The sequence below is a fragment of the Anabrus simplex genome, chromosome 13, assembly GCF_040414725.1.
Source record: "Anabrus simplex isolate iqAnaSimp1 chromosome 13, ASM4041472v1, whole genome shotgun sequence".
Classification (NCBI taxonomy): domain Eukaryota; kingdom Metazoa; phylum Arthropoda; class Insecta; order Orthoptera; family Tettigoniidae; genus Anabrus; species Anabrus simplex.
The window spans coordinates 50,767,126-50,839,214 of record NC_090277.1 but is presented as its reverse complement, the minus strand read 5'-3'; the positions used below and the strand labels follow the sequence as shown (position 1 = coordinate 50,839,214).

Below are 72,089 nucleotides of genomic sequence, written 5' to 3'. Positions count from 1 at the left end.
GGAAGCCCATTTCACAGGAGAGAAAGGAGAAATTATCAGCAGCGCTCAAGAGATATTGGGAACATAGAAGAGCATCGAGGAAGAACTAGTCATCAGCGCTCCTTAGTGGGCTTAAATCAATAATAATAATAATAATAATAATAATAATAATAATAATAATAATAATAATAATAATAATAATAATAATAATAATAGTAAAGTAAACTCGTGTCCTCATCCCGAGGTGGTGCAGCTCTTTTCAGGCACACTCCCATTGGAGGTGAGCTGCGTGTACCATTTGAACCTTATACCAGCCCTCCTGCCATTCTTAAATTTCTGGCAATACCGGGAATCGAACCCGGGCCACCGAGGACGGCAGCTAATAACACTAACCGTTACTCTACGGAGGCGGACATAATAATAATAATAATAATAATAATAATAATAATAATAATAATAATAATAATAATGAAAATCCACAGCCTGTTTCCAGTCATTTGACCGGGTCAGAGATGGAATGAATGAAGCCCCTATCTAGCGGCGAGGATAGGAAATGTGCCGGCTGCCGAAGCCTGTCGCACTCTTCTGGGGCAATGATAAATGACTGATAGATGAAATTAAATGTGAATGGAGAGTGTTGCTGGAATGAAACATGACAGGGTAAACCGGAGTACCCGGAGAAAAACCTGTCCCGCCTCCGCTTTGTCCAGCACAAATCTCACATGGAGTGACCGGGATTTGAACCACGGTATCCAGCGGTGAGAGGCCGGCGCGCTGCCGCCTGAGCCACGGAGGCTTCAATAATAATAATAATAATAATAATAATAATAATAATAATAATAATAATAATAATAATAATTTTAGTGTGGTTATAACGGAATCGTGGGATGTATTATGAGTTTTCCAGTTAATACCCTTTCTTTATGATATGCAATGTTCAACTGAATATAGGTTTGCTCTATTTAAATACAGAAGTTAAAACGACATTCAGCTGCATGATCCAGACAGCGAAGACGTCCTCAGTTTAACCGTGAGGAAACTGAGAACTTACTGAAATAAGAATTTCACTTCGGAAGAGGAATACGGTCCTGGGGTTTAATCAGCCTACTCAGGAAATGAACACCTGGATAATTACTCGCAGAGGTGATCGGGCATGAAGGTGAACCCTTGACTTTCTACTACTTCACACATTCTATAAATGTCGTTGTTTGTTACCTGGTTGTTGCTATCCATTACTCATCTACTGTACGTATCTGTGATGGTTCACATAATCAATTTCTGTTCTCGATTACTGTATATCACTCTCTATTTCAACATAATACATTATTTAGCCAACTTTTAATTAATGATTCTTTCTTACCCGATGTTTCCTTCCGCGAGGGAATATTGGAATTGACGAGCAAGTGTGCTGTCAAGCGAATCTTGTTACAGGATCCTTTCTCTATGAATTACATGAGTTTCAAATGACTCTGTGCGAAGCTCACGTAATGAGATTCGTTTCGGCAACGCCTTCTCAATTCTTTACGATGTGTACATAGAGAATATTGAATGGCGAAGTGGTCCATCATCAGCTCGTTATATGTTTCCCAACACCTTTCTCTCGTTTTCTCCATCTCAATATGATTATAATACGCAGTGCAGTCTTGCATTTCTCAAATCCTTTATTCCACTTCCGAAGGTGCATGTATGGTGCACGTAGTGTATATCAATCAAGGGGCAGGGAAAATCCTCCAAATTATACGTTTTCTCCGCCACACGGAAAAGCATACAATCTTGGATATGATTTTGGATTTAGAAGAGGAGAGAGTGCGTATAAATTATTCGGTTCTTCCGCTCTTATTAGCCTCTTATGACATATAGGAGGTAGAGATAATGCATCCTCTGACTCCACACACAGGGGAGACACACAGGGGAGATAAAGTGTTCCGATCCACGAACCTACTTCGCTGGCGTAGCAGGGGGAGAGATTATACTCCCACGTGGCGCGTCCCAGGTGGGTCCAAACCGGATTGCTGGCGGACTTGAGCGAAATAAAATAGCTCTCGCGGCCCAAACATACAACCCCCTGTGTGTGGGGGACGCAGACGAAGAATACACTCACGGTATCCCCTACCTGTCGTAAGAGGCAACTAAAAGGGGCGATCAAGCGATGGTGATATTAGAACCTTGTGATTTCTTGTGATTAGTACCATTACGTAGGGAACACCATGGGTCGACGTTACTTGCGACTAGTACCATTATGCGAGAAATCCTACAAGTCTGGGCGTTGCTTGTGATAAGTGTCATCGTGTGCATTCCACCGCTCAGTTCCACTGTGCTCTAAATGGGTTTACGTTGTCTGTGGTTGGCACCACTTTGTGAGAAAAGCCACTGGTTTATCCTTTTCTGGCTCAGTCCGGTGGTATTTGAAAGTGCTCAGATATGTCAGCCTCGTATCGGTAGACTTAAAGGCACGTAAAAGAACTCAAGCAGGATTAAATTCCGGCACATGGCCGTCTCCGAAAACCTTAAAGGACGTAAAGCCAATAACATTATCATCCTTATCTTTATACTATCCCACACGGAAAACTGCCAGAAATTACTGCACGAAAGAGAGAGGGAGAGATGTGAGATTTGAGCCAGTTTCTACGCGACGTAAACCATGATTTATTTATTTATTTATTTATTTATTTATTTATTTATTTATTGATTTATTTATTTATTTATTTATTTATTGCAGCCAATGGAGAGCCATTTTACACTAAATATATAACAAATTTAAAAAATATAATAAGTTAGTAATTGGTATAAACAACAATATTAAGTATCAACAATAAATTATTAACTATAACAATGTATAACAAGAATGGCAACGATAACTGCAAGGGTCTGTTACGGAGTTAGCAAAGTTGGAAAGGTCATGGGTTGGAAGGACGGAACAAAATGGAAACCTGGAGAAGACTTTAAAGGAATCTTTTAATTTTGTGTTTGAAGGATTCGAAGGGTGCGAATATGTCAGTATCGGGTAGTGAAGTTTGAGCTGAGAAAACTTGGGGAAAGGAGACGAGCTAGTCGACTAAGTGGTATGTTCCGAGCTGTCAGTGGAGAGAGGGCGTGGATTGACATCAGTAGACGAAGAAGATTGAGTGGTGTCTTTAAAAGTAGGAAGGATCATAATATGAAGATAAAGCTGGAATTCAAGAGGACAAATTGGAGTAAATATTCGTTTATAGGAAGGGGAGTTAGGGATTGGAATAACTTACCAAGGGAGATGTTCAATAAATTTCCAGTTTCCATGCAGTCATTTAAGAAAAGGATAGGAAAACAACATATAGAGAATCTGCCGCCTGAGCGACTGCCCTAAATGCAGATCAGTGGTGACTGATTGAGCTACCTACAGTAGGGAGAAGGTGGAAGACAGATATGGCGGTTGCGTGATTGGGGTTAGGGGGGTAAGACGTGTGTAGGAACGTACGTTGGAAGAGTATAGGTCAGGTCAAATATATTCAGGTAGTTCAAATATTAGATTTAGTTGTGTTTTTAAAAAGAGAAATGCGAGTCTCAACAGTGAAAGTGTGAAAAAGAGTCTGTAGTTGAGAGATGTATGTGACAGCAGATGAGGACCAAATAGGGGAACAAAAGTCAATAATGGAGAGAACATAAAAACGAAGTATAATATGAAGGCATTAATATAATTAACTTCAGTGAATCTGTAAATAATGCCTAGGTTACGCATAACTCCGAATTTTATTGACTCGGTATGAGCAGAGAAAATCAGTTTACTGTCGATTACAACACATAGGTCTCTTACTTGAGAAGCCGATCGCAATGTATTTGCCTGGGTGGTGTAGGGGCTGCTCATTCCTTGCGTTAGCAATGAAAGAGATATTGGGTTACACTTCTTAACTTTGGGTGAAAGGTTTCATTTCTTAAACCAGTCACCACACGATTTGAGAACTGTCTGCAATTCATCATAATCATCAGGGGTAGACGTGATGAATAGATCATGATCCATTAATAATCATGAAGTTTAACATCTTGTGAACTCGTTGGCAGTACATGGATACTATAATAAAATATGCAAAAACAAGTGTTTTCATGACGCAGAAAATCAAATGCATACATGAACTGTGTGAACAACTCTGTGATAGTTACCATGTTACTACATGTAAAAACTGAGTTGAATCTCTAGTGGATTGTACTGTTGAAAATATTTCTTAGCAGATAAATTAGGGGTCCCCATACTACGTAAAACGTTAAATTAAACAATCTCCTCAATTGTGCCGAAAGTTGAAGGTATAAAGGGCCAGAAAATGTTTTAAATTGTGAGTATTAGATATCTCTATCAAATTAAAAAAAATCTATAATCTCTGCCGGTCTAAATGCAGTTCCGGAAGAACTACCTAAAATCGCTTGTCTCTTTATTCGTTTTCATATTTTATTCAAATCCTAGGCAAATTAAGTTATTTACATAATTATTTATGCAATGAGTTCCTTGGTTCAATGCCCTCGGGTGCTTTTGATTTTGTTAAAAAATGTCCACATCAAATGTAGTTATAAGGGCTTAAGTGAAACAATGCATTGACTCACATTAGCGCTCGTAAGGGTAGAAAAAGGCAAAGTGCTAATCTAATCGACCGGATAACAATGATTAGGAAAATGATTGTAATTTTTGGAAGAAATAAAGAATATATTCTTATACTTCATTATATTTCATATACCTAAAATTCGTAGCTATATCCCTAGGATATTTTCAACATTGAGTTGATTGCCTGAAGGGCTAGAACTGTTTATTTTTTGACTTGTAAACATTGTGAATTAATCGGAATGTGAAAATGTACGTGATGTGATAACACCAGATTTTATGCAAAACTTGCACTCATTTCAATAAAGTAATTACATTTATTAGTAAAAACTGGTGATCTTTAACGCCATCTAAATTTCCTTGTTTATTTAAAAGTCTTCCTTATTTTCACACACAAGTAAGAGTGGGAGTTATACAATAGGAACCAAGTTGTATCCTTACAACATTTAGTTCGCTAATCTGAGTTGTACTTCAGTTGGATGCAACTTTGTAGCTGTCTTCAATCAACGTAATTCTATAATCATATGTCTGAATGTTTCAATAACCCCTCCAGTGGGAGTGAAAGAGTCTCCGTGGCTCAGGCGGCAGCACGCCGGCCTCTCACTGGTGGGTTTCGTGGTTCAAATCCCAGTCACTACATGTGAGATTTGTGCTGGACAAAGCGGAGGCGGGACAGGTTCTTCTTCGGGTACTCCGCTTTTCCCTGTCATCTTTCATTCCAACAACACTCTCCAATATCATTTCATTTCATTAATAATGCATTAATCATTGCCCCAGAGGAGTGCGACAGGTTTCGGTACCCGGCACAATTCCCATACTTGCCGCTAGAAGGGGACTTCATCCATTCGATTCCTGACCCGTTCAAATGACTGGAAACAGGCTGTGAATTTTCATTTTCCAGTGGGAGTGATTAGGTCTTAATTGCTATGTGACATAATTTCATACTACCATAGTTTCTGAAATGCTTCTCTACGGACCTATAATTTCTACCCGTGCCTCACAGTAGATTCCTGATTCATCTTTTTATGATCTTCTCTATGATTTAAAATGTGACATTGCGATCTGTTCATAACAGTTCATGAAATAGAATAGGATAATAGACGGAAAGGATATGTAGGCTTTACTAGGTTTGAATTCAAACATATTTAACCAAGGCGCTGCTACCCGCACAACCGTCCTGCAGTAAGAGGTGCATAAATATCAGCGATCTGAACTAATCTATCACAACCCCTAAAATTTATACACCTCGCCCTTCTTAACTGTACAGCGGCTAGATGATATTTGCGCCTTGCTCAAATAAGTTTGAATTCTAACATTTTAGTGGCTAAAAATCTAAGTGATAAATTAAGGATCTGATTCGACCGTCAGTAAAGGAATGTCTTCACTGTGTAGGAAACTGTTCTTTAATACTTTTTTGACCGATTTAATTATCTGGATATCCAATAATTTGTAAATCCACAGCCATATTTATTGAAGAAACAAAAATGCATAATTTTGTAGACGGAAGAAATGTTCATATTTATAAAAAAATAGAGCCCGGATTTTAATTCAGCAACCGGTAAGAATGCAAACTTACTGAAGCGAGTAACAAGTGTAGTCTATACTGTACAATGGTTATGTTATGATTAGGAGTTAGACCCATCAGAACACCTAGAATGATTTACGTTACTCTCACTACATTACGGAAGAGTGGTCTAGACGACGTTTCCTAATAACCAAATCAGTTTTCATTCTAACATATTATTGCATGAAAAATGCGGGGTCTCTCCATGAAATTCGGCAAATTCTGTAAGAAGAGGATAACAGAAAAAGACGACAAGGAAGTAAAAAGGTGAATGAGTGATAATTTTCGAACATCAAATAAGTGATCAGAACTTTCTTATGGTTGAGATTATTGGAATAAGGAAAAATGATAACGAGTAATTATTAATATGTGTTAAAATCTAGGAACATCTCACAGTAGCAGAAACTAACACACAGGGACTAGCTCACTCATTGTGTTCAGCTGAGTGCCTCATACCTTCCAGTTAGACCTCCGACCCAAAAACATATACGTGTTAAAAAGAATCAGAACACATTGATTATTCTTGAATTCCTTTATTTAGACATTGGTGATTATTATCATAATACACGGTGTAATGAAGCGTAATCTTTTCTTATTTATCCTAGTGAGTATAATACAATTATGGCACGGACACGGCAAGTGAGTACGGTTGTTAGTAACCGTGCTGGGCGTGGTAGGCGGCTTTAAGAGCAGGGTCAGGTACTCCGTACACGCCTGCAGCGGTGGCGGCAGCTGGTCCTCTCAGTCTAGCCAGAGGATTTGCGGCAGAGTAGGCCAGAGGGTTGCCAGCAGAGTAGGCGAGAGCGGCTGCTGGAGGTATGGGAGCAGTGACACCTTCCTGGCGGTTGACCACAGCGTTGAAACCGTTGACGGGATCAGCGGTGTAGTCCACAGTGCGAAGAGCACCGTCAGGGTCCAGAACACTGTAACTACCCTTGACGACATCTCCTACACGAGTTTCCTGCTGGCTCTTGGAGTCTCCAGTGAAAGCATCGTCCACCTTGTAATTGAAGTTGTACTCAGGGTTGGGGTCGTAGTAAGGATCAGCAAGTTCTGGAGCGTAGGCTCCTAGACGAGCAGCAGCTGTAGCAGGTAGTCCATTATAGGCACCAAGACGGGCAGCAGGTATTCCACTGTAGGCACCTGGACGACCACCATAAGGAGCAACACGCCCAGCATAAGCACCAACACGACCAAGGAGAGCAGCATCAGGGTATCCAACTCCTTGAAGACGAGCTGCTAGGACAGGGTTGGCAGCCAGTGCTGCGGCGCTGTATCCAGCAGCTCCGTACGTAGCAGGTACACCAGTAGCAGCGGCGTATCGGAGAGCAGGATTCGCAGCGATGGCGGCTGCACTGTAGGGGGCGGCGTACGCTCCAAGAGCGCCGAGACGTCCTCGGACGGCGGGGTTGGCCGTGTAGGAGAGCGCCGGTGAGCCCAAGTAACCTGCCTGGGCGGCAGCTACGATTGTTGCAAGAAGTAACAGCTAGAACAAACAATGTTACCTTTAGTCTGAAGTAATAGTTCAAGTTTTTACATGCTTTTAATTTTTTCAGAGAATAAACACTCCTCCCCCCCCCTCCATAAAGAGCTTGCTCAGCAGGACGAAGTATACTAAATACATTTATGACAGTATGGATAATTAACTTTTCAAGGCTTTGATGACCGCATACTTCATCAAGAACTCTGGTAGTTTTAATCTTGAGCGGAATTCTTCGAAGAACTTAGGAATTGTTCCTCTTGCACCGATTATGAGGCCTATCACCTCGATGTTAGCCAGTTCTTATTCACGTCGGTAGAAGGGGATAACCGAGCTCGATAGCTGTAGTCGCTTAAGTGCGGCCAGTATCCAGTATTCGGGAGATAGTAGGTTTGAACCCCACTGTCGGCAGCCCTGAAAATGGTTTTCCGTGGTTTCCCATTTTCACACCAGGCAAATGCTGGGGCTGTACCTTAAGGCCACGGCCGCTTCCTTCCCACTCCTAGCACTTCCTTGTCCCGTCGTCGCCATAAGACCTATCTGTGTCGGTGCGACATAAAGCAACTAGCAAAAAAAATATATGGGGGGGGGGATATTTGGTTCGTAGATGCTTTTCTTTTCCTCGTGTACTTCACTGGGGTGATTATAGTTCGATTAAAACGAAGTGTAGAATCAATAATATATCCGTTTGTTATTTTTGAAAGCTGTCATATCAATCGTACGGATACTGCTGTTCTCCGACAACCATAAATCCCTTCGTGCACTGTGTAAACAGCGATGGAGCTTCGTATCGCTTGGTGTTTAGTAAGTCGCAGGGTTTAGCCATAGAGGCAGTATCCCACGGCATGAGAAAGGGTTTCTATCTCGTTGTGGCCATGCCGACAACGATTATTCTCCTGGGACCTGCACGGGACGGCTCAAACGGCTGCGACATTAGCGGTCATCCTTAGAGTATCGTGCCAATCACTGCAAGATATAACCTCATGGTGTGTTATCCAAATGTTTGCTGAAAGGTTTTCTTAAGGTAACACCTTTCTCCTTTTGAGGAATATGACACCATTAAACAGTGAAATTAGCCCAGTTCCTTGCCGGTAGGGTAGTTCGGGGCTTATTGAAAACACTTACATTTTATTCGGAAATTTCCAATCAAGTGCTGCCACACAGTGACCATAACTTATCCGTCAAGCGGGGTACATTGCAACAGGTTACACTCATTTTTCAATTGTCACATTGAGACAGACACATTATTACATACATACATTATCATTATAGACTGTTATGCCTTGCAGCGTTCAGTCTGCAAGCCTCTGTGAATTTACTAAACGTCGCTACAATCCTCTATTTCAAACTAGTGCTCTGGCCTCATTTAGTTCTATACCTCTTATATTTAAATCGTTAGGAACGGAGTCTAACTATCGTCGTCTTGGTCTACCCCTACTTCTCTTACCCTCCTAAACAGAGTCCATTCTCTTAGGTAACCTATCCCCCTCCACTCGCCTCACACGAACCACCACCGAAGCCGGTTTATGCGTACAGCTTCATCCATCGAGTTAATTCCTAAAGTAGCCTTTATCTCCTCATTCCGAGTATCCTCCTGTCATTGTTCTCACCTGTTTGTACCAGCAATCATGTCTGTTACTTCTAACTTACGAATAAGATATCCATAATTTTCAAATTATTTTTAAAATGACATATTTGATTGATAAAAACATAAAGTATATCCCGATTGCTTTTAATTTCAATATGAATAAATATTCTCCTAATAAAAAAATAAATTCTTCCCCTGCTTCCGCTACAAGATAACAAACTCCATCAGGTTGGTGATGGGAACACGGACCTCCAGACAGACAGGATCACGCCATAGCAAGTTCGCTACGAGACACTGACTGAAACCCACAGTGTGTATTTTGTTTGATGCTGATTTCCTGGCATGGCTCTCTCAGGCCGGTCTTAAGCCATGTGCAGATTTAACAACTTAGCAAGAGGATACGCATTAGAAAATTCAGTACGTAACCAAAATATTACTTAGCGTAAATAAATCACATTGAGCATGTAAAAATGTCAAAAAATAAAACACTGGCTTCATATGCTTCGCTAGTATACTCACTGTGTCTTTCTACCTCATTTTCCGGAACTTTCTTTGTTTAACGCATTGTTTTCTTAATAATTTAAAGCTCTTCATTATATTATTTACTTTTTTCATGGTGCTGTTTTATTTATTTATATAAAAATCATGATCTAGGCCCCCTTATGCATTTCCAGAAAATTTTTTTACTAAAAATTAGACAAACTGATATCAAAGGTAATGAATTAGAAAAAATATATCGTAGACGCTAGATTATTACAACCTGTTTACCAGTCAGGGATGAAATTAGTGAAGCCCCCATCTAGCGGCGAGGATAGGAAATGTGCCGGCTGCCGAAGCCTGTCTCACTCCTCTGAGGCAATGATTAATGAATGATTAATGAAATGAAATAATATTGGAGAGTGTTGCTGGAGTGAAAGATAACAGGGAAAACCGGAGTACCCGGAGAAAAATCTGCCCTAACTTTGCTTTGTCCAGCACAAATCTCACATGGAGTGACCAGGATTTGAACCACGGTATCGCGCGGTGAGACGCCGGTGCACTGCCGCCTGAGCCACGGAGGCTTCACTCTACATTATAACGTTGATATAATATTTTACATAATTACATCAAATTAATTTTGAAAAATATTCAATTATTTGTAGTATTTGTAGTGCAAATCCCGTTTGGCTGCAAATATAATATGCAAATTTGATCAAATGTTTTTATATTATTACTAGCCTTCTTTTAAGTTTGGGCATTATTTCGAGAATCATAATGAATGATAGCAAAGTTGCAAAATATTATTTAATTAAATTTTGCAGGGCTATGAACATTGGAATTTTGCTCACCTTTACCTCGTGAAAGGTGCGCCTCCTCCATTGAATTAGTTTGTATTTGTAATGTATAGTAACCGTGAGTAATTTCGTCTGGAAACAAGTTCGTGCATCTACCCTGGTCTCGACTAAAGAGCCCGCAATGTAATTCGCTGTAACAGACTGCATGTAGGCTATCAATTACCTTTCGAGAAAAATGTATTGCCGCTCTTTTCGACGTGTCATTTGTAAATAAGGAATTCGTTTGCTAATTCGGTCCATTCTTCAAGAACGAAGACAAGGGAACAGGTTTTCGTTTATACATTTTATTTTATTTTACGTCCCTCTAAGCTGAAGCTAGTCTTGATTCCTGTAGGTTTTAGAACTGGAAAATGAAAATCCGCAGCCTTTTTCCAGTCATTCGACCGAGTCATGAATGAATGAAGCCTCACCTAGCGGCGAGAATAGGAAAATTGTGCAGAAGCCTGTCGCACTCCGCTGAAGCAATCATTAATGACTGACAGATAAAATGATATTGGAAAGACTTGTTGGAATGACAGGGAAAACCGGAATATCTGGAGAAAAACCTGTCCCGCCTCCGCTTTCTCCAGTACAAATCTTACATGGAGTGACCGGGATTTGAACCACGGAATCCTGCGGTGAGAGGTCGACGTGCTGCCGTCTGAGCCACGGTGGCTGTCTGGCTTACAGTTTACGAGGTGTCGTGTGGTCAGCACGACGTATCCTCTCGGCCGTTATTCTTCCCTTTCTAGACTGGGGCCGCTATCTCACCGTCAGATAACTCCTCAATTGTAATTACGTAGGTTGAGTGGACCTCGAACCAGCCCCCAGATGCAGGTAAAAATCCATGATCTGGCCGGGAATCGAACCCGGGGCCTCCGAGAAATAGCCAGGCATGCTACCACTACTCCGACTAGGATACATACCACATAATATTTCATGAGTTCGTCAGCACTCTGCTTGGTGAATACTGTATATACGCAGTGATTTTTAAGGGGAGAACAGACCTATCCAAACATTATCATAATAAAACAAGAAACAATCGTAAAGCGTCGTGTTATAATCCTTCCTTATAGTAATAAAGGTAAAAATGTGTAGGGATATTTATTGAACTATCACATCTGAATGATTTGATGCATTTAGATAAAATTCACACACACAGTTTTAGACTTTGGCCCAGTTTACCGAATGGGGTACTAGCGAACACGCTGTTTCTTAAGGAGAATTATATTAATACCAAGCGAGTGGCTCCCTGGTTTGGGTCACGTAGTTTATCAGATTGCATTCGAGAGATAGTTGGTTCGAATCCTACTGTCGGTAGCCCTGAATATGGTTCCCGTGGTTTCCCATTTTCATGCCCGGCAAATGCTGCGGCTGTACCTTGATTAAGGCCATGGCCGCTTCCTTCTCACTCCTAGCCCTTTCGTATCCCACCGTCGCAGTAAGACCTATCTGTATCGGTGCGACGTAAAGGAACTTGTAAAGAGAAGCAGGTAAACGAACCCATGTCTTTCAGGGTGAGCTAAGCACGCTTCCACCTCCTAAACTAGGCATATTCTAGATTTGGTTAGCGTTTCTGGTATTTTATATTTAAAATAGATAGCATTTATTCGTCTCACCATATACTGAAGGTAGTTATCACTGCTAGCCGGCTCCGTGGTGTAGGGGTAGCTTGCCTGCCTCTTACCCGGAGGCCCGGTTTCGATTCCCGACCAGGTCAGGGATATTTACTTGGACCTGATGGCTGGTTCGAGGTCCACTCAACCTACGTGATTAGAACTGAGGAGTTATCTGACGGTGAGATAGCGGCCCCGGTCTACAAAGCCAAGAATAACGGCCGAGAGGATTCGTCGTGCTGACCACACGACTCCTTGTGATCTGCAGGCCTTCGGGTTGTCCAGCGGTCGCCTGGTAGGCCAAGGCCCTTCAAGGGCTGTAGTGCCATGGAGGGGAGGGAGTTATCACTGCTACTCATACCAAGCTCGGTAACTGCAGTCGCTTAAGTGCGGCCAGTACCCAGTATTCGGGATATAATGGGTTTGAATCCCACTGTCGGCAGCTCTGCTGATCGTTTTCCGTGGTTCCCCATTTTCACACCAGGCAAATGTTGGGGCTGTACGTTAATTAAGGCCACGGCCGCTTCCTTCCAACTACTAGGCCTTTCCTATCCCATCGTCGCCATAAGACCTATCTGAGTCGGTGCGACGTAAAGCAACTTGTAAGAAAACAAAACCTGCTACTCAAAATTGCATTCTGTTAAATGTAACTTTCTGTCGCGTTCCGGTAAAATCTTTTAATATTTAGGTTCTCTTGTGTCTATCCTTCTTTTGGAATGATATCTAATTGGATAATTACGTATTTCAAAAATGGCTTAGTAGATGAAATGCCCACAAGGACTATAGGGCCCTGAATTATCGTATGTTCGCTGAAGAACGTTCTGAAATATTGACTCAGTCTTGATTCAAAAACCGAAACTGAATTTTTGATGCTAGTTGTAATTCCACAGTTCGAAATATTTAATGATATTTTTCTCTTGATATGTGGCCATTTTTTAAGGTGTTTAAATCAAACTGTGGTTTTGAAAATTTTCGTAATTATAAACTAAACCAAAACCAAACCACATGGGGCAACATCCCCCAGGGACCTTGGCCTACCAAGCGACCGCTGCTCAGCCCGAAGGCCTGCAGATTACGAGGTGTCGTATGGTCGTTATTCTTGGCTTTCTAGATTGTGGCAACCATCTCGCATTCAGATTGTAATAACGTAAGGTTGGTGGACTTGGAACCAGCCCTCAGATAAGGTAAAAATCCCTGACCTTGCCGGAAATCGAACCCGGGACGTACGGGTAACGGGCAGACACGCTACCTCTCAATCGCGGGGCTGGCTTTTCGTGGTTATAATACCACTAACATTCAAGTCCATTCTATTCATAATTTCTACGCACCCCAGCATTTGAAGATCTGTTTTTAACTCAAAGTGATTCTTTTAAATAAAACTTTGCAAAGAATATTCATGTAAACAATTTTATCTTATTTTATTTCGTATGGATATTTTAAAAACTAAAATGAATTTCCAAAATCGTGTGCTGCCACACGTAAATTTATACCGACCGCTTCTTTTTCTCATATTTCTTCTGTTCAAAATAATTTATGATGTATTTGTCTTCCGTCCCAGTACCTACTTTTATGGCTTTTGGAGATGCTGAAGTGCCAGAATTTTGTCCCACAAGAGTTCTATTACGTGCCGTTAAATCTACCGACACGAGGCTAGCGTGAGCACGTTCAAATACCACTGGACTGAACCAGAATCGAACCCCCCACCTTGAGCGTAGACGGCCAGAGCTCTACCAAGTGAGCTACACATCCCGGTCCTTCAAAAGGGTTTCCCTAAGGTTATTTGGGACATGTACGTAAAGTTTTTCCCTCAGCATAGAAATTGAATGCTTTTTTTAGACTCACCGAACAAGTGGCCGCATGGCTTACATTCGTGAGATAGTGGGTTCGAGCCCTACTGTCGGCAGCCCTGAATATGTTTTCCCGTGGTTTCCCATTTTCATACCAGACAAATGCCTGGCTGTACCTTATTATTAAGGCCACGGCCGCTTCCTTTACACTCCTAACCCTTTGTTACCCCCATCGCCGCCATTTGTTTTGCTAGGGGCTTTACGTCGCACCGACACAGATAGGTCTTATGGCGACGATGGGATAGGAAAGGCCTAGGAGTTGGAAGGAAGCGGCCGTGGCCTTAATTATGGTAAATCCCCAGCATTTGCCTGGTGTGAAAATGAGATACCACGGAAAACTATCTTCAGGGCTGCTGACAGTGGGATTCGAACCCACGATCTCCCGGATGCAAGCTCACAGCCGCTCCCCTCTACGCGCACAGCCAACTCGTCCCATCGTCGCCATAAGAGCTATCTCTGTCGGCCTCCTGTGTCGTAAGAGGCGACCAAAAGGAGCCCAATTGCATGGGTTGGCGATCACGGGGCCCTTAGCTCAGTCCTGGCATTGCTCCCACTTATATGTGCCAGGCTACAGACTTATAGCTATCATATCCGACCTCTCTTGGTCAACTTTTGTTATTTTCCGGCTGATATCTTCATTTTTCGAAGTGTCGGATTCCTTCCATTTTTTTCTCTCTGCTTAGTGTTATTTAGAGTATGGTTGCGTAGTTGTACTTCCTCTTAATACAATAATAACCACCACCAGCAAGTATCTGTGTCGATGCGACGTAAGGCAGATTATAAAAAAATATTCCATTAAGATGCAAGGCATGTTTGCTCAAACCTAATACTTTGTAGAACTTAGATCTGCTTCGAATGACTTTTTTTTCCTTTTTGTAAAATTTAAATCTTTGTAAAATTAGAGTGCTTGTCTTTTTTTTAATGAAGAATACGCTTCTAATGCATTATATAAAATGTACGAATTGCTATTTGGCTTGCTTACTGCATAATACTATTTTATATTTTTCGTAGGTTAAAATAGGTTTCCCAAGGTTTAGTTAAATATTTCTAGGATTTCCCGAAATAAGAAAAGCTCTGAAACATTGGTACATAGCTTAGATATAGATATGTTGGTTTCAGAAAACAACACGCAGTAATTATCAATTTCTTGTAGAAAGATCCCTGTTTAACATTCCCCCGTTTCCCAAGAGGAACGCCTCCTCACTAATGGACCAATTACAGCGGCTGCTGAACCGTTCCACTTACCTGAAAGGCCATCCTGATGACTGATGCTGTATCGAAGATTCTCTGATCCTTATATACCCCTCTCTGTTGAGGATGTATGAGTGTGTGTGGGAGATGAGGTCATGACGTCTTAGGCAAGGCCGTGTTGGTGGGGGGTAACATCAGTCCTAAATGTATTCAAACCTTCCTTTATTAATGCACAAAGTACTTTAGATGAACACTTTAAAGAAAGGGAAAGGAGATGTTAGAATGAAATTAACAGTTTGTTGTAGTTCACCTGGCGAATTGAGCCGCTTATGGCGAAATCGTTTCTTTCTTGATTTTCCTTGTGTATTTCTTGCGTACTTCAGACTATTACGCACATAGTCTTTACTTGCGTTTAAGCCGGGCTGAGTGGCTCAGACGGTTAAGGCGCTGGCCTTCTAACCCCAACTTGGCAGGTTCGATCCTGGCTCAGTCCGGTGGTATTTGAAGGTGCTCAAATATGACAGCCCCGTGTCGGTAGATTTACTGGCACGTAAAAAGAACTCCTGCGGGACTCAATTCCGGCACCTCGGCGTCTCCGAAGACCTTAAAAAGTAGTTAGTGGGACGTAAAACAAATAACATTATTATTACTTGCGTTTAATCATACAATTACTAAAATATTTTAACCGAGGATGGGTTGATGTTACCCAAAATAATTTCAGATATTGTTGGTGTTTAGTATTCCAAGGGAAAATACCCCCATCATACTCTTAATTCTAACAGCAAAACTTAGTGGTGTAAATAGTCTAGTGCTGACATATTGAGCACGAATTTGCAAGTTTACTCCCGGGAGTGAATGTTAGAATTCCTGCGGGACAAAATTTCCGGACGCTGCGAGTTGGCCGTGCGGTTAGTGGCGCGCAACTATGAATTTGCATGCGGGAGATAGTGGGTTCGAGCCTCACTGTCGGCAGCCCCTGAAGATGGTTTTCTGTGGTTTCAAATTTTCAAACCAGGCAAATGCTGGGGCTGTGTCATAATTAAGGCAACTGCCGCTTCCTTCCCACTCCTAGGCCCTTCGTATCGCATCGTCGCCATAAGACCTCTCTGTGTCAGCGTGACGTAAAAGAACTTGTAAAAAAATTACGGCACCTCGGCGTCTTTGGAAAGTTGTAAAAATAATTAGTGAGACAAGAAAACAGTAATATTAAAAATTATTGTATATCAGGAAAATGCAGTAAATACATCAGTTACGATAGCTTCCGCCAGTTTAGGTATTTAAACCTTCCCATTTTGAAATGTAAAATGAATATGTAACATGTATTTTTTATTTATTTTGTTTAATTTTTGTGCGAAACGCCACGGGTGTATGTTGCCTGTGAGTGGTACCATTGTGTTTGACATACCATGGGTCTACATTACCTGGGATAAGTATCACCACGCGAGGAACACCATGAGCCTACGTTACCTGATTAGGACCACTATATGAAGAACGCTATGGTTCTGTTTTACCAGTGACCATGCTTCTGGGCCCCTTTTGAGAATAAGCATCTTCCAGTAATTAAAGTATAGTGAATTGAATCCATTTTTTTTCACAATCATTTTCTTCATCATCATTCGGTTCAGATTCTAGTCAGTGGATATATTTTTAAGTTTTAATTTTCATTTCGTTGCGCCTCATACCATTAGGGGCCGATTACCTAGCTGTTAGGCCCCATTAAACAAAAATATCTTCTTTTATTTTTGTTTCTACTTCAAACTTATTGACTAAAGAGGTGTATGTATGTTCAGTCTTCAGCCCTAAAGCCGGTTGGATCCTCAACAGCTCTGCTATCAGCTGTCATAGATGGCCTAGGCATCACTGAAGAGGCGTACTAGGGAAATGAGGAGTGAGGTAGTTTCCCGTTGCTTTCTTCAGCGAGCCAGAAGTTGCTATTACTTACCAGTCTGCCAAGCCCACTGAAATGCATGCACCAGCGGACCCTATGAGCAACATTTTCACACCATTCATAGCAGAGACAAGCTGCAGAAGGAATGGCATTACTAGCAATGCTCATACCTCAGTCATTTTCATATTGTCAAAGCCAAGTATAAGACAGAGACAGATCAATGAAAGTAACAAAATTGCTCTAGTCTATACCAGAAGACATAGTGCACTGTAAACACTAGGTCCTGTCAGCAAATATAGACTAGAAAATAAATATTGCCACAAAGTACGTCTATGGAGAAGATATGTGAAAGAAATATGGTATGATAAGTTTTCTAGAATAAGAAGAAGAAGAACAGAATTCACTGTAAGAGAAACTAAGACCGACTTAGGAGAGGATATTTACACTTCGAGGTGAGACTTTTCAAGTTAGCAAACTCTGGTACAAAAGATGACACTATTGGAAAATGTGCTTCTCGAAGCACTTAATTCATTGACCTAGTGTTTCAGACTGGAAGCCGCATGTGTATATGTTTGAATGTAGTGTTATAAAACCTTCCGTGAGTATCATAGTGTTGTAACGGAAAACTGAGCGTCGTTCTGGCTGGAGACTTCAATGAGTGGGTACACAGCGAACTTATCACTGTACGTGGAATAAATTATACACTGTTTATGGGAATAAAGTTTCCTCAAACATTATATTATTTCTTTAATTTCAACCAATTATCGTAATTAACATTTCAGACTACATAACATGTCAATATTTTGACAGATATTAATAACTAGGACTTAGTTGCGAGGCTAATGCGTGTGGTGAACTACTAGCATAATGCCTCGAGGTGCCTTCACTTAGTGCTGTTTCAAAGTACGCAGTATTTCCATGTTGGAATAATGATTTGTGAATTTAAATGTCAAACCTTTAGAAAATACTGTTTACTCGGTTTAAATCACCTTGGCCTAAACAAATGTCAATGGATAGTAAAACCTACATATTGCCTGTTTTAAAGTTGTTTTACAAATCTTTGTGTTGTAAGATGCAATGTCAGAATAACTATGTAAGTTGTAGGGAACGTTATGAAGTGTTCCTTATTTAAAACCATAGACATGTGTCCAGAAAATGACACTTTATGTGTTAAACAAGGCAGTATACTAATGAGGAATTAGGCAAAGCATATTATTTATCTGGGTGAAATTCTATTGAAGTGTCGAATAGAGATAAACATCCAATCCCTTTAGATCTTTTAAATCGTGAAATTATCAGCTTGACAATTGGCTTATCACTTTGATTGCTGTGCGACACGGGGTCGAAACGCTGGCAATTTCATGATTGAAAAGGCTTTAAGATATAGGATGTTTTTAACATATGCAATCGTTGAAATTAGATTATGGTTTCCTTGTGGGAACTTCTTTTTTGCGTACAATTGGGAACGGTAGGGCCGTTATTATTTTGCCTTCCATTGCCTGTTTGAAAATTCAATGCCGCTTTTGCCTTTTCTTTAAGCTGTTATGGATATTTCCTACTATAATTCATGTATTTAAATTAATCAGTGGAAATAAAATATAATGTCAATGTACTGTATTAATAGCAAAAATAAAAATCCACATCCTGTTTTCAGTCTGTTGACTGGGTCAGGAATGGAATTAACGAATGAAGCCCTTTTCTAGTGGCGAGAATGGGAATTGTGCCGGCTGCTGAGGCCTATCGCACTCTTCTGGGGCAATGATTAATGAAATGATATTGCAGAGTGTTGCTGGAATGAAAGACGATAGGGAAAATCGGAGTACCCGAAGAGAAACCTGCCCCGCCTCCGCTTTGTCCAGCACAAATCTCACATGGAGTGATAGGGATTTGAACCACGGAACCCAGAGGTGAGAGGCCGGCGCGCTACCGCCTGAGCCACGGAGGCTGCACTGAGTAAAGGGAACAAATTTCATTTTCCTTGCTCTAAGGGAATTTTCGTATTATACAAATCTGTAATAAAATTACGGAGCGAGTTGGCCGTGTGGTTACGGGTACGCAGCTGTCAGCTTGCATACGAGGGATAGTAGGTTCGAACGCCACTATCGGTAGCCCTGAAGATGGTTTTCCTTCTTTTCCATTTTCACACCAGGCAAATGCCGGGGTTGTACCTAACTTAAGGCCACGGCCGCTTCCTTCCTTCTTCCTTGTATATCCCTTCCAATCTTCTCATCCCCCAGCGCACAAGGCCCCTCTTCTGCGTAGCATTTGGGGTCGCCTGGACGTGGTACTAGTCCTCCTCCCCTGTTGTATCCCCGACCCAAAGTCTCACACTCCAGGGCACTGCTCTTGAGGCCGTAGAGGTGGAGTCCCTCGCTAAGTCCGAGGGAAAAAACAACCATGGAGAGTAAACAGATTTAGAAAGAAAGAAAGAAAGAAAGCTTTAGATTATTTTGTTTAGCGTTAGTTAAACTTTGTCCTTGTGGCATCCCGGATTGTCAGTGAGGTAGCCTATTCTTTCAAATAAATAAGAAAAATAAGTGATAACTGTGTGTATTTACGGACTGCATCATTGATATGATGTAAACGATTCCAATTGTCACTCGGACTGTCACCAGTTAGTCTAGCAAACCCAAAATTGGGGATTCAGCAGTAATTTCGGTCATTTTCGGCATTTTATTTGTCACACATTTTTCATCCGCTATGCCAAAAGACGCAGAAGTTGTACTTCAAACGGCATCCAGAGTGTCACAATTGATCTCAGTGACCCCGAAAGCTATGGATTTGACACAGGTCGTTTTCGAGTATTTCCATATCACCCCTTCTACACTCCTACCCTTAGGACTGTCTTACCCGCGCAGTTTTTATAAGTACGTTATATGGGTGTTAAGTTTGGTTGAGGACTGTTCTGGAACATAGATCTATAATCTCGGTCATTCTGGACATTTTCTTTTCCATCCCATCTCACCCCCATACGCTGCGGGCTAGACTTGGTATTAAACGGCATCCGGAGTGTCATTACCCATATCAGCGACCGGGAAAATTATGAATTCCACGCTATTTTATATTATTTTTACATGTCACCCCCTCCCCACCTCCACCCCCAGGGATGTCTTGGCAGGGCTGAATGGCTCAGACGGTTAAGGCGCCGGCCTTCTGACTCCAACTTGGCAGGTTCGATTCCGGCTCAGTCCGGTGGTTTTTGAACGTGCTCAAATACGTCAGCCTCCTCGTGTCGGTAGATTTACTGGCACGTAAAAGAACTGCTTCGGGACTAAATTCCGCCACTCGGTGTCTCCGAAAATCGTAAAAGTAGTTAGTGGAACTTAAAGCCAATAATATTATTCTTCTCCTTTTCTTTTTCTTCTTTCCCTATTATTATTATTATTATTATTATTATTATTATTATTATTATTATTATTATTATTATTATTAGGGGTGTCTTACACTTACAGTATTTGTGATTAGATGTATTATGAAGTAATTCATGTACCAATTTTTGTTGAACTCCGTCCTGTGATTTAGAAGGAGATGTGGAACAAACCCACATACATACAATGACTTTTATTTATATTAAAATTCTTATTGTTCTTTAAGAAGATTGCATTGTGTGTGTTATTTATAATTTCCAAAATGTTCAGCCTATTCTTAATTGATTATATTTTGAATATATTTACTGTCTTCATTATAAAAATTGTTAGTCGTAAACCATTATCATAATGCGGCCATAAACTGCCTGCGGTTCTTACGAATCAGTCTTTATATGAACTGCTTTGTGTGCAAAATTCCACTGGATCTCTCCGTTGGATGTTTCATTACACCAAGAGACTGATTAGTAATTCTTGCAGAAATACGGAGCTTCTTGATGCAGTTGACCGGAGTCGAGGGATCTGCAAATTAAGACCTGCGGACCAATGGAACTCGCAGAGCTGTTTTTTTTTTCTCTAAACTCATAATAGTATACTGTGCACGTAACAGGTGCTTTAATATAGTTTTCCTGTGTTGGATATCCCTGGACTCAAGATTTATCCCTTCCACTTGCAAGTCATAGATCTGTTGGATTTTTTTAACGCTTTTTGCTTTAGTATGGACTACCACTTTATTTTAGAAGAGGTTTTGTTATCTTGATTGTACTAGAATTCACTGTGCTCTTGAGGAAAAAACCTGTTTTGCATAGCGTTGGTATTTTTTGCTCAAAAAGTCTCTGAAGTCGCTAGAGCGGATAAACAATTTCAGTTTTGCCTTTGCAGTTTTCACCGCTGTTTACTTTTAAGCGAAGAGCACGGTTCCCCCTTTGTACATTTAACTTCGTCAGGGCCTGTTCATTTGGTATGTGGGACACTTGAGGACTTTTAGACATCAGATGGGCAACGTCCTGTAATTTGGATAATGTTCCACCAATCATTCATGGTGATCACTGATTTGTTAGGATAGAATTTACATAACATCTCTACTACAGCTGCTAGTGTAACATTACTATCACCAACGTTCATCTTTTACATTAAGTGATTGGCAACCTTTCGGCAAAGGTGAAAGATTTTATTTTATGCACAGTTTAATTTAATCAGATTTTACTCCAGGCTTCAGTAGATTTCGTCACTGATGCAAATCAAATCTGGAAAATTCTTATTATTCAGCTCGTCTGGGCACAGACTAGCTTCATAGGCCAGTTGATTTGGTGCTTATTTTCAGTCCTCAAGGTTATGGCATCAAATTTCAACTTCGACATTTAGATAGATAGAAAATTTATTTATTCTGGAAAAATTAGGTTGATACCTAACTGATAGCATATGGTATTATTAAAAATTAGCCTATCATAAACTAAATTTTGGAGAATTATTGAACTTCAGCTAACAGTAACTTATTGTACATTAAAATTTAAAAGTCAAGGGGAGAGACCACAGTAATACAGGAAAGGAGTATAGTTTAAAATATACATAAACAATGAAGTTGTAAAACAAAAAGAGAATTACTGAACAAAATGGTATTATCTGTGAAATGTAACTCTTGTACTGTGAGTTTCCACCCAAGGTGAGAAAGGTACAAGAGAAGGATGAAGTAGACGGGCTGAAGAGGATTTAAGAGAAAAGAGGACGAGGAAGAAGGAGAGTGATTATGTCTTCCTGCCTTGCTACTTGTATCTTTCCATCAGATATTTAGCGCATGCACTTTTAAAATTCTTGGACACTGATATCCCTCTGACTTCTTGAGGCAGGTTGTTCCAATCACCAGTTGCAGTAAGTGTGAAGTGCTGAGAACTTGTGACTGAGTATAGAAAGGATATACAAATTCTGTGCCCTTGTGTTTCTCTCGTGGCGTAATGACAGATTACAGGAACTTTCTTTAACATTTAGAAATGAATGAATAGTTTCAGACACATTCCATCACTTATTTTGGGAGAAAATTCTAGCACTCCAACATCACTTTGTAACTACAAAAGTTAATAGACTTCATATACAATTTTTCATATATTTATTCATGTAGTGTACATTCAGTACAAGATATGTAAATGTTTAGTACGGTTTGGTCGCTCAGAAATTGCGGTAATTCAGTCGAAAGTAAGAGGTTCATAGTTCGATAATATCATCATCCAATTCTATCAAACTGTTCTTAAGGTTAGTCATGACTGAAATTATGAACTTTTACAATTTACCACTTATCAAAACCAAATTTAGAACACAAGCCTATATTAATCATATGTAGCCCCACACAAAACTAGGAGTGGATTAATTCATTGGTTGCAAAGTTCTTCTTCTGTTCGATTTTGGCCTCTATGGACCACGGATTGACAACTACATTATCCTGGATCATTTTTTCCCTCCCGTGGCTTTGATCTTCCCCCAATACAGCTTCATTCGTTGGCTTGTCTGCTTCCTCCTTTCTTCTGAAAAAAAATCACTTTTGTAGATTTATTTTCTCCTCCTTCTCGGAAGCCTGTGAAATCTGAAACTAATTGTCAAAGGTGGTTCCTGTTTTCGATGTCTTCATGACGAATGCCCATTCTTTCCACATCAGCATGTATCTCCTTACACCACCTAGGAGCAACTTCTTCCACTTCGAAATGTGTAACGAGTTTTCGAGTCAGCCTTTCTTGATTGACAAACAATATTTATTTTTATATGTTGTATGGAAAATTATCCCTGCGTCGCAGTTTTCATTATTTTGGGGTATAATTTGGCAGAGTTTTCAAAAATACTTATATATTTAAGAACTACTCCGGGCTTCGCAGTCGGGTATAAATTATTGGAGATCATTTTTTCCAATATTTTGTTATTCATTCAATAGGCAATAATCTAGTTTCATGTTATTGCAGGAGTACAAATATGAAGGTAATATTCAACTGATAGTAAAATGCAGAACAAGTTTTAGTTCTTGTACATATTCAAACATTCTCTGAAAAGGTCAGGCGAATCCGATAAGAACTCTTGCGCAAGGAGCATTTTATGCATGGCAAAGAGCTGAAAATGTTTGAAGGTGAACAAAAAGCAATTGAAAGTCTTAAGAAGCACACTTGCTTTGAAACTGGCCTGGATGAAAATTACTCCCTTAGATGTCTTTCTCCTCTTACGCACAGCGTAGGCGTACTATACGTTAAATGGTAGTCCGAAAATTCTTTGAATCTAATATTGTCTGACTGCCTGAGAGAAAGGGGTTTGAACTTACTTTATATTCGCCAAACCACTACCCGTTATATCCGGCATGTAGAGCATTAAATATGGTTAGGTAAAAACTGATAAGAGGGCTTGAAAAAGGAAGAATTAGGGTTTTTTTAAGATAAAAATTGAAAATTCGATATTTTGGTTTAAAGAAATCGCAACATTCCAGTAAGAACTCCCATCAAGTTGAAACGTTTCTTCACAAGTTATTTCCAGTTGGAAAGGGTTTGGGCTGTTGTCTGCCGTTGTGAACTCCAACGATCTTTTGCATTTATTTATTCCATCGGTCCTGTGGTATTCTTCTTTGTCTGAGTTGGTCTCTTGGACTCCACTCCAGTGCCAATTTTGTCCATCTCTCGTCTTTTTTTACAACCAACATTTCGAGATGGCTGTTCTCTCCATGGTGCCATCAACATTTGTGCCCGATCTGATATATTCTGCCCTCCTCGTACCTTACCGTGAAAAACCCAGCATTGATGTCTCCGTATCTCTTCGGGTGGCTGATCTCAGTTTCCCTATTGAAAACTCATTCACTGTCCAGATGTTACATCTGTACATCAGCAGGGGAGAATGCACAGATCAAACACTCTGTTCTGTAGATTTACAGCCTGCTTTGATGTGTCAAAAGATTTCCGACTCTTTATCTCCAGAACAGGGATTTTTAGGCACTAATAGGCAAACTTACTGAAGCGAGCAACAAGTATAGTCTAAATCGGGCAACGGCTGTGCTGTGAGGTTTGCATAAGTATTAAAGGTACGGCCAAGCACAACCTCTAGAATTTATGTTACTCTCGCTGCATTACGGAAACACGGGCTAGACAACACTTCCTAACTGCCAAATTAGAAGAAAATGAAAACCTACAACCTGTTTTCCAGTAGGTGACCGGATCAGGAAAGGAAGGAATGAATGAAGCCCCCATCTTGCGGCGAGGATAGGAATTCTGCCGGCTGCCGAAGCCTGTCGCACTCCTCTGGAGCAATGATTAATGACTGACAGGTGAAATGAAATGATAGAGGAGAGTGTGGCTGGAATGAAAGATGAAAGGGAAAACCGGAGTACCCGGAGAAAAACCTGTCCTGCCTCCGCTTTTTCCACCACAAATCTCACATGGAGTTCTTACTGGAATGTTGCGATTTCTTTAAACCAAAATATCGAATTTTCAATTTTTATCTTCAAAAAACCCCTAATTCTTCCTTTTTCAAGCCCTCTTATCAGTTTTTACCTAACCATATTTAATGCTCTACATGGAGGTTTTGAGCCACGGAACCCAGCGGTGAGAGGCCGACGCGCTGCCGCCTGAGCCATGGAGATTTCCTACCAAATTAGATTGCATTCTAACATTTTACTGCTCTATTTATCTCCCTTCATATTTGCAAACACCGAGCTCGATAGCTGCAGTCGCTTAAGTGCGGCCAGTATCCAGTATTCGGGAGATCGTGGGTTCTAACCCCACTGTCGGCAGCCCTGAAGATGGTTTTCCGTGGTTTCCCATTTTCACACCAGGCAAATGCTGGGGCTGTACCTTAATTAAGGCCACGGCCGCTTCCTTCACACTCCTAGCCCCTTCCTGCCTCTTCGTCGCCATAAGACCTATCTGTGTCGGTGCGACGTAAAGCAAATAAGAAAAAAAATATTTGCAAACTGCCGAATGCAGATGTATTTACTGACCTTTTCTAGCGGTATATTTTTTATATATTGTCTTCATGACCAATTTGTTGCTCTTCTGCATTATAATAAAATTAATTCTCGGTAAAAAGACGTATGTAAAAGACATACAGCTCGGACTAAAAGTAATATTATAATCAAAATGAATCGAATGGAAATAACTTGGAGACTTGAACGTGTTCGTTCCATTATGTTGTTTTAGATTTGTTTTCATCTTGCATTCTGTCTTCAAGACTGTATCAGTACCATTTAACAATTCGTCCTGATCCTCCGCAGGCTGCTATAGAATAAGAATTTTGATATACATACGTCTTATGGCTGTGTAACGTGACGCGACAGAATGTGGGACGGAAGTGTAACCATAGCAACCGTGCAGACACTGATGTTAGGTAGGATGGTTAGACAATGTTACTTAGCAACCACCCAGGCTATGTGTTATGGTTGGTTGCCATTCAAATGCAACAGCCGTTGATGGATGGCCAAGACCGAGAGACATATTTATGATCACTTGATTTTCGTAAAGGGAAAAGTGGTTTCATTTTGACATAAATATATCGTACGGCTGGGGGTTATTTGAAAATTGTTGCCATGAAATCAGCGATACGAAATATGTGATGACGTAGAGGCGGATTTTTATGCATTAATACATTAGAATGCAAACTTGCTGAAGCGAGTAACAAGTATAGTCTACCTACACAACCATTAAGCTGTGAGGGTTGCATAAACATTAGGAGTACGACCCCTATCAGAACCCCTAGAATTCATGTTAATCTCACAACATTACGGAAGAGCGGGTGGTCGACACTTCCCTAAAACCAAATTAGTTTGCAATCTAAACTGTTACTGCATAACAATCCGGGCTTTAGTGATGAGATGCTACCTAGCAACCGTGCAGAGTGTGATGTGAAGTACTGATAAGTGGCCGTGACTGACAAACATATAGAAGGCTCTTTTATCAAAGAGGCCTCATCTTATCATACTCTAATTTCAGTTTACTCATTTCGATGCACTGAAACCTTCACTCATCGGCTCCAAATTCCATACCAACATCTCTCGAAAACGATTCGTAGATGCAAATATTATTAATCGTTATCTCTTCGCGTTTCATTTATTGAAACGCGTATGTATGATCATTTGATTTTTACCAAAGGCTTCGATTCTTATCCCTGCATTTTGAATTTAGAACAGTTCGTAGATAACTCTTCTTTCTCGCTCACCTTCCATATCTCAAAGTATAGACATCTATCCTTTCTAACCTAGCTGTTCTTATATACCTAGTATGTATCTTATCCTTACTTGGTCTCAATTCGTAACTATAAGATCTGACCTCGAACGTATTAACAGCCATGTTCGCACATTATTTTGCTGCTGAGAACTTCTCAATAAAGTGTGTAGCCTATCTGGCTTGTATCCTTTCACAAGTTTGTTATTATAAGGTTGCTACAAGTTGTTACAATGTATTGTAGTAAACGTTTGTTGACGTACTTTACGAGCTAAGGTTATCCTTCAAGACGTGCCACTCCATATTTGAGATGAAAAGAACGGATCTGCATTCTTGACTTTAACGGAATCACGGCCATCATATCGTCAGTGATATTGGCTGATATCGTTATAACATTGACTTTCACTGGAACTCCTGTAAAACCTATTGGTATATTTCTTCTATGAAGAGAAAACAGGATGAGGTGGGTATAATGTTGTGTAATGATTGGGGAGAAACCGATCAGAAGAGATAGCTATAAACTGTTGAAGTATATTTATATCTCCTTGAGGTTTGTTTTGAGATTATTAAGAATAGTTTAGGCGTAATGAACTCCTTGTCAAAGACTCAAACGTTCTTATTTTTAAATTCTTTAGTTGCATGATTAAATTCAGTGTTTCTTCCTAATCTTCATTGTCATCATCATCAAGTATTCAGTCCAAATAGTGATCTGCTGTCACTAAATGATTCCAAATCGCACGATTACTTCTTTTCTACTTAGCTGCTTACTGCGATGTGTTGTCAGACATGTCTACAAATTATAAGCTTGGTCTTCAACGAGGCCGTTTTCTGTAATTATAAATCTCAACAATGAAAGTCAGGTTGTAAGTTTCACGAAGAGGAAAGCTGCTCTCAGTTTTAATTTATGTGTTGATGGGGTGATTATACCTCTTGGGGAACACTGTAAGTACCTAGGTGTTAACATAAGGAAAGATCTTCATTGGGGGTAATCATATTAACAAGGCTGTTAAGAAATGTTTCACCTCACTTCAAACGGTTAGGAGAGTATTTAGGGGTTGTAGTAAAGATGTAAACGAAAGGGCGTTTAAGTCTCTGGTAAGACCCCAAGAAGAGTACGGAGCCAACACCAAAATTTATTTATTTAGCTTATGGCAAATTACACAATATATAAATGACATTTTGGGTTGTAACGATGTAAGAAGTAAAACAATCAACTGGGCACCTGAAATATTCAAACTTGTATATCTAAATTATCCAGCCATTCTAGAGGCTTGAGCAAAGTCTTCCAGCGAACCCAAGTACGGCCTGTTACTACGACATTCGGTAACAGTATGCCTGATACTCTGTTTTTCCGAACGACAGCCACAGTTAGATGTAGTTCTCCTGCCCCACTTCTACAGTACAGCAGCGAGCCACATCTCCCATGACTGGTCCGTACCCTGTTAAGGCCAACCCACGTTTTACGTGGCAGATCAAAACTTGCTGGTGGATGTTGGGTATTAAACAGGAGACTGACATTAATTCTAATTCTGTTCCTGTCTCCATTCTACTGGAGCGTTCAACCCTGTGTTGAAATGAAGTGGCGTATGGCTTTTAGTGCCGGGAGATTCCAGGACGGGTTCGGCTCGCCAGGTGCAGGTCTTTTGATTTGACTCCCGTAGGCGACCTGCGCGTCGTGATGAGGATGAAATGATGAAGACAACACATATATCCACCCTCCGTGCCAGGGAAATTAATCAATGATGCTTAAAATTCCCGAACCTGCCGGGAATCGCACCCGGGACCCCTGTGACCAAAGGCCAGCACACTAACCATTTAGCCATGGAGTTGGACAACCCTGTGTTGATCAGTTCTTTCCGCTTTGAGTATAAGCGGGGAACGTGAGTTCAAATCTATGAAGCATGTCTTCATGTGTGAGAAGATCCTTATTCTTGGAGATTCAATATGGCTCAGTACGGGTAACCAGAAAAGACACACCAGGATTACTTGATACGAGAACTGGAAGAGATCCAAAGAAAAGTAGAACGATTTGTTCTGAGTAATTTTCGACAAAGGAGTAGTGTTACGCAAATGTTACGCACTTCGGTCTGGGAAGACTTGGGAGACACTGTCAGATCAGACCAGCAGACAGCCTGTAAGTCTGGTGGTCGGTAGTGTTGGCTACTGAATGCATGATTCGAAGCAGTGTATCGATTCATTCAAGTGTCCGAGTGAATCGATTCACAGGAACGGCGAGCTCACGGCACACGATTCAGCTTACTCCCAGCGGACAGTGCTGAGTGGCGCACTCACTGGACGTTGACGAGGAGCCGAGCTTCCGCTGCAGCGAGACATACAGTGAGCCATAGCACACCGAAAGAATCGTGAACGAGCACGGCTCAGTGAGACACAAGATACACACGGCTCTTTATCGGCACACTGGTGGAGAGCCGAGCTTCCGCTGCAGCGATACATACAGTGAGCCATGGTACAGTGCACTGAAAGAATCGTATGCTATAATGGATTCTCGAGCTCCGCTCATTTGAAAATAATACCCACTTTCATTCACTGTCCTCTTCTTACAGGGAGGTTTAAATAATAGATGAATTTATTTTCGGTGTTAAAAAGGCAGTCAAAACATAATTCTAAAGTAGCTAGTAAGTAGGAAGGCTATTAGGTTATACTATTTATTAGTTTAATGAATATTAGTATTATAACTTAGTTGACATTTGACAATTAATTAAACTCGACTCTAGCCTGCCCTATGACTGTGAGTCATGCTCATGACCACTCAAAAGTACCTGTTTTATATTGGGAAGAACGGCTCAGTATTGTCTCAGTTCGTATGTCACATCGTTGCACAAGACTTCAATAATATGTGGACAGTAAGTGAGCCGAATGACGCAATAACAGTATGTTGAATCAGAAAACCACTGGGCTACTGTACATCTCGGGTAGCCTATACAAAATATGACGATTTTAAAAAATCCTCTGCTGATAGAAAAATACAGTACATATTTTCAAAAGTTGGACGTGCGGTTAGTATCGCGTAGCTATGCGCTTGGATTCGGGGGATGGTGGGTTCGAATCCCACCGTCGGCAGCCGTTAAGATGATTTTCCGTAGTTTCCCCATTTTTACACCAGGAAATTAATTAAGGCCATAGCTGCTACCTTCCTAATCCAGGACCAATCCCATCCTGCGTCGCCGGAAACCTTCGATGTATTAGAGTGACTAGCATTTTTTTCTAAGAAAGGAGTTCATAGTATGAAGACCAGATGGCAGCAGCGAACAATGAATGCTGTTGCTGCTGTCTTACCATTACATACTACACAGATGCAGTAGGAGCGGTGACTCTAATGTGCCGTGAATCGGATCACTGTATCGATTCAGTAACGTGAACGGAATCAAATGAATCGATTCAGTAAAATGAATCGAATGTCCCATCACTAGTGGTCGGGGGAATGGTCTGAGAATATGTAAGCATGTCACCAGACCAATTTTGTTTGGGCGGTCTGTCACTACAACCTGTTAAACCACGTATTCACTCCGCAGACTGGTCTGTTGTCACAAAGTGATGCCAAGTTGTACAGTTGTTTACAGCTCATTTTATTACTACGTAGTTTATTCCGGTATCGTGTTGGATTTACTTGAGATATGTATATCTTGGTCTTCCTCGAGGTCGCTTTCCGGTAATGAATTCTCCCACAATAGTTGCCATCATCTGAGAATGATGTAAGAAAAACTTATTTTGTGAATTAGTTCTCTTCTGATTTACTTTATGCAGTACCCCGGTATTTGTCTCCTTTTCTATCCACGTAACTTTAATGATCGTACCGAAACAGCACATGTCAAAGGCCTCACGATACTTTAGGGAACTTTTGTTTATTGTCCTTGCTTCTGGAGTGCACAATAGAACAGTCAATCGAATGCATATAGGATCCTTATACGAAGGGCTGGATTGAGTTTATTGCTACACAGTAACGTTTACTCCTGCACAAAAACGATCTTAGCTTGAGCAATACGGTTCTTTATCTCTGTCATACTCCTTCCATCCTCGGTTATTTCCTGGACGTAATAGGTAAACGTGATCAAAGTGATCTTGTCATTGTGGATATTTAAGTGGAGTTGTTTCATTGACTACGGTATGGCAGCTTTCATATGAAACAAAACCAATGGGACTTTCTCCGGTTGCATTTTCTACTTATGATCCCCATTAATACCATATAATAATCTGAAAACAGAATGTTAACATCTTTATACAAATCGAGACATATTTGAGATAGAGGTTCGTATTGACTCGCTCTGTAAATAGCATCGTTACTGACCAGCTTTCGTAATCTGCAATCTCAATCTTCAAACTTTCTAAAGATGTTACTTTTCCGTGGCAAATTACCTGCATTTCAATAGGCACGACATGTGAACAACTGATGACACCGGATATATCAATTTAATAACTTATTTTTGTTCGACAGAATTAACTAGGGAAGGATAAATTATTGGTCCTTAATAAAATATGTATTAATTATTAAAAAGGTTACCAGATGTGTATATGTCTGTGTATAATTACACTCCTACTGATAAGTTAATGTCGTATTCCAATCCCAGGGCCTATGATCGGCGTAGTTCATTAAAGGAAAAGTAGGCTGCGTGCTGAATGTATTCGGAATATAAGAAATAAATATGTGCACGAATGCGAAAATTGCGACTTGTAATAGGACTGTTGCAATGAAATAATGTCAGTAATTGTTGAATGTTGAACGGTCTCGTTAACACGAAGATCTGTTTGTTTGACATTTGGAATTTAATGAAGTGACTATCTTGAATTGGCCGATCTGAACATGGTAATAATGTTTTCAGCTCGTATCCTGAGCTCAATAGAAGTGCTTAAAGTGAGAAGAGAGAGATCATTACCAGAGTAATTACTAGTACATTACACTTGGAGATTTCGAGTTCTGGATCTAGATAGAAAATATGACAGGCGAACAAGTCGTGAGGAAAATATCTTTTTTTTTAAACGGAGCTTGAGGGCAAACATTGTCGAACAAATATGCATATTCAAATTTTCTGGACAAATTCCTCGCACGTAGAAGAAAAAAATGTGTTATATGGACTTGGGACAGGAAACGCTTTATGTCTGTGTTAAAACGTATTTTCCATAATTCTTTATAGTGCATTAGTCATCGGAAACGCACAGGAACAAAATCTACCAGCACAGAGTGAATTCGCAGTGCTGTTAGATCGCGCAGCTTTGACCTTGCATTCGAGAGACAGTGGGTCTAACCCCACTGTCGGCAGCCCTGAATATGGTTTCCCGTGGTTTCCTATTTTCACACCAGGCAATGCTCGGGCTGTACGTTAATTAAGGCCACGGCCGATTTCTTCCCTTTCTTAGCTCTCTCCGCTCCCATCGTAGCCAATTGTTATAAAGTGGGTTTTTTGATCGCGTGTAGTAGACAATAGAAAATAATATCCGTTACTGATTGTTTTTTTTTGTTTGTTTCTTGTTTGTTTGTATCCTTCTATGGTGATATTTTAATTCGTTGAAAATATCTAAATTTACCATATCCAGTCATAAACTATGTAAGTATAAAAGTGGGTTCCCAGGGCTGAGTGGCCCAGACGGTTGAGGCGCTGGCCTTCTGATCCCAACTTGGCAGTTCGTTCCTGTCTCAGTCCGGTGGTATTTGAAGGTGTTCAGATACTTCACCCTCGTGTCGGTAGATTTACTGGCACGTAAAAGAACTCCCGCGGGGCAAAATTCCGGCACCTCGGCGTCTCCGAAAACCGTAAAAGTAGTTAGTGGGACGTAAATCGTATAAAATTAATTATTATTAAAAGTGTTTTCCAAGAATTTTGAGTTTAAATGTGCAGAGTTCTAACTCTCTTCCATTCCACTTCTAAATATCTTCTTTACGTCAGATACGAGACAGGTAGAGAAGCTGAAATCTGTATCCCATCGAGCTGAGGATCTTGCTAACATGTCCTGCCTCTCATTTCCAACAGTTCCAAGCGTGACCTTTTACCCCACTAAAACATATATGAAATTTTCTTGTAAAGGGGAGTTACAAATGAAATATTTGGTTTGTTGACAAAAAAAAGAAATATTTTGTTTTATTCGTAAAAATATAGTCCATTCCTTCGCCTGTCAGATATTGGTATCAATTAAGTCACTTCGCCATTTTTAAAACCCTTAGTGACCGTTTAAAAGGAGAGTGCTGTGTATTTGAAGGCCTACAACACGCCCTGAAGCAGCACAGTTAATTATGTCCTTGTGGCTCAGGGCAGAAGAAGAAGAAGAAGAAGCAGTGATCAAGAGTTCATGGGAAGAAGACATATGGCTCAGGGCAGTTCTCATGGGATTACATAATCTCTTACTTTTTCTCACTTTGCAATTTTTCAAATGTTTGCAATTTTGCTCTGTACAAAATGCTCCCTGCGATACAATTCGTACCAGAGTTTGTTCTAACTTGGTAAGATTGTTCTCAAAGGTACAAGTATTTAAATTTGTAATGGGTTTTCAAATACTTTAAATTTCAATATGTTTTTTGATGTGCGGTGTTGGATTAATATTGAATTTCTGAAATTTAGAAACAAAATTGTAAACATTTCTGGGCAGAATTCATCTGAAGCTAAAAAACATTCCTGCTTCTATTTCTACGTACCAAATATCAACAAATTTTAAGACTAATAAAATGAAAACTGTTACGCAAAGGACAGGACTATTTTATTTATTAATTAATTTATTAATACAACTTCCCCCATGAGGAGGGTGCCACAAGGGCAAAGTATGTGAAGTACACTGCATTTTGTCTTCTAAGTTTGCTAATATGCCAGATAGAAATACCTATCACAAGGCTCCGGAATAAGTTCGGAACGAATTTGGATTGTGGCATGATGTATGGTTCTTCAAAGGTTATATATATGGTTGCGGTGTATGGTTACTGAATCTCGTATTGCGGCGATAGCCATGTCGTGAATTCGTGTCCGGTTGAGGCCGCGAGAATCCCATAGCTGTACAAGAAATTTAGGAATTGTGCCTCGAGCTCCTATCATGAGTCCATGGACGGAAATATTGATAGAAGTCCTTATAGTAGTTCACGGTTGGCTAGTAAATCGACTTTTCTTCTCGGCGTCCACCTCTTCGGCCTGGCCAACGCGCGACTCGAAGCGTATTGCAGGATCTAAGATTAGTTCTTATTTTTAAGTATAAAAAATATAAATAAAATATATACCAACACATCTGCACACTTCTAATTTTGTAAAATATCTGTTTATCTGTACCTAAATGCAACAACTGAATTTGGTAAAACTCGAACAAAAACTGCGGAAGTTTTAGATTAAATTCCTCTTGTTTGAGGCAAGTGGATGTAGATTAGATAATCACTGGATAATTGAGCACTATAATCATTTTGTAATCCCCATATTACTGTATTTTTATAGCAAAGAGTTCTGTTTGAAAAATGGTAGTAGATGATGCTATTCTGTATCCCCGTATAATGAAGATGTTTTTATGTTCCGCTGATTTTTATGGAATTCCGCCTCTTACTGTTGGAGAACATAGCCGTTTAAACATATGGCAGCAGCATACTGGAACGTGTGCAATGGAAGGCATTTTCCGTGTCCGCCGTAATCTGTTTGGAGGCTGACAATTTTCGCATCGAATACATAGGACGTGATTGCTGACTCCTGCAGAAGGCCAGTGTGATTAAAATGCAGGCCATTGTAAGTAGGATTTGTAAAATTGATAATTACCCTTGTCGTTGTTTGAGTCATTAGTCCATGGACTGCTTTGATGCAGCTCTCCATGCCATCCTCTCCTGTGTTAACCTTCTTATTTCTACCACATCTGCTCTAATCTGCTTGTAATATTCATACCTTGGTATAACCCTGCCGTTCTTACCGCCTGCACTTCCCTTAACAGCCAACTGAACAAGTCCTGGGTGTCTTAATATGTGTCCTATCATTCTCTCTCTTCTTATCAAATTCAGCCACCGAGCTCGATAGCTGCAGTCGCTTAAGTGAGGCCAGTATCCAGTATTTGGGAGATCGTGGGTTCGAACCCCACTGTCGGCAGCCCTGAAGATGGTTTTCCATGGTTTCCCATTTTCACACCAGGCAAATGCTGGGGCTCTACCTTAATTAAGGCCACGGCCACTTCCTTCCCACTCCTAGCCCCTTCCTGCCCCATCGTCGCCGTAAGACCTATCTGTGTCAGTGCGACGTAAAGCAAATAACAAAAAAAAATAACAAATTCAGCCAAATAAATCTCAGTTCGATTCAGTATCTCTTCAGCCGTGATACGATCTACCCATCCCACCTTCAGCATTCTTTTGTAATACAAAAAACCTCGTTTATCCGGCCCTCTTTTTTTTTGGTATTTGCTTTACATCGCACCGATGGAGACGATGGGATAGGATAGGAAAGTCCTAGGAATTAGAAGGAAGGGGCCGTGGCCTTAATTAAGGTACAGCCCCAGCATTTGCCCGGTGTTAAAATGGGAAACAACGGAAAACCATCTTAAGGACTGCCCACAGTGGGGCTCGAACCCACTATCTTCCGATTACTGGATACTGGCCCACCCTCATTAATCAGGATCTCTGGTTTACCCGGATCGAAAATAATAAAAATTTATTTTTAGTCGTACAGTATTTTTTTTACGGCGTCGACTCTTCTTGAATGTATTTTCCGCCAAGGATAGTTAAGGATAGGAATTGGAAGTAATTCGGCCACGATCTATCAAAGGTACCGTTTTCGCCTTGAATTGAGAATGGATAACCGTGGAAAATCATTCCCAGTACGGCCGAAGTGGGATTCGAACCCACGCTCTTCTGAATGCAACGCAATATGAATTCACTGATGTGAATTCTAAAATGAACCCGGCGCTCAATCAGAAGAAACAATGACTCATGGAGAGGCAACAATGCAGCTGGACAAACTGTTGGCCTGTTTAGAATCCTTGACTGAAACCACACCGGCAGAACTGTTGTTAGTAAAACGTCTTCGTGATCGTGCTGCGCGCAGACACTATACAAATGTAAAACAGAAAAAACTCACACATTATTTTAGTGCATAAAACAGAGTCGTAAATGTACGAAAAGTGATGTGATATTTTTTGTACAATTGAAAAAAGTATACTATACAACTTACGTTCATAGATCATATAACATGTGCTGTATTTGTTTTTTCTTTTTTACCTTCAAATTATCCGGATTTCCGATAATCCGGATCAGTTCCGGTCCCACTTAATCCGGATAAACTAGGTTCTTGTATACCACATTTCAAAATCTTCTATTCTCTTCCCTTCCGAGCTAGTTATCGTTCGTGTTTCACTTCCATACAATGCCACGCTCCAGACAAAAGTCTTCAGAAATATCTTCCAAATTCCTGTATCAGTGTTCGAAGTGAGCACATTTCTTTTCTTAAGAAAGGCCTTCTTTGCCTGTGCTAGTCTGCATTTTATGTCCTCCTGACTTCTGCCATCGTTAGTTATTTTACTATCCAAGTAACAATATTCATCTACTTCAGGGCCTCTCAGGGTGCATGCGCGTGGTGCATGCACTGTGCACGGTGCAAAAGACGACTTGGCTTGGTTGACCAGAGTGCACTCCTATTGCTCCTCGATTTGGAGCAATAGCGCTTACTCTCTCTTTCCTCACGCCTGTCTCGCTTGCTCCGCCTGTCTCCCTCTGCCCCACTTGCGCCGTAGCGCTCCAAATCCGGGCTGACTTGAGCCGAGTATAGGCGAGTTGAGCCGAGCTTAGCCGAGTAGCCCAGAGACGAAGCGTTGATCCGAGCCATGCCGAGCGGCAGCGGTGCACAGTGCACGGAGCTCTTGCGCCTCTATCTGCACGCGTGAGATTTTGGGCGTTTGAGAGGCCCTGATCTACTTCATTTAAGACTCTTCTAATCTAATATTACCGATATCACCTGACTCCGTTCTATTAGCTGCTTCTGTGGATCAGTGGTAGAGTGTCGGTCTCCGGGTCCCAAGATAGGTGGGGTTCAAACCCGGCAGAGGTAGTCGGATTTTTGAAGGGTGGAAAAAAAGTCCATTTGACACTCCTTGTCGTACGATGTCGGCATGTTAAAGATCTCTGGTGACACATTTGGTGTTTCGGTTTACTCTTTCTGCCATCTAGTGAGCCTAGAGTACAACAGAACGTCGAAATTGACGAGCAGATGGTGTCAAACCGAAATGTCTGCACACGGTAGCTGAGGCCATACGATTATTATTATTGTTATTATTATTATTATTATTATTATTATTATTATTATTATTATTATTATTATTATTATTATTATTCGTTCGTTTGCACTCCATTAATTCTGTTTTGGACTTATTTTCATCTTGTACTCGTTCTCCAAGACTCTGTCCATACCATTCAGCAGTTTCTCCAAATCTTCTGCAGACTCAGATTCTTCCTCTTCTTTTCCTGCCGCTTTTCCCACACCTGTGGGGTCGCGAGTGCGAACTGCGTCGCACATGTGGATTTGGCCCTATTTTACGGCCGGATGCCCTTCCTGACGCCAACCCTCTATGGAGGGATGTAAGCACTATTGCGTGTTTCTGTGGTGGTTGGTAGTGTAGTATGTTGTCTGTATATGATGAGGAGAGTGTTGGGACGGACATATACACCCAGTCCCCGAGCCAGAAGAATTAATCAGAAGCGATTAAAATCCCCGACCCGGCCCGGAATCGAACCCGGGACCCTCGGAACCGAAGGCCAGTACGCTGACCATTCAGCCAACGAGTCGGACCTTCTGCAGACTCAGATAAAATATCATCGCCAAATCGTAGGAATTTGGAGTGCGATTTCCTTTCCAAATTGTTCTTTCATTTCTTTACCGCTTGTTATTTATAAACATTGACAAGGAAGAGAGTCAAACTGCATCCTTGCCTTACTCCTTTCTGGATTGCAGCTTCTGTTTTTTATATAGATGTTTAGATAAAAAAATTGACGGTAACAGATTACAATTACCTCCAGAATCTCAAAGAGCTTGGTCCGTTCAACATTATAGAATACCTTTCCTAGACCTACTGCAACCTCATGTTTCGGAATCCTTGCAAAATTTAAGATCCTGTTTCTATAAGCAGAATAACATTCACGTGAAACCCCAAGATTGTTTCGTAATTTGCAGAAGATAACAGCTACCAACATCCTTGTAAACTTTTCCAGCAAACATCAATTGGCAAGTTAAATATAAAGTACGGTAATAGAACGATGTTACGAAATAGAATTGTGAATCAAGGTGTTCTTGTTGCTAGTCTGACCACTCCCCATAACACTCATTTTACGATGATCCACTTTCGCACAGACAATAACAAGTTAGCCAGTTCTTCCCAAAGCCACATCACCGCCAAAGTAAAGGTCAGCACTCACGCACAGGTGGTCTTCGCTCCATATTCAAGAGGTCACTGGTTCGATTAAGACTGACCAGACTGGTCTGCCTGTTCGAAGATTAATGGAGATGCCAGAAGTAACCTCTTTCATCTCCAAACAGTGATGATCACTAATTGAGATGTCAGCGTTATTTCAAGCCTTAAATTTCCAGTGAAATTACTATTTTAGTCATCCATCAAAGGTGAGACCATAACGAACTTTACATTATCTATAACAGTGGTTCTCAGACTGCTGTACAGGTACCCCTAGGGGTACACGAACAGCGTTGAGGGGAAAAAAGGAAGAATGGAAATAAAATAAGTAGAAGAATATGTATATATGGAGCCACGGTTCGCTTGAAAGTTTCTCCTGGACTATGGCACACCAGAAAACTGTGCCACGCCAAGCAGGCGCACTCATCCCATAGATATTTCGATGGTTCACAATGGTCTGAATTCCAGAATTAAGATCGAAAATGTTCATCCATATTTATTAATATGATATTGAGGCTAAAACCTAGAGTTTATTGAAACTTCCATACAAACAGAATATCCTGATTTAATTTATTATGATTGTATTATACTTGATACAGCCCCAAACTCTTAAATTTCTTGTGATGTCTTATAAAAAATATATTTTATTTCACAATCGTCTTATTTGCGATGTGGATTTAAAAGAATGGTTTATACCGGGCTGAGTGGCTCAGACGGTTGAGGCATTCGCCTTCTGACCCGAACTTGGTGGGTTCGATCCTGGATCAGTTCAGTGATATCTGAAGGTGCTCGAATACGTCAGCCTCGTGTCGGTAGATTTACTGGCATGTAAAAGAACTCCTGCGGGACTAAATTCTGGCATCTCGACGTCTCCGAAAAATTTAAAAGTAGTTATTTGGACTTAAAACCAATAACTTTATTATTAAAATGTTTTATAATCAATTAAAATGCCTCAGTTATTAACCAAGTACTCATATTTTTGAACGTATCATTGAGGGATTTGTTTGTGGGGGTACATTGAGCTTTCAGTCGTGAGTGAAGGGTAATATCTCATTATAGTATGATAATCTCGGATCTATAATATTAGTTGTTTCCTAGGAGTCCTTCGCCTGTCAAATGGAAGCGAGACTCCGTTACTCCCATACGTCCGAGGCTTGCTTCGAACGTTCTAAGTGTGCTCGGTGAAAATTCTATGAATCAAGATGCTACCCTGCTTACACACAACACCGAGCTCGATAGCTGCAGTCGCTTAAATGCGGCCAGTATCCAGTAATCGGGAGATAGTGGGTTCGAGCCCCACTGTCAGCAGCCCTAAATATTGTTTTCCGTGGTTTCCCATTTTCACACCAGACACATTTTTTTTTGCTAGTTGCTTTACGTCGCGCTGACACAGATAGGTCTTATGGCGACGATGGGACAGGGGAGGGCTGGGAGTGGGAAGGAAGCAGCCGTGGCGTTAATTAAGGTACAGCCCCAGCATTTGCCTGGTGTGAAAATGGGAAACCACGCAAAAACATTTTCAGGGCTGCCGACAGTGGGGTTCGAACCTACTATATCCCGAATACTGGATACTGGCCGCACTTAAGCGACTCCAGCTATCGAGCTCGGTACACCAGACAAATGCCGGGGCTGTACCTTAATTAAGGCCACGGCCGCTTCCTTCCAATTTCTAGGCCTTTCCTATCCCATCGTCGCCATAAGACATATCGGTGCGACGTAAAGCAAATAGCTTACACATAGTCCCAGTGAGGATCTCTCCTCTAACGGGCTAGGGATCACCGGTGGACTGTACAGTACTAGCCGCCTGAACACAAGGAGGGCCATGACTCAGAATATGTTCGAGATGCCCACTCCCATTCCATTGCAGCTGGTATCCTGACACTCAGGACCACATACTGGGCCACTCAGCCGTTGTCCATGGTTCACGAACTGGGACGTGACTTCAGTAACCCACACAACGAAAAACAGGTGGGAACACTAGCAGGAGATAAAGGCTACGTTACGAATGAACTCGATGGATGAAACGTTGCGCATAAACCGGCTTCGGTGGTGGGGTCAACTGAGGTCAGTGGAGGAAGGTAGGTTTCCTAGGATGATAATGGACTGGGTTATCGAGGATAAGAGAAGTAGAAGGAGATCAAGACGACGATGGTTAGACTCAGTTTCTAATGATTTAAAGGTACGAGGTATAGAAATAAACGAAGTCACAGAACTAGTTAAAAACAGAGGATAGTGAGGGGGTTTAGTAAATTCACAGAGGCTTGTAGACAGAACGCTGGAAGGCATAAGTCTATAATGGAGATGTATGTAATAACTTTTCCTAAACCTAAACTCACATTGGAAGAATTCTTACGTAGTTGTGCCGAGCACCTCGTGGACGTAGCAAAGGAAATGAGGTGAGGATGTAAGATGTACTTTAGACCATGTATGAGAATGAAAATGAGGCTGAAATGATTAGGTAAATACTACTCCATGTTTTCACCTTGAAGAGCTGTTCTACAGCTTTTGCGCTCACAACTTTATTTTATTAAGTGGTACAGATCCAGTTTCCAGTTTAATAGGGCAGCCCGCAGAAATGCTGTATTCTCCAAATTGAAATTACTGAAATCATTGGCATTGGTTTTAATGTCAATGAAACACATCCTGGGGCATATTAGTGATGCTCTAACTTTGAGCTTGCCCTAGGATTGAGAAGAAATAAGTAATGATTCTCGTGCTTCTGAGTATTGAATTTTACGGGAGTGGTTTAGCTGGTAACGATCTGAGTTTTCGTGTTAATGCTAAAAAATATTCTACACTGAAGAAAATGGAAATTGCAACACCCAGAAAGAGTGGTGCTACGTTGCTGCAATTGAACACGCAGGACAAGTGTTCGGTTGTGCTTCGATGATTACACTTTCAGGTCCCTCTGATCGCAAGTTTGGAAAACAGTTAATACAGGATGTGCCCACCACGAGCTGCAATACATTGAATTCTTCGAGGCATGGAGTCAATAAGGCCCTGGATCGCTTCCTGAGGAATGGTGGCCCATGTTTACTGCACTGCACGGGTCAGTTGTTCCAGAGTTGTGGGTGGCTGAGGACGGTTGGCCAGTTGTCGACCCATCATGTCCCACACATGCTCAATAGGACTGAAGTCCGGGGATCTGGCGGGCCATTCTAAGGTTGTGATGTCGTGGAGAGCTTCTCTGGAGATGTGTGCAGTGTGAACTCGGGCATTGTCCTGCTGAAACATCCCATTAGCAATGTTCGCCATCATAGGGACAACCACTGGATTGACTACCCTATCAACGTACTGTCGAGCAGTCATAGTGCCCTCAACAAGCACTAATTGTGATTTCACATTAAAGCAAATAGCTCCCGAGACCATAATGCTTGGTGTTGGCCGTGTGTGCCTCTCAACAATAAGATCTGGGCGGCCCCTCTCCCCGCTACAACGGCGCACACGATTCTGGCGGTCACTGCGGGCGAGACAGAAGCGCGATTCATCACTAAAGACGACCCTATTCGTCGACCCACGTCGATCTTTCTCGACACCAGGCCTGCCTTACACGTCGCAGTTGTGGGGTCAATTGAACACCTTCTGCAGGGACACGGGCTCGTAAGACAGCTGCACGCAGGCGATTACCAACTGTTTATTGTGTAACGTGGGGTGCCACAGCTGCTCGAATTTGCGCTGCTGTTGCATGGGGTTCCATCCGGGCCATCCAAATGATGCGGCGATCCTCTCTCACAGTTGTCTGTCGCGCTGGGCCTGTGCCAGGTCTACGAGTGTGGGTACCTTCATTTGACCACTGCTGCCATACACGTTGTGCCGTAGATGTCTGTCGGCCAACACGTGCAGCGACAGTCCTTAGCGATAATCCAGCCTCACACAGCCCAATTATCCGAGCCCTCTCAAACGACGACAGTTGTTGATAGCGTGCTCTTCTCTGTCGTCAAGGCATGTTTGACGGGGAACACTTCACTGCACAGACTGCAAGTCAACTACGCTACACCAGAGTCCGTATACTGGAGTTGATTCCTCCGCGACCAATCACGTAAGGAGACCTGTAGCAACAATCCAATGGGTCTGAAACTTTGATCGTTTACATACCTATATGGGATCGTTCCATATCTTGAAAATCAACATAAACGACCAATGCTTTCATGGTGTTGCAATTTCCGTTTTCTTAAGTGTATGTCTTCGTAATTAATGTTTACCAATAAACATAGTACATGACTATGAAACTTGGATATTAAAAAATTAAGCCGAGAAGTGTTTGGAGAGATTTACAATGTGGTTGTGGAGAAGTGTGGAGTAAGTGGAATGGACAGAAATAATGAAAAATGAGGAAGTACTGAAGAGGGCAGAAGATGGGAAGAAAATAATGAGGAGGGGCGGATGTTGTGGAAATGTCATCTTTCTAACGTAGACTTACGTTCCCTGACAACGGGTACATGGAAAGGAATAAATTAAACGCTTTTAGTGTTTGGGTAGAAAGCGTATATGTTTAATGTCTCAATTGGCAGATATAAGGGACAAGGTTGCTACCTGTTGCAAAAAGTATTTGAAAATATGAAACGTAGCTTTTACGAAATAGCCCTTTAAATTAAGGCAAAATGTGTGCTAAATATGTGACTTCAAACGCATAATCTGTCATAAGATGGCGCTGTGTTGACTCGCGTCGTCAGTTGGAAGTTGATTTTTTCAAACATTACTTACATTTATATATTGTGCCGAGCAACTATCCCAGCACATTCGACAATTCATTTATTGATCTTACTTTTACTCGTAATATTATTCCCGAGTTCTTAAATTATGTCTCTTATTTCTCGTATCGCAGGCCCATACTACACCGAGGTATTACTCACATTCCAGACATACCACGTTATGAAAAAGGAAAATCCACAGCCTGTTTCCATTCATTCGACCGGATCAGGAATGGAATGAATGAAGCCGCCATCTAGCGGCGAGGATATGAATTGTGCCAGCTGTCGAAGCCCGTCGCACTCCTCTGGGTCAATGATTAATGACTGACAGATGAAATGATAGTGGAGAGTGTTGCTGCAATGACAGGGAAAACCGGAGTAGTGGGAGAAAAACCTGTCCCACCTCCGCTGTGTCCCTCACAAATCTCTCATGAAGTGACCGGGATTTGAACCACGGAAGCCAGCGGTGAGAGGCCGGCGCGCTGCCACCTGAGCCTCGGAGGCTATGCCACGTTCTACTGAATAAAATGTATTATCCACATAATATTTGTCTTTTATTTCTAATAAGTAGGCCTAAGTCTACGAAACACTCCAAACCTTACAGCCGTTTCAGCCTCCCGCCATTTTTTTTCTTTGTTTAGTACGTTCCTCAGTATTATAGAACAAACTTTAACAATACGTTCTTATTTTGAATTCTTTTGATTTTGTTTTGCCTATTATCAGTCATTATTTCACTTTTCAAATAGGTTTAGGTCAATATATAGCATTCTGAAGAATTTTTAGATCAATCTAGAATGTTTTTTTAATTGCCAGGCTGATAAAAGCCCACAAGTGACAGTTGCTGTTATGAAGTCTTCGAGTTGGTTTCCGCAGGGCAGTTTGGACTGTGATATAGATAAAACCTGCGCAGATTCACAAAATAATATCTTCATACGTTCTTTTTTTTTTTTTTTTTTTTTTTTTTTTTTGCTAGGGGCTTTACGTCGCACCGACACAGATATGTCTTATGGCGACGATGGGATGGGAAAGGCCTACGAGTTGGAAGGAAGCGGCCGTGGCCTTAATTAAGGTACAGCCCCAGCATTTGCCTGGTGTGAAAATGGGATTCATACGTTCTGTATCCGCACTTCCTTAATCCGCACCCGCATCCGCGAATGATTATCCGCAGAAACTGTAGATATTTACCTACAGTATATTACACCCAAGGTATTGAACCGGATAGATCAGTTAACATAATACAATAGGCCTGACACCTGGCACCAGAACCCCTGCAATTACAGGCTTATGAGGAAGTTTCTCTTGCGACAACTACAGTCGTATTGACCTCTTCCTCCCATTAACTGCGGGCAGGAGGCAGATTTAGGTCATATTTACGGCATATTTACGGCTTTATGATCTCAAGGCTCTTTATATGTCACCATTCTCCCATACCACTGTCAAAGGTCGCCTAATCACAAGAGTATACCTGACTGAAAATCAAGAATCGTCATTATTTAGAAATGATCAGCAAAATTATCCTCAAGATCTTGATTTGCACTGCAGTCACAGTCAACATTCGGTGTATAATCAATCGCATCTTTTGAGTGTAGTCTTAGTTCTAGGTATTCCAGTTCATGTCTTCCAGACAGGCCAAGATTATGAAGTGTGTGCTGGAGTTTCTTCTGTTGGCTGATTCCAGACGGGTTACATGGACTTTTGTTGCCGGCATTGATTTCTACGACTGGAGTTGCTTCGGTGTTTTTACTTAATTTCCTGCGTGACCTTAGATGTACTCTTTCATGCCCATGGAGGATGGCGATCGTCCACTTCTTGTCTAAGTTTCTTAACTACTACTTGCTGTCGAATTGCAGTAAGAGACATGTACGTTCGAACCCCGCTGAACCGAAACCCGGCTTAGCCGAAATGCTCTGGCAAAATTGTATTTTAATATTTTGTTTTTACCCTCTCGTTCTTAGCCGTCATTATTAGTAAATCTCTTGCTATATGTGCTGGGAGCTACTAGGCAGACCCGATTTTTATATTATGACTTATGCCAGAATGGACGTGCAGCATAAAACAAAACAGTTTCTCTAGTTCGTTCCATGATACAATTTTTCTTGAACAAGCGGGAATTATTACAGTATTACTACTACTATTATTATTATTATTATTATTATTATTATTATTATTATTATTATTATTATTATTATTGTATTTACGCGAATAAAACCCGCATATATAAAAAATTGTGGCACGAAATTGGGGTGCGAGTTTTATTTGAGTTAATGTCGGCATTTTTCAAAATCAGCCTTCCTAAAGTTAGGGTGCGGGGATTATTCGCGTAAATACGGTATTATTAAGATTATTATTACTGTATTATTCGTCATGAATATTATGCAGATGACTCCGACTTTGACAATAGCAGTTCTGAGAATCGAGTTGCAGCAGAAGTTGGATTTAATGCATTTGAGGTAAGGTTGATTTTGAATTTTTATTAAAATATAGTACCACACGCCTAATTACACTACTGTAATAAATTTACTGTATATAGTATTCAGATCGGAAGTAAGAAAATAAATATTTCATTATTTCTGGTCGCTTTGCGCTTTGTTGAAAAAAGCAATGAATCTACAACAGCTCATGTATTGTTGATTGAACGGTGGCGCAACGTAGCTGCACGATAGCCCTGCAGCAAGAAAATTCAGAAAGTCACTGATGTTATACAGTCTGTAACATTATGTAGACATTTTAGTGTTAATAAACTGTATGCACTTTTGCTTAACAAAGTTTATGTATTTTTATTTCGACATTTAATTTTTGAAAATATTTGCCATGTGTCATCCGAAAAAACGCGTCAACCGAAGTGGCTCCGTCCCCTTTATTTCAGATAAACGGGGTTCTACTGTATTTGAGGTTTCAGCCTCCTCGCCAGCGATTATTCAGCAGTCGGCTAATTAAATACGTCATGACGCTTTCCTGCAGACATGACCGTGAAAAATACTTTCATATCTACTCCCACAAGTCTATTACTGGACAGGAATAATTAATAGTGTGTATAATTAGACAGTGTAAAGTTCATCACGACACCAGGTCCGTTTCGTGACGTCAATATTACGAGGCACAGGGGATACCCAACAGCTACACAAGCTTCGAGAAATTTACCTCTACCGGGCGAGTTGGCCGTGCGGTTAGGGGCGCGCGGCTGTGAGCTTGCATCCGGGAGATAGTAGGTTCGAATCCCACTATCGGCAGCCCTGAAAATGGTTTTCCGTGGTTTCCCATTTTCACACTAGGCAAATGCTGGGGCTGTACCTTAATTAAGGCCACGGCCGCTTCCTTCCAACTCCTAGGCCTTTCCTATCCCATCGTTGCCATAAGACCTATCTGTGTCGGTGCGACGTAAAGCCCCTAGCAAAAAAAAAAAAACCTCTCGATTCTAGAATGTCTCCGTTTCTCATTCACGCTCATTTTTCTATACTAACTCCCTATGTAGATCAATAATAGAGTAGAGTGTCATTCTCTGGGTGAAAAAAACACGTGTTCAAACCCGGGACAGGTAGTCGGGTTATTGAAACGGGTGGAAAGCACATTTACTACTTAATATCGGCATGTGACAGATCTCTGGTGACACGTCTGATGTTTAGCCGACAAGATTAGTTAAAACTCAGCCATAGACGCCCAATGGAGATCCCTATATCTACCATCTGATAGAGTAAAATGGAACGTCCAAATTGACACGCAAGCAGCCAAAATTGTGTCACATAAAATGTCTGCACACAGTAGCTGGGGCTGTACGATTATTATTATTATTATTATTATTATTATTATTATTGTCCGACTCATTGGCTGAATGGTCAGTGTTGGGGCCTTCGGCTCAGAGAGTCCCGGGTTCGATTCCCGGCCGGGTCGAAGATTTGTAATCGCCTTTGATTAATTCTTCTGGCTCGGGGACTGGGTGTTTGTGTTTGTCCCAACACTTTCCTCTTCATATTCAGACAACACACCGCACTACCAACCACCACAGAAACACGCAATACTGATTACATCCCTCCATATAGGGTTGGCGTCAGGAAGGGCATCCGGTCGTAAAACAGGGCCAAATCCACATGTACGACACAGATCGCATCCGCGAACCCACAGGTGTGGGAGGAAAAGCGGTAGAAAAAGAATATTATTATTATTATTATTATTATTATTATTATTATTATTATTATTATTATTATTATTATTGCTAGGGGTTTTACGTCGCACCGACACAGATAGGTCTTATGCCGACGATGGGATAGGAATGGCCTAGGAGTTGGAAGGAAGCGGCCGTGGCCTTAATTAAGGTACAGCCCCAGCATTTGCCTGGTGTGAAAATGGGAAACCATGGAAAACCATCTTCAGGGCTGCCGATAGTGGGATTCGAACCTACTATCTCCCGGATGCAAGCTCACAGCCGCGCGCCTCTACGCGCACGGCCAACTCGCCCGGTATTATTATTATTATTATTATTATTATTATTATTATTATTATTATTATTATTATTATTATTTGAGCCATCAGTCCATAGACTGCTTTGATGCAACTCCCCTTGCCATACTATCCTGTGCTAATGGTTACATTTCTACGTAAATACCACATCCAACATCTGCTGAAATCTGCTTCTCATATTCGTACCTTGGTCTACCCGTACCGTTCTTACCACCTACACTTCCCTTAAAAAGTAGCTGATCAAATCCTGGGAGTCTTAAGACGTGTCATATAATTCTATCTCTTCTTGTGGTCATTTTTTGGCAAATCGATCTCCTTTCATCACTTCAATTCTTCTTTTTATTTTTTTTACAACTAGCTTTACGCCGCACCGACACGGATAGGTCTTATGGAAACGATGGGATACGAAAGGCCCAGGAGAGCGAAGGAAGAGGGCATGGCCTTAATTAGGGTACAGCCCGAGCATTGCCTGGTGTGAAAATAGGAAACCACGGAAAGCTATCTTCAGGGCTGGCGACAGTGCGATTCGAACTATCTGCCGGATGCAAGCTTATAACCGCACGGCCAACTCGCCCGGTCCACTTGGATTCAGTATCTCTTCATTCGTGATTCGATCTACCCACCTGCCCTTCAGCATTCTTCTGTAACACCACATTTCGAATGATTCTATTATCCTTCTTTCTAAGCTAGTTATTTTCCATATTTCACGTTATTACAATTTCACACTCCAGAGAATAAATCTTAAAAACCATCCTTCTAATTTTCATATCTATGTTTGATGTGAGGAATTTTCTTTTCTTAAGTAACGCATTTCTTGTTTTTTCTAGTCTGCATTTTATGTCCTCCTTATTTCTACCATCGTTATTCTACTACCCGAATAAAAATATAGGCCTAGGGAGTCTTTCACTGTCACGCCCTTCCCCTTCGTGGCCCTTGCCTTTCTTCGTCCGTTACTTCGTTTTCCGAAGTGACGGATCCCTTCCTTCTTCTTTTTTCTGTCTCTCTACCCCCTGTGTGTGGGGGACGTGGACGAAAAATACACCCACGGTATCCCCTGCCTGTCGTGAGAGGCGACTAAAAGGGACGACCAAGGGATGATTTTCTTAGAACCATGAAGCTAGTTTTGATTATTACCATGACAATCATTGCAATCACATTCAACTGGTATTGTTAGTTTTGGAAAATATCAAACCTATTCCTTTCAAATATTAAACATATTCCTTAGAAGCGAATGGTAGGATTTAATACCATCGCCTTATTCATGGCTACGATATCCGCTCATCTTAGTTTTCTTTAATTTGCTTTACGTCGCACAGACACAGATAGGTCTTATGGCGACGATGGAATAGGAAAGGGCTAGGGGTGGGAAGGAAGCGGCCGTGTCCTCAATTATGGTACAGCCCCTAGCATTTTCCTGGTGTGAAAATAGGAAACCACGGGAAACCAATTTCAGGACTGCCGACAGTGGGGTTCGAACCCATTATCTCCCGAATGCCAGCTCACAGCTGCGCGCCCCTAACCGCACGACCAACTCACTCGCTTCTTCTTGTTGAGTCGTTGGTAGAGATGCACTGAACTTTTTCGTCCACCTCCTATCCACGTTACTTCCGGGCTTCACATGTTATCACAAACTATTTGCCATTAATACTTCCAACTATCTTTCGTCACTTTTTTCTTACGTCTCGTCCTATCATGACCACAAATACAAGATCTGGCTCCTCTCTTTCCGTACCTGTACACCGCACTGACGCTTACAACCGCTCCTTCATAATCTCTGTGTCCAGGTTATGGAATTCGCTACCTGCCAACATTACAGGCAAGTTTAAAGTGGCTTGCCGCGAGCGTTTGCTAAGTAGATCCCACTGACTTTCTGGATAATTGTTGAGTGAGTGAAGGACTAAATGAGATGAATGAATGAATTACAGTACTTCAGTTACGACCGAGCTCGATAGCTGCAGTCGCATACTGTAAGTGCGGCCACTATCCAGTATTCGGGAGATAGAGGGTACGAACCCCACTGTCGGCAGCCCTGAAGATGGTTTTCCGTGTTTTTCCGTTTTCACACCGGGAAAATGCTGGAGCTGTGCCTTAATTAAGGCCACGACCTCTTCAATCCTAGCCCTTTCCTAGTCCATCATCACCATAAGATATAGACTATCTGTCTCAATGCGACGTAAAACAATTTGAAAAAAACTTGAGTTACGTCATTAAAAGTGATTTATTTTTTGTATATTTAAATTAAAGAGTATATTTTATTGTAATTAACATTTTTTGTGCTATATGCATTTGTAATTATAAATTATGTAATACTTTTCTACTGGTTAAGTGTAAGAGAGGGCCTTGAGCCCTAACTTCTTCTTCTACTACTTCTTCTACCGTTTTTCCCACACCTGTGGGGTCGCGGTTGGGAACTGTGTCGCACATGTGGATTTGGCCTTGTTTTACGGTCGGATGCCCTTCCTGACGCCAACCTTATATGGAGGAATGTAATCACTATTGCCTGTTTCTGTGGTGGTTGGTAGTGTAGTGTGTTGTGTGAATATGAAGAGGAAAGTGTTGGAACAAACACAAACACCCAGTCCCCGGGCCAGGAGAATTAATCAGAAGCGATTAAAATCCCCGACCCGGCCGGGAATCGAACCCAAGACCCTCTGAACCGAAGGCCTCAACGCTGACCATTCAGCTAATGAGTTGGACCCTTGAGCCCTAACTCGCCACCAATAAAGACATCTATCTATCTATCTATCTATCTATCTATCTATCTATCTATCTATCTATCTATCTATGTATCTATCTATCTATCTATCTATCTATCTATCTATCTATCTGCGATTATTACACAGTAGTTCGGGGCTCCTGCAGAACCCCAGCATACGACCAAGCGTTTCGGTGTCGTTGCAAGCGTTTTGGCGGCAACGGGTTGAGCTGAATGCCCTACCGGAAACCGATCTTACTGCGGTCATGTTGCACGACATTTTTATTGCATTTACGTGTTCGTTAAAAGATAAAGATGCGGTGTGGAAATTCGAAGACATTTTAACACCTCATTATGTAACTGGTTAGTCAAGTAAACTAGTTTCCGAGAAAGGATCTATGTACGCCTAAAACTAGACAGATATCCGATTAAAATTAGTAGTTTATGGATTTACAGGTACAGGAATGTAGCAGATTGCCATACCTTGGACATTATTTGACAGCAGTATTTTTTTCTTTCCTAAATATATATTGATATAATTAATTCTTGACTCGTAGTAGTGTTAGTTGTGAGGTGCTTAATATTAGTTATTAGTATTAGCTGTAGTGTGGAGTACCATAAATTATAAAGCCAGCCAAGTGAACCGGTCGTAGAAGTGAGGACCTCCCACTGATTATGTGAATGATACCTTAGCGCTGGCTCTCCATTTAATGTAATCATAGGACTGCTGACGAGGAAATATGGACAAGAATTTCTCGCAGTCTTAAACTACGGGAGGGAATTGTTAATAGAATCATGTACAAACGTACCGAGGGAAAGGATTTTGGCCTTAATGAAGGATTATAGGGAAAAGGACGAGACTCCGTGGGTCAGGCAGCAGCGCACCGGCCTTTCACCGCTGGGTTCCGTGGTTCAAATCCAGTCACTCCGTGTGAGATTTGTGCTGGACAATGCGAAGACGGGACAGATTTTCTCTGGGTACTCTCGTTTTTTCCTGTTATCTTCCATTCCAGCAACACTTTCCCATATTATTTAATCTGTCAGTCATTAATCATTGCCTCAAAGGAGTGCGGCAGGCTTCGGCAGCCGGCAGAGCTCCTATCCTCTCCGCTAGATGGGTCCTTAATTTATTCCATTCCTAAACCGGTCGAGTGACTGGAAACCGGCTGTGGATTTTGTATAGGGAAAAGGTTCATTATCGTGCCAATCTACGCTTACGAATTTGAGACCCCTTAGAAAAAAAACAAGAGTTGACCAAGGGAGGTCAGTTAGGAAGTTTAAAATGTGGAGCCTGACACACGTAAGTCGTAACCCCCGCTCCCAAATTGAAAGCCCCTGAGTCACCTTTCCGTCGCCTTTTTTTTTGGTTTGCTATTTGTTTTTCGTCGCGCTGACACAGACAGGTCTTATGGCGACGATGGGACAGGAAAGGCCTAGGAATGGGAAGGAAGCGGCCGTGGCCTTAATTAAGGTACAGCCCCAGCATTCGCCTGGTGTGAACATGGGAAACCACGGAAAACCATTTTCAGGGCTGCAGGCAGTGGGGTTCGAACCCACTACCTCCCGGATGCGAGCTCACAGCTGCGCGCTCCTAACCGCACGGCCCACTCGCCCGGTCGTCGCCTTTTTTGGGAATAACGTGTATGTATTATACCACCCCAATCACCGGACTTTAGTTCATATCTTAATCTATTTACATTCAACCACACAAAAAATTTGCTTCGGCTGAAGATGACTTTCTTTAAATTCTTCTTATTTAAATTATGATGAACATATTGTGCCGTGGTACAAATCCAAGTATCATCTCCTCGGTCACTGGCTATCCCAGCCCTTGGAGAACGTATAATATTAAATATTCCTTTGCTGTCCAATGTTTATGCGGTTTAGTTTACTTATCTTAGCAATTACACACACACATATATATAAATGAATATTTCTGGCCACGAGACACTAGAGATTTCGAGTGTACTGGTGTATGGTACAGCAGCACTGCATTTGCTGTCTGCATATCGGCAATGACTAGTGCGTTCAGCAACAACGAATACACGGACATTATTTTAATCTATGGAGAATCTGGTCGGAATGCAGCCGAAGCTCCAAACAGACGTCTGCCTTCTACACACGTAATTTTCCGAACAGTATTAGTTTTTGTTTCATACAGACAACTCTTGTATAGATTGGAATGTCCACATGTGAATAAATTAATAAGTTAACGTAAATAAATAAATAATTACTGGATTAAACCCACTATGTCTATTTAATGAAGTCGAGCTTTCGGCCAAATTCCATTGGCCATCATCGGGGCAAGTTAAATTCTGCTCACTGTCGGAAGCTCGACTTCATTAAATAGACATAGTGGCTTTAATCCAGTAATTATTTATTTATTTACGTTAATACTATGAGCCACGAAAACCTACATTCATTAAATTAATAAGTTATTAAATTTTATTTTCAGCATCTTTCGACGTATTTACTAATGCGCCCTTTTATGGAAAGTGTGCAGTAAAATGACAGCCATTTGTTTCACAACATCCACAATACAGCACACTGTAGTGCTCCTTTGCAAACAAGTGATTAGGCATCCCATGCATCACTATTGAATGCGGAACATTTATGAGTAGAAAATACGGCGCTCGCGAGCCACCTGATATATATAAAATACAATGTCCCGACTGATTGCCAATCAACGCCCAGGCAAAACTACTGGATATAAAGAAAAGAAATGAAATTTAATGGGTACATTTTTCTGTTACAGTGTAGGTGCTCAATAAGGAAGGTTTTCAAAGAATTCCACCCCTAAGGGGATGAAATGAGGGAGGGGAGGTAAATCCATAAAACTAAAATATTTTTTGGAAAAGGCTGAAACTTCACTCACTGATTGCTGCTTTATGTACTAGATGTTAAATAAATCAAGATAAAAGATTTCATCCCTTGATGGTTAAATGGGGGTTAGTGCCCGATAACAAAACTATTAATTTCTCTAAAACATATGAGGTTGAAATTTCACATGACGATTGCATCTGTATGTCTTAGATTTCAAGAAAGATGTTCGATACTATAATTCAATATCTCGCGCCACACCGCTGTCATTTTTACAGCTGCTGAAGTTAGCCAATCAGATCGCTTCCCGGGCGAATTCAAATAGGCTTTTCCGAGGCGATGTTGCTAATTCTGCAAATCGATTTTTTTAAATGATTTATCAGTATGACCAACTCTCTAACACTCATAGGCCCTATATTCGGTTCCCATTGTTTCCATCCACGCTGTATAAAAATACATAAATTATGTAAATATTTTTATAAACATTCATCCCCCTATTACTGTTTGACGTACGAAGTCAAGATTTCACAGGTTATTCGCTTCTAAATGATCGTTCCTCCAAAACCGTTTTACGCACGAAGTGATGGAGTATGTTATAGGTTCAGCCGACGGTGGACTCTCCAAAATGTACAATTTTGAAAGATAACCTTGAGTTTATTTATTTATTTATTTATTTATTTATTTATTTAATGTGCCACCAACAGAGACACGCTCCAATTATAGGTGGCTGTTACAAATTATTTGAACAAATAACATAGAAATACCAAAAAGAAGAAAATGTGAAAATGCTGTGTAAATGAGATGATAATGCTCTGTATGAAATGGATGAAACAATATCTCATATACAGAATCCTGCTAATAAATCAAACAAAAAAATTGTAACAAAATCCTGTAAATATTATACATATAAACAAATCACTTCGACGAGAAAAATTCTTTTAATGCATTTACATATGTGTCATATTCATAAACAAAGTCAAGATCTATATGATACTTATTAATTAAGTTATTGTATGTTTCACACATATTGATAAACGGAGAGTTCTTAAAAGATACAGTTTTGGAGACTGGAGTAATAAACAATTGCCGAAATCTTAAATTTCCTTTTCTAACATTAAAGCATAACTCGTGAAGGGAACTATTATCGTCAATTATTGCATTAACCATCTTATAGAGATAAATTTGTTGAGCTATTACACGCCTACTGGCTAGCGATACATATTTAAATTCATTCAACAAAAATCCATATGAAACATAATTTCTATATTTTTTATAATAAATATATCTTAAAAAACGTTTCTGCACCCTTTCAATTTGATTTTGATAAGATTTATAACATGGAGACCAAATTATACATGAAAACTCAAGTTTTGATCGGACAATACTATTGAATAATAAGGTGAGTGTATACGTGTTAGAAAAATCTCTTGAATTTCTAATTATAAAACCCAATTTCTTATAGGAATCATTAACCATTGTATTAATATGCTCCTTGAAAGATAAATTTCTTGTAACAATTACCCCTAAGTCATTAACAGAGTGAACAACTTTGAGTTCTTCATTATGAATTTTATATTTATAATTCAATGTATTTTTCTTATTTGATATCTGAAGGAAACAGCATTTATTTACTGTATATTAAGTTGCAAACAGTTTTCAATACTTCAGTAAAACCGTAGTAAAGTACGGGTATCTTGCTAGTGAAAAATGTCTTGGTTTGACATTTCTATCAGAAGCAGGAATCGAGCCGGCGCTAACTGTCCATGAGAGATATAACAATAAATATTAAGACAATGGGGCGTGGCGTTTGGCTAGCATTCCCCACCATCTCTGTTCTCTCTCGACTTGTCCTCTTTGTTACGTATTAGCATCGCAGCTTTCATAACAAACCTCATGTTGTTCCCTTTCCGTCTACGTCTTCTCTCCTCAGTTAATATTCATATCCCCTAAGGGATACATTGCTGTAGAATACGGGAAGTGATAGATCGGAGGGTTTCAGGCTTTCCAGACCGGTAATATAAATCACTCTCCCTACATACAGGAAAACGTGTTAGAAAAACAAATGTGACAGACTCCTAATGAAGTATCCATCCCACTTCCAGGTCAGAATTGCACAATTCTCCCAGCCTTGAAAGCGCCAAAACAATGTCCATTTCGCATGCGCATTATTAGGTGCTAATGTCTTACAAGTATATAAATGGAATATTTAAGTACATAAGAATCCGGGCCCAATTTATTTATTTATTTATTTATTTATTTATTTATTTATTTATTTATTTATTTATTTATTTATCTATTTATTTATTTATTTATTTATTTATTTATTTATTTATTTATTTATTTATTTATTTATTTATTTATTTATTTATTTATTTATTTATTTATTTATTTATTTATTTATTTATTTATTTATTTATTTATTTATTTATTTATTTATTTATTTATTTATTTATTTATTTATTTATTTATTTATTTATTTATTTATTTATTTATTTATTTATTTATTTATTTATTTATTTATTTATTTATTTATTTATTTATTTATTTATTTATTTATTTATTTATTTATTTATTTATTTATTTATTTATTTATTTATTTATTTATTTATTTATTTATTTATTTGCTGGCCGGTCTTCGACGACCTAAATTTCTATGTGAAAAGTAAATGGAAATTTTAAATGAACAAATTAGTATATCTATATACTTAGGTGTATGCATAAGTTTTTGACGGTTTTTGTGGAAAAGAAAACCCGTTATTTTCACGGGAAATTCACTTTTTCTTCATTCAAAATATTGGCCATCGGCTTCTCCACACTTCGCTCATCTTTCAGGTAAATTATGAATACGAAGGCAGAAACACTGCTTGTCTTTTGCGGCAAACCTTTCGTCGAGCCATTTTCCAACTTCCTCGAAATTGCCGAAGTGCTGCTCTGCGAGCGCGTGTCCCATTGATTCGGAGAAGTGATAGATGGTGCCAGATCGGGGCAGTACGGCGGGTGCGCAAGGATGTCCCATACAAGCGACTTTAAGATGTCCTTCACTGGTTTCGCTGTGTAAGACGGCGCGTAACAAAACCACTTTGCCATGTCTTCTGGCCCATTCCGGTCTTCTTTCGATCAATGCGTGAATTAAATTAATCACTTGTTGGCGATAGGGTTGTGCATTAATGGTTTCGCCTGCAATTGTTCATCTTCGAGCTTTTGTGGTCTACCAGAGTGCTCACTGCCTTTCACATTGAAATCACCACGCTTAAATGGTCGAAACAATGTCTAACATGTTCTAATCTATGGATAAGTTCACCATATGTTTCTACCAGCAAACGATGACTTCTCACAGCCTTTTTCTTTTGATTAAATAAGAAAAGCAATGCGTGCCGCAAATGTTCTTTGTCAGCCACAAACGTCGACATGATCACTGAACTATACAACACAGGCGCTAGTGTCTGGCGGACTCAACTTGTGTGTGCTGCTTGGTTAATGTGAGACGAACAAACTGACGTATGTGTCATATTCATACTGTTCACTGTTTCTCTTAGCGAAACGGGAAAATACTCATGCATACACCTGGTATAGAAACTACATAGGCTTGGCCGATATCTATGTATGTACAATAAGAATTTTGTCTCCGCATTGCTCAGCATTTAAAAAAGAATTGTATTTCTGTATCGGTCGTGTCCACAGTTACAAGGAAATGCACTTTTTTAATTTTGCGTAATTTCTGTCTGTCCGCGCATCATGAGAAAACGGTTCGAGATAATTTAATGAAAATCTGTATGTAAAGTCGAGGAATAAGTTGCTACAGTCTAGGCCATAAATTAGTTTATTCATGCTAAGTGAAATGGCAATTTAGTGGAAGGCCTAAAATGCAGTTCTCAAACATTTACGTTATTAGTTGTCCTATCGATAAATACTACATAACAAAAGTTATAAACTGTAGAATACTGTATAAGTTGTGTCTAGTGACAAATTTGCACCGTTGAGATGTTTTCATTTTCTCAGAATCGTTGTGAAAGGCAGCAGAAATAGAAATTGTATACAGAGACAGAGCGAGAAGTGGTGGTGGTGGTGGTGGTGGTGGTGGTGGTGGTGGTGGTGGTGATTATTGTTTTAAGAGGAAGTACAACTGCGGAGCCATAAACTATATAACAGTAATCAGAGAGAGGGAAAAAAGAAGAGATCCGGCACTTCGAAAAGTGAATGTATCGGCCAGAGAAAGAGATGGGCCACGAAGGGCGTGAAAATGAAAGACTCGCTAGGCCTCGAATGCTTTAATACTGTCGGGGTCGGAAGAGGACAAGAGTTGACCAAGGGAAGTCGGATAGGATAGATGAAAGTGAGGAGCCTGCCACAAGTAATTGGAAGCAATGCCTGAACTCAGCTAAGAGCACCGCTCCCAGGTTGAGAGTCCCTGGCTCCATAGAGAGCCTTCCTTCGTTACAGAAGTGCCCTAAATTTCGACCATGAGCATCAATATACGCATTACAGTATCACAGCAATGATTGTCGTGCACGTTCGAAGAACATTTTACGAACATCGTAGCTTGTCTGGAAGCATTTGCAATGCATCTTGTAGAAAAATACTTGAATCAGAGCAAAACATAGTTTTGAAATTATGGCAAGAAAAATGTTTAATTTTAAGGCGATGATTTGTTGGTGTGACCTTCAACATCAGAGCCAAGGAGTTCCTCGACTGGGGCCTGAAAGCGCTCAGGGCTTCTCTTTTGATACCCGAACGCCACTTATATTCATCAGACTGAGATAATTTCTTTTTTTTTGTAGTTGCTTTACGTCGCACCGACACAGATAGGTCTTACGGCGACGATGGGAGAGGAAAGGCCTAGGAGTTAGAAGGAAGCGGCCGTAGCCTTAATTAAGGTACAGCCCCAGTATTTGCCTGGTGTTAAAATGGGATACCACGGAAAACCATCTTCAGGGCTGGCGACAGTGGGGTTCGAACCCACTATCTCCCGGATGCAAGCTCACAGCCGCGTGCTCCCGACCGCACGGCCAACTCGCCCAGTGAGATAAAATTTCCTTTGTTTTATTTTCGAATTAATTTTTTGTGTAATCTTTGTCGTAGGCAAATTTTTTTTAAAAAAAACATAAATTGAGTGATGAATTTTCTCAAATGTTGTCATCTAAATACTTGGAATATTTTGAAGCATCCTACAAGTACTCTATGTTTGAGGTTACATATCACACAGCGTCGGCAGTTGTGAATTTTGTATTGGTATCTATAGGAAACGAGAGGGTATTGAGATTGGTGATTTATATTTCGATCATTTACAGTAAGAAAGACACTCAGTGCCTAGTAATGTTGTTTTGGTTATGTAGCATGTATGTCTCAGAGCATTGTGAACTAGAACAGTTCGTGAGTACCTGCTTTTTGGAAAGTAAGTTGTTAGTAGTAGACATTCTTGTTAGGCTATCAAAATGCTGTGTATAGCGACACTAAAGAGTGCATCTCTGGACAGAAAGTGAAGGGATTATTATGCAAGCTAGTAAGCTCTGGAGAATAATACTTGACAACGTTTGGAATCCCTTAGGCGACGGAAATAAGCAAAGCAGCAAGAAAAGGAAACTTTGGGTCCTGGGATGTTAAAGTACAATGTAATTATTTACTACTCCAGCCCCACTGTGTAGGGGTAAACGCGTCCGCCTGTCACCCGACAGCCCCGGGTTCGTTTCCCGGCCCGGTCAGGGGATTACAATTGTAATGATTAATATACCTGGCCTGGGGACTGGGTGTTTATGACGTCCTTAATCTTCCTTTCCTCACACAGAACATTCTACACTACCGCAATTCCAATTACACGCAGGTTCATACAATATGGTGCCAGTAGGGGCAAAAAGATCCACATGGGTCGACACCCCAAACAAACGTGAATTTGTCTGTTTCTAGGGATAGTTATGCGCATGTTCATTTTTTTCGTAATGTGTTGTCGTATTTACTGTGAAATTTCGCCAGTGAATCGGTCGTATTTATGCTAGTGTCTCTGCTATCCCTGCATGAACCCGTCAGACAGCTGTTCGACAGGAGTGCGACGTCACAACCTCACTGCTTGTAGTTACTGACGGCGTTGACTATAACAAACTAACGAGAACTATAAATTCTATGCAAGAGAATCTGGAGCTCGAGTTATGTGTATTCAATCAATCAATCAATCAATCAATCAATCAATCAATCAATCAATCAATCAATGATCTGCATTTAGAACTGTCGCCCAGATGGCAGATTTCCTATCAATTGCTTCTTAGCCTTTCTTTAAATATTTTCAAAGAAATTGGAAATTTATCGTTCACCTTCCTTGATAAATTATTCCAAGGCCTAATTCTTTATCCTATAATCGGATATTTTATCCAATTTGTCCTCTTGAACTCCAACTTTATCTTCATTTTGTCATATTCCCTACTTTTAAAAACCCCACTCAAGCTTATTCGTCTACTAATGTCACTTCAAGCCAGCTTTGATTTTCACGCCCTTCGTGGCCCTTGTCTTTCTTTGGCCGATACCTTCATTTTTCGAAGTGTTAGATCCCTTCCATTATGGGCGGAATTTGATAGTACAAGAGCAATGATTGACAAGACTTGTACCTCGGCAAACTTTGAACTTCGTCACGTAATGACAAGCATGTCTGTACATGGCTTTTATCGTCACCTCTGTACAAGTTAGACATACTCTGCTCCACTGTATTTGCGAAGAAACGTGTGAAAGGTATCATACTGAACTGTATTGAAATGGAACAAAATGTATTAGTGAATGTGTAGATCTCAGTGTTGCAATATTTGGTCGTGTATGTTCATGTATTTGTTCTCTGCACATTTGAGTGAGGTAATAATAATAGGAACTTCCAATGTGCTATGTTAAGCGATAAATCAAGAAATTAATGGAGCTATAGTTGGACTTCTAGGTTGAAAAGGATCTGTTACAAGAGACCTATTCTTCATCGAAGTTTACTTCGGAGATCTCACGGGATATCCGGTGTTTCAACACGGCTACCTTGAGCGATTTAAAATCCAAATAACAGATGAATATTTATCCTTTTGTTGTTCTCTTCAGACAGTGGATCATCTACTTTTCTCCTGCCCCGCGTTTGGAATGAGAAGACTTGCAGTATATTTGAGTTCCACCTGAACAGTTGTAATCTTGTATTTCCTAAACCATTGCGTGATATTTTCAAGAAGCCTTATTGTTATAAGCAATTCTTAACATCCATTCAGCACATCTTTAACTAATTGAACTCATAAACTTTCGTGTTGTAATATTTTGTGAATATAAACGACAGCCTTAATGTACTTTTGTGAAATAGAGCTCCTTGCTGTGCTGGATATTGAATAACAAAAATAGGAATCCGTTTAGCTGTGGTATTAAAGGGTGTTAACGCATGCTTTTCTTAACAAGAGCCTTCCTTGTTTGTGCTAGTTAGCATTTTATGTCCTCCTTACTTTTGCAATCCCACCATTCGTTATGCAGCCAGTCCCTGTTATGATTAGTATGAAAATGTTGCTCATAGGGTCGGTTGGTGCACGCATTTCGGTGGCCTTGGCAGACTGTTACGTAATTGCAACTTCTGATCCAGCGAGGAAAGCAACGGGAAACTACCTCACTCCTCATTTCCCTAGTACACCTTTTCAGTGGTGCCTAGGCTATCTATGACAGCTGTTGGTTGAGCTGTGGAGGATCAAAACCAGCCTTCGGGCTGAATACCCAACATACAACACAAATAAATATTATTTCTTAGGCTATAGGCCTAATACATATAATAACACTAATTGGGCACAAAGAAAAAAGAAGAAGGGTATAGACTCAAATCACGCAAAGCTACAGAAAGACTGCCCAACCTTACCACAGACATCAGGAAACGAAGACTGAAATTCTATAGACACGTTCACAGACTTTAGTCTTCAAGGCTAACCCACAAGATTTTGACATATACTGAAAAACAGAAGAACGTGCCATGGATACAAGATGTTAAAAATTGATGTGGAAAAGGTCCAGATAGAAACATCAGAAATACTGGACAGAAACATTTACCCTCACAAGATAAATAAATGGGTAGTAAAGCCAGGGAATGAAGTCCCTAAAAGATCGGGGACTAAGTGATCAGAAGAAAGAAAACAGGCACACAGTGAAAGAAGAAAGCAATATGGTCTGTTGGAAATGCGAATCACAAATTTAATGCGTAATCCAACACGGTCCATAAACAAATAATAAGAAGAAGAAGCCGAAGAATAAGAAGAACTGGAGAAAAAAGAACGCAAAATTGTGAGAGGAATCTTGGGATCAAATTACAGAAATGAAATCCATCAAAAGAGATCCAACGAGGAAGTCTACGGCAAAGTAGAGAAAATTACCGTCACAATCAGAAAAAGACGGGCACGATTTGACGGTCATCTGAAAAGAATGGACGGAAGAAAGTTAACTAAAGAAATCTTTCACTTTTTTTATTCAAACCCCAAAACCACAATTCCCTAGTTTAGAAATACCAAAGAAGACCTGCAAATGCTACATATCTCAGCTGAAGACGTCCATAACAGAGATCTCTTCCGCAAGAAAATATTGACGAACGGGCTAAACCGAGACGAGCAACCGAAGAGAATACACGGTGCCCCTTGGACAGAGGAGCGTAAGCAGGGCCACTCACAAAGAATGAGGGAAATTTGGGCTCTAAAGAAGGCCAAGTTCAGTGTCAAATGCAACAAGATTTAACGTGGTCCTTGATGGCCCCAGCGAATATATATATATATATATATATATATATATATATATATAAGTGAATGGATGATTCCAGATTAACAAAAAGGATTTTCAAGTACCTTTGGGACAAGAAGGCAACAACTAGCTGGATTCAAGAAGTAAAGAAAGATTTAGAAAGAAATAATATAAGAAGATACTTTGGATGGAGAGATTTTTAGAAAGAGGGTAGCAAGTATGGAAGGATTCCAAGGAAGATTGAACAAGAAGCCTGGTGCAAAGTGGTCCGAGGACAGAAGGAAACAGCATAGTGAAAGGATGAAAGAATATTGGAGGAGCGGAAGAGAAAACAACAAAGTATGAAGAACTGAATTGAAATTGGCACGTGGTCCTTAGCAAGCCTCATCGGAAAGAACATAATAATAATAATAATAATAATAATAATAATAATAATAATAATAATAATAATAATAATAATAATAATAATAATAATAATGGTTTGCAAATTTTACAATTGATTTAACCTAAACCCATTACGATCTTCTTCTATTTAAGACAGAAAGGAGCATGAAATTCCACTGATATTCTCCCTTCACGTAAACGTTACATCGAAGTCAATAAAATAGTTTTAGATATTATAACTGCTTCCACAACGCTTGGTAAAATACGTGTTTATTAAGAACTTACACAGCGAGTGTTTCTCCTAGTGAGTGTAAAAGGATTAATGTAGTGTCGCTGACATAAGAGGAACCCGTTTAGCTGTGGGATTTGAGTGTCTTAACGCATGCTGCTCCTTATCTTCTCGCGATGTTACGTGTCCAGTAGGTGCCTCACTTATTACGTATAATTGCCTGAAGCTCTAGAACACACACACACGTAACATTTAATATGCATAACCGCGGTTGACATGAGTTACAAGCCTTGCGAACCACTTCCTGCTCTTAGGAACCCATCTGTAAAGGAACTGTAACATAAGGTGCCCCTCCCACTTCTACACACTGACCTGTATTATATTTCTTTTTTCAAATACACTTCTACTGAGTGTGTGTGTGTCCTAGTTAGAAAGTAACTTCCTGAATCTCTTCGTTCGCAGACCTGGACACACCCCACTTTCATTCTTCATCCGCTTCTTCTAGGCAACTTCAACTTTTTGGCGGGCTGGTTGTCATCTGGAGTAGTGTGGTGGGAGTGTGAAGGGCTTTATACAATCAATGGGTTTCACTATATATACTAGATCGTGATCTGAGCCAAGTGTCAGACAGTGCAGCTACTGTTCGGAATATACAACACTCAGCATGACTTCCACGGTAAGTACAGTGTAAATCTGTAAAAAGTCTCTATTATCCGTTTCCCGATTAACCGACCTGTGGATTTTTTGTTGTTAGGATCATACAAGAGTCAATGCCATCCTGTCCGGCTCCATAGCTAAACGGTTAGTGTGCTGGCCTTTAATTCAAGGAGGTCGCTGGTTCTATTCCAAACCGGGTCGGGGATTTTAACCTTCATTGGTTAATTCCGATGGCTCTAGTGCTGGGTGTGTGTGTGCCGACTTCAGCATTAGAATTCATCACAGGTAGGGCCTATCCTGAAAGACGCGCAGGTCACTTATACGGCGTCAACTGCACGAGGGAACTTCGAAGGCCACACGTAACAGGTTAGAATACAAACTTAATTTGGTTAATAGAAAGTGTCGGCCACCCGTTCTTCCACAATGTAGCAAGAGTAATATAAATTTTATGAGTTCTGATGGGCCGTACCCCTCATGTTCATGCAAACCCCATAGCATAATCGTTGTGAAGGTAGACTAGACTTGCTGCTCGCTTCAGAAACTTTTCATTCTAACTTATTAATGCATAAAAATCCGGACTCTAATTATTATGATTATTTCTACATCCTACATCTACTTGTCATATTAATACCTTTGATTAATAATAACCCTCTTGTTGTTACCGCCTATAATTCCCTCAAAAAAACACAATTGAATTGAACAAGTCCCGGGTGTTATAAAATGTGTCCTATCATTCCGTCTCTTATTCTGGTGAAATTTCACCAACTCGTTCTCCTTTCACAAATTCTATTCAACATCGCTTCATCCGTGATTTGATCTACCCATCTCACCGTTAGTGTTCTTCTGTAACACCACATTTCAAAAGCTTTTATTCTCTTAATGAATTTGTTATTTTTCATGTTTAACTTCCATGCAAGGCCACGTTCCAGATGAAGGTCAACGTTCAAAGTGAGCTAATTTCCCTTCTTAAGATATGCTCTCATTACTTTCCTAGACTGGTTTATGCGCTCAATTATGTCAACCTCGAGTCGGTAGGTAAAAGAATTCCCGTGGTACTAAATTCCGGCACCTCAGCTTCTCCGAAAACCGTAAAAGTACTTAGTAGGACGTAAAGCTAATAACATTATTATGTATTATTATTTTGCTGCCCAAGTAATAATATTCATTTACTTCCTTTAAGACTTCATTTCCTAATTTAATATTTGGTACATTACCTGACTTCCTTCGACTGCACTCCATTACTTTTCTTTTGGATTTTTTAAATTTCATCTTGTACTCCTTACCCAAGGCTGTGTTCATACCACTTAGCAGTTTCTCCAGATTTTATGCACGCTCAGAGAAAACAACAATATCATCGGAAAATCTCGGAGTTTTGATTTCCTCTCCTTGTTTGTTTTCCTTGGTGATGTCTGAAGTCGTCTCCTTCTAATTTCCACTTTGTTAATTAATAACTGTTAGGTTCTTCAGCATGCCAAAACTAATTTTAAATAAATACATTCATAATCTGAATGCAATCTATGCTAGAGTGGAAAGAAGTGAGGAGTTCCGAAATTCAAGTTTTTAAATATTTAAAAAATGTTTATACATTTCTAAATATTTTTGAACGTGATTTGGTAGAATCTGATGATGTTCTTTCATGAACAAAACACGTCATTCTATTTTGATTAACCTGTTTCAATCATTACATATTTTTATGGGGTTTGGTAATGCCGTGTGTTTCTAGATGAACAGAAACACGCAGTTCTCAAGCTCATTATAGTCCTCACCTGCCAAAACGGTTCGTGCTCATATGTACGAGTGTCGTTTGCAGAAATTTTAACATTTAAAATTTTTAATTTGCCAGCATTATTAATGTTATCCTTAAAGAACTAGCGTAGAAATATATCATCCCTTTCCGAAATTTGATGGTGTTTGGACAACTTTTTGGTGCTTGAGGAGTTGTCTCTAAATTCTGCGTGAACTTCCTTCAAAGTTTTTTATATTATTATGATGGAATTAGAAGAAATTAACGCTAATATTCTCAGGGACTCTCTCTCCAAATTATCAATCCATCTGCATAACATGACAAATGCAAATGAAATCAATGTTTCCATTCGTGGTAGTTGCCTTTGTAAGGGAATCTTGAAAATAGAAATTGAATCAATAAATAATACCTATATAGATATTTAAATCATGTTTATGGGGCTCTATCTTCACGGTTTATACAAAGGCAGCTATCCATTTTGAATGTCTTTTCTCTCTTTGTAGTACTTTGCGATGGAATTGATATTTTTAATGGAGAATTTACTGTTAACGTATCAAGGTACTAAATGTTGAATTGTATAGATTTTATAGATTGAATTAAAGAAAAAGAAGGAACGTATAGACTTACTGTAGCAAAATAGTAATTATTAACAAGGAATTAAATTGGACCGCCTTACTCATCAAGGCGAATCAGTAAAAAATTATATTTTGTCGTTTTAAAAACTTCTTCAAACTTTTTGACACTGATTAGTAAAGCCCGGATTTGTATGCAGTAACAGGTTAGATTGCAAACTAATTTGGTTAGTAGGAAGTGTTGGCCACCCGCTCTTCCATACTGTAGCAAGAGTAACATAGATCGTAGGGCTTCTGATGGGCCGTACCCCTAATGTTTATGCAAACCCCATAGCATAGTCGTTGTGAAGGTAGACTATACTTGCTACTTGCTTCAGTAATTTTGCACTCTAACCTATTAATGCACAAAAGTTCGGGCTCTACTGATTAGCCTATTTGACTCTCATTTATGTTTCGAGTGTCTCATCAATAAAAACATTGCAGTTCAAAGTAATATGGAGGGCGTGACCGAAACTACTTGAAGAGACGTCAGAATCTGTGCCAGCCAAAGTCAACTGAATGTATAATACAGACAGCACACACACTCCTCGTTGCTATTTTCTTAAATACGAGGTTGTGTCATAGAAATTTAGTTTCAGTTTAATTCGTGGAAACGTATGACATTCACATTTTGAACTCATTTTCGCGGATTAAAAAGTCTTTCAAATATTGATTACACTTACTTTTATAATTTATCGCGACTGCGGCAAATCTACCATCTCCTAGACATGTAGTCAGCAGAGGGACAATTTCCTCTTGACCTTGACCAGGCCCGATGTCTCTCGTATGAGACAGCTGTTGAGATGAATTCAAGAGGCTGAGTGGACCCCGTTATGACCTAAGTCATTGAATGAAAATTCTTGCACTAGCATAGTTCGGAGGTTGAATCGTTGAACTCCTGATAATCGGTAGACACGTACAGTATATGTTATATGAATTTGTGGGAAAATGTATTTAAGGCTGAAATTTAAAGTATTTCGAACCTACGATTAAGTATCCCTTGCATTTTCTTCAACAATAAAGCAATCAGCTCTAGATTTCCAGTCGCGAAACTCTCCACAGTTCGTATATAGAGAGAAAGGCATATAACGCTGTTGATGGTGTTTCGTCTGTCGGATGGAGACATTAAGCCTTGAGCAGACTCCTTATTCGACCAGACTACGTGGCTACTGAGAATTTTACACTTCCCTTTCTCATTACCATCTTCTCACACCCATTCGTATAGGTCGCCCATGGACGTCGAATAGAGAGACCTAGATTAGGCAAGCCAAAAATGTCCTCAGACACTTCCGGCATTAAAAGCAGTACGCTATATAAATAAATAAATAAGTAAATAAATAAATAAATAAATAAATAAATAAATAAATAACAGCTGTGAAATTGCGTATTTTTATTATGTCATACAGTACGTTTTTAGGGGTGATGTCTTCCATTAACGACGTTATATCAACTTGGATGCAGAAGTACCTATTTTCTTATTTATCTGAATTTCAGCAGAGCATGGAGTATTCAAATATGGTTCCTTTATGGACTAATGATACACTTTGTTGCCTTATCGACTTCTGAACATGTTCCGATATTGCTTACGGACATTTTTTTATGGGCTTCACAGTTCGCCCCCAGAGGACATATGTAGCGTCGTTTAGCTCAGATACCAGGTTACCAAACAGGAGAAGATGGAGACAGCTGTGATGTCAGGAAATAGAACGTCTTATGATGATGATGATGATGATGATGATGATGATGATACATGAACGTGTTTCAACATTTTCAGTTAAATAGCGGATTGCAGGAATGTACTTTGACATAAAAATCGCCGCTGTCTGGACAAAACCTCCTATGTGAAATATTTTAGCTTAGAACCTTGGCCGGTAGGGTTCTGTCGTCTAAGGTGCAATATTTTGTGAATATTGTCAAGGCATTCTCGCTCTTCATAACGTATGTGCTACGGGTCGGTATATCTCCAAAAATAATAACACATAGGAGGTTTTGTTCTGGCAACGACGAAATGTCTTAAGGCTGGGGATGTGTAACGTAACGCGACAAAATGTGTGACGGAAGTGTAACCATAGCAACCGTGCAGGCAGTGATGTGAGGTGTGGATGGATGGCCAGACAATGTTACCTAGCAACCGTGCAGGCAGTGATGTGAGGTGTGGATAGATGGTCAGACAATGTTACCTAGCAACCGTGCAGGCAATGATGTGAGGTGTGGATAGATGGTTAGACAATGTTACCTAGCAACCGTGCAGGTAGTGATGTGAGGTGTGGATAGATGGTTAGACAATGTTACCTAGCAACCGTGCAGGCAGTAATGTACGGTGTGGATAGATGGTCAGACAATGTTACCTAGCAACCGTGCAGGTAGTGATGTGAGGTGTGGATAGATGGTTAGACAATGTTACCTAGCAACCGTGCAGGCAGTAATGTACGGTGTGGATAGATGGTCAGACAATGTTACCTAGCAACCGTGCAGGCAGTAATGTACGGTGTGGATAGATGGTCAGACAATGCTACCTAGCAACCACGCAGGCTATGTCTCATAGCTGGTTGCCGTTTGAAATTAGCATCCGTTGATGGATTGCCATGGCCGGAAGATATATTTATGATCATCTGATTTTAGCAAAGGGAAAAGTGGTTTCTTTGGTACCTTTTTCCTTTGTTAGAAGCTAAATCTATTTTAAGTTTGAAAGACTCGTTGCAAGAAACAATTTTGTGTTAATGATCTAATGAAGGCACCAATAACTTAGTGATCTGGTTTCCTTCCTATAAATGTGTATTCTTCCCCTATATTTACATTTTGTATACAACTCGCATAATGTCCAATGTGCACAGTTTACATTAGATTATTGGCAACATCGTCTGTAACAGATAGAGGTACGTAAAATTGTGTATTGTACCAGTTAACTTAATTATTTTTTAATTCTCCATGAATCTGACTCCGCTTCATTCTCCCATGATGTTATGTTAAAACTTTCTTCTAATTCTTCCAAGACCACGACCGTTTAGACACAGATCATATCTAATGGAAATATTATGTTGATGTCGTTAACACGCACAGTTAACTGGATGGCTTAAAAATAGAGTTCAATTGCGGTAGCGGGCGATGGTTCTTGTAAAGTTCGACGTTTGATTAATAAGGACCAAGTTAATTATAGGCGCGTTAAATGTCCCATCTGAAACCCGAAAATCCGCTTACATTAAAGGTTCGATAACAATTGGAGGAATAAATTATTTATAGGTTTGTTTGTTGCAACCCAGTGTAAGACTTGTACAGTATATTGATTGATTGATTGATTGATTGATTGATTGATTGATTGATTGATTGATTGATTGATTGATTGATTGATTGATTGATTGATTGATTGATTGATTGATTGATTGATTGATTGATTGATTGATTGATTGATTGATTGATTGATTGATTGATTGATTGATTGATTGATTGATTGATTGATTGATTGATTGATTGATTGATTGATTGATTGATTGATTGATTGATTGATTGATTGATTGATTGATTGATTGATTGATTGATTGATTGATTGATTGATTGATTGATTGATTGTTTATCCTGATCTCAATTGGGCTATCTAAATTAACGGAAGTTAACTAATAAAACATTTATTTTACAAATTAAAAACAATAGTGTACATATTAGCCCTGGCGAGTTGGCTGTGCGTTTCGTGTCGTGTAATCGTTAGCTTTAATTCACGGGATTGTGGGTTCGAACCCTACTGTCCGCAGCCTTGAGGATTGTTTTCCATGGTTTCCAACTTTCACACCAGGCTACGACCGTTTCTTTCCCACTCCTAGCCATGTTCTCGCCATAAGACCTGTCTGAGTCGGGGGGAAGTAAGACCAGTAAATATTCGTTCATTTTGGTGATTTTCACTACCCCTGTGGAGAAGGTGTTTATGGAAAATTGTTTTATTAACCGTCTTATTTTTCATTTTTCCAGTTCTTCATTTTGGCCTCGGTCTTGGCCATTGCCAGAGCCGTGTACGTCGAGCCTACGCCTGTGAGGTATGCAGCTGGCCCGGCTCTCTCGTATGCATCTGGTCCTGCAGTCTCCTACGCCACCGCTCCACCCCTGTCTTATGCCGCTGCGCCTGCCTACGCTGTCGCAGCTCAACCCCTGGTGAAAGCTGTTGCCGCTCCAGTTGCCAAAGTTGCCGTTGATACAGACTACGACCCCAACCCTCAGTACAGCTATGCATACAGCATCCAAGACGCCATCACTGGAGATTCTAAGAACCATCAAGAGAGTCGTAGCGGTGATAACGTGCAGGGTAGTTACAGTCTAGCGGAACCTGATGGCTCTATCCGCACAGTTGAGTACACTGCAGACCCCGTCAATGGATTCAATGCCGTGGTACACCGTCAGGCAGGAGTTGCACCAGCTCCTGTGGTAGCAGCTGCTAAAGTAGCTGCTCCTGTTATTGCAAGACCTGCTGTCGCATACGCCGCTCCAGCCCCTGTTGCATATGCCGCTCCTGCCGTTAGATACGCTGCTGCCGCACCTGTTGCGTACACCGCTCCTGCCGTAAGATACGCTACTGCCGCACCTGTTTCATACACCGCTCCTGCCGTAAGATACGCTGCTGCCGCGCCTGTTGCATACACCGCTCCTACCGTAAGATATGCTGCTGCCGCACCTGTTGCATACGCCGCTCCTGCCGTAAGATACGCTGCTGCCGCACCTGCTATCTCTTACGCGGCACCTGCTCTGTCTTACGCCGCCGCTCCTGTTATTTCTAGACCTGCTATTTCATATGCAGCCGCTCCTCCAGTGTCATATGCTCCCAGTTATGGATCTTACGCTGCTCCTGTTTTCTCCACACATTATGCTAGTCCTTATGCTACATATCATTATTAGAGATCAATTCACTTTCAGTATACAGGGTTACTGTCTCCTGTATGGCAAAACGCAGGCAGGTGACTGAGGCGATGGTAAGGAGGATAGTAAGCCATGATGTATGGTCCAGAACATCACCACTCTTTGTTAATTACAGTTTATCAAAGTTAGAGGAAAACGCGAATTTTGTTACGTTGCTCTAGCGTCATCAGATGCAGGCCTGGATGTGCAATTGCTGGCTTAGCAGCATGCAGATGTAGTACAAAAACGGTGGTGAATTAGACTGTACATCTTAGCTATGTTATCTTCCCTTCGCTTCCGGAATCACCTCAGTGCTTTTTGCCATTACCTTACCCTTACAGATTTTCAGTTCACAGTAAGATATAAAATCATGAACATGTACTGTATATTCAGTTTTTTGACTGATTTGTGCCTATGGCGAAATCTCCTCCAAGTGAATCTATCTTGTGCTGTCCTGTTGGCCTCTTAGTGGTTCTTTCAATGAATAATGTCCTCCTAATTTGTTTGTCTTTCACGAGGGGTTTTCCAGGTATTTTACTCTCTAAGCCACCATTTTCAGTCTGGCCACGATGATATCCTCTTATGGATGTGGTAGACTGTCGTTCCTCGCTAACTCTGTCCAGCACATCTGTATTTTACATCTCCTGTACTCATTATATTTCTCCAAACGTTGCTAACACCACACTTCTTAATGTCGCCTTCGTTCAGAATCCAAATAGGTATTTTCTAGTTGTTTTCCTAAGCTGAGGAACATGATGCGCTGACTTTTATCACGGGCTGCTTCTCGCAAAATACCTGGAAATCATGTCAATATTATTTCAGGATGAAGCTGTTGCTTCAGTGGGAGTGACTGAGTAGCTATTGCCTGTAAATTGAAGTTCACAACACATCCGTCAGTTACGTACAACGTCTCAATCGATGCTATGTACCGGAAAGCTGCTTAAATAGGGTATAATCTGACTGTAGGCTTATTGTAGTTAGGCGTTAAATTTCTATGCTCTAAGTTGTGGAATCGAATGTCAGCTGGCTTTTAAGACTGCTTAGGTCCGTGTCAGTTGATTTATTAGTATGTTAAAGTCCAATTCTCAGTGCAAAGTTTTGGCACTCCAGAGTCTCCTTAAACCTTATAGCAACTAAGGGCTTCAAAGGATCAAATATCATCAGCTCTACAGAGCACTTTATTTTGAAATAAGGAATAATGCTCTCTGCTCTGCCTTTAGTACGCCTCATCCACAAGACTACCCTGTCGACGGCTTCAATCTTACCCACCACAACTAGCACTGAAGGCCACCATTGAATTCATGTAGCTATTGAACGGATCTTCCTAAAACCTTTCGTATTTGATATTAGGAAAGGTCATTATTTTATATTTATGTTCCTTAGGATCTTACATTGATGTTCAGCTTTTCTACTGTGTAATGTTTAGACCCTGGATTTTTATGCAGCAATAGGTTAGAATGCAAACTAATTTGGTTATTACGAATTGTCGACTAGCCCGCTCTTGCGTAACGCAGCGAGAGTAACATACATTCTAGGGGTTCTGATGAACCGTACCCCCTTATGTTTATGCGAAGCTCTTAGCATAACCGTTATGCAGGATAGACTTTACTTGCTACTCGCTTCAGTAAGTTTGCGTTCTAACCTATTACTGCATAAAAATCGAAGCTCTAGTAATCTTATTCTTGTTCTTATTCTTTTCATAAAAGGGTGGTGACCAACCATCGATAAATAATAATTATTCCTGGTTTGAGCTTAACGTATAAGGATTGTTGAATCGTGAATATTTGAACCACTATCGGAAATTACGCATTCAGAATAATTTTCTCTGCCCAAATCCACGTTTACTTTCTATGATCAGTTGTATCGGATTGAAATTTTTTATTCTGATAGAGGTGACTAAAATGGGCTTCTTTCCTGTGTTTTGTGAGGGTACTCAACCTCCTCATTTCATTGTGAGACTCTGGTTCATCTGACCTCTTACTCATATTCCTAGAGCGTGGAGTGATCTGCATTAGCATGGTTGAGTTACGTAGATGCTCCATATATTTCACTGTCAGTCGGTAACGCCGTAAACATCAATTGACAAAGCCTCCAGTGGTCTACTAGAAGATTTTATTCATTTCAATGAAAACTTTTTGAGGTGTTTCAAACATAATGAGATAATTTTACTGAAGGAATATAAATATTTCATTGCTAATTTACCATAAAAGTAGTACTTAAATATACATATTGTAGTTTTGCTAGATACTATCTTTAATTTGCTCAAATATGGAAAATGGGTTGTGTA

At 40.4% G+C, this 72,089-nt stretch overlaps 1 protein-coding gene across 1 annotated transcript; it reads left to right on the top strand.

Annotated features, from left to right (window-relative positions):
* Nucleotides 1–28,641: 28,641 nt before the first annotated feature.
* Nucleotides 28,642–69,802, top strand: LOC136884784 (cuticle protein-like). The gene is made up of 4 exons (XM_068230037.1): nt 28,642–28,705; nt 40,829–40,975; nt 44,997–45,067; nt 68,885–69,802. The coding sequence occupies exons 1-4, from the start codon at nt 28,642–28,644 to the stop codon at nt 69,800–69,802; spliced, it is 1,200 nt and encodes a 399-aa protein (XP_068086138.1).
* Nucleotides 69,803–72,089: the final 2,287 nt, after the last annotated feature.

Coding starts and splice junctions, on each gene's coding strand:
- LOC136884784 (XM_068230037.1), top strand. CDS start 28,642: ATGTTACGCACTTCGGTCTGGGAAGACTTGGGAGACACTGTCAGATCA. Junction 40,976..44,996: donor ATGTTTACTGCACTGCACGG/GTCAGTTGTTCC, acceptor AATATTATGCAG/ATGACTCCGACTTTGACAAT. Junction 45,068..68,884: donor TTGGATTTAATGCATTTGAG/GTAAGGTTGATT, acceptor TCATTTTTCCAG/TTCTTCATTTTGGCCTCGGT.